The 56,623-nt window shown below is 38.2% G+C and overlaps 2 protein-coding genes and 1 pseudogene across 2 annotated transcripts; 2 read left to right on the forward strand and 1 right to left on the reverse strand.

Moving 5' to 3' along the window:
• Window positions 1–5,398: 5,398 nt before the first annotated feature.
• On the forward strand, window positions 5,399–7,044 carry LOC111138632 (annotated as a pseudogene).
• Window positions 7,045–9,680: 2,636 nt separating this feature from the next.
• Window positions 9,681–10,622, forward strand: LOC111138590 (olfactory receptor 2J3-like). The gene has a single exon (XM_022490607.1). It carries the CDS (start codon window positions 9,681–9,683, stop codon window positions 10,620–10,622), a length of 942 nt encoding a protein of 313 aa, XP_022346315.1.
• Window positions 10,623–24,200: 13,578 nt separating this feature from the next.
• Window positions 24,201–25,143, reverse strand: LOC111138573 (olfactory receptor 2W1-like). The gene is given in 2 exon segments (XM_022490594.1): window positions 24,201–24,218; window positions 24,220–25,143. Coding segments are annotated over 2 exon segments (942 nt in total).
• Window positions 25,144–56,623: the final 31,480 nt, after the last annotated feature.

Here is a 56,623-nt window from a genome sequence, read left to right on the forward strand (position 1 = left end):
CAGATGCTGGCAAGGATGCAGAGAAAGGGGAACTTTCCTATACTGTTGGTGGGAATGCAAGCGGGTGCAACCACTCTGGAAAACAGCATGGAGGTACCTCAAAAAGTTGAAAATAGAGCTACCCTATGACCCAGCAATTGCACTACTGGGTATTTACCCTAAAGATACCAATGTAGTGATCCAAAGGGGCACGTGCACCTGAATTTTTATAGCAGCAATGTCCACAATAGCCAAACTTTGGAAAGAACCTAGATGTCCATCAACAGATGACTAGATAAAGAAGATGTGGTGTATATATACAATGGAATACTATGTAGCCATCAAAAGAAATGAAATCTTGCCATTTATGATGATGTGGATGGAACTAGAGGGTATCATGCTGAGTGAAAAAAGTCAATCAGAGAAAGACAATTATCATGGATCTCCCTGATATGAGGAAGTTGAGAGGCAAAGTGGGGGACATAGGGGGTAGGGAAGGAAAAAATGAAACAGGATGGGATCGGGTGGGAGACAAACCATAAGAGACTCTTAATCTCACAAAACAAACTGAGGGTTGCTGGGGGGAGGAGTGTAGAGAGAGGGTGGTTGGGTTATGGACATCGGGGAAGATATGTGCTATGGTGAGTGCTGTGAAGTGTGTAAAACTGGTGATTCACAGACCTGTACTGGTGAGGCTAATAATACATGATATGTTAATTTAAAAAAAAAAAGAATAGAGTTCCCCTACAACTCAGCAATTGTACTACTAGGTATTTATCCAAAAGATACAGATGTAGTGAAAAGAAGGGGTACATGCACCCCATAGCTTATAGCAGGAATGTCCACAATATCCAAACTATGGAAAGAACCTAGATGTCCATCAAGACATGAATGGATAAAGAGGATGTGATACACACACACACACACACACACACACACACACACACACACACACGGAATACTATGCAGCCATCAAAAATGAAGTCCTGGTGGTGGGTATTATGGAGGGCACATATTGCATGGAGCACTGGGTGTGGTGCATAAACAATGAATTCTGGAACACTGTAAAGAAATTTTAAAAATAAATAAATATTTTTAAAAAACTAATCATGTACTATACAGTGGCTAACTGAACATAATAATTTTAAAAATGAACTCTTGCCTTTTGCAATGACGTGGATGGAACTAGAGGGTATTACGCTAAGTGAAATAAGTCAATCAGAGAAAGACAATTATCATATGATTTCACTCAAATGTGGGATTTAAGAGACAAAACAGAACAACATAGGAGAAGGAAGGGAAAAATAAAATATGATGAAATCAGAGACAGAAAAACCATAAGAGACTCTTAACTCTAGGAAAGAGACTGAAGATTGCTGGAGGGGACGTGGATGGTTGGATGGGGTAACTGGGTGATGGGCATTAAGGATGGCACATGATGTAATAAGCAATGGAAGTTATATGCAACTGATGCATCACTGAACTCTACTTCTGAAATTAATAATATGCTATATGTTATTAATTGAATTTAAATAAAAATAGGGATAAAGGGAACATTCCTCAACTTTACAAAATCTATCTATGAAAAACCCACAGCAAATATCATTCTCAGTGGGGAAAAGCTGACAGCCTTCCTTTTGAGATCAGGAACACAACAAGGATGCCAACTCTCACCACTCTTGTTCAATGTGATACTAGAAGTCCCAGCAACAGCAATCAGACAAAAAAATAAAAGGTATTCAAATTGGCAAAGAAGAATCAAACTCTCTCTCCTCACAGATGACATGATACTTTATATGGAAAACACAAAAGACTCCACCCCTAAACTACTAGAACTCATACAGGAATTCAGTAATGTGGCAGGATACAAATTCAATGCACAGAAATCAGTTGCTTTCTTTTTTTTTTAATTTAATTTTATTATTTTTGGTGTTCCAAAGATTCATTCTTTATGCATCACACCCAATGCTCCATACAATATGTGCCCTCTTTAATACCCACTACCAGGCTCACCTAACCTCCCATCCCCTCTCCTCCAAAACCCTCAGTTTGTTTCTCATAGCCCATAGTCTCTCAGGGTTCATCTCCCCCTCTGATTTCCCCCAATTCACTTTTCCTTTCCTTCTCCTAATGTCCTCCATGTTATTCCATATGCTCCACAAGTAAGTAAGTTGCTTTCTTACACACTAACAATGAAAATATAGAAAGGGAAATTAGAGAATCAATTCCATTTACTATAGCACCAAAAACCGTAAGAGACTTTGGAATAAACCTAACCAAAGAGGTAAAGGATCTCTACTTGAGGAACTACAGTACACTATGAAAGAAATTGAAGAAGACACAAAGAGATGGAAAAGCATTCCATGCTCATGGATCAGAAGACCAAACATTGTTAAAATGTCTATTCTGCCAAGAGCAATCTATACTTTCAATGCAATCCTGATCAAAATTCCACTGGCATTTTTCAAAGTGCTGGAACATACAATCCTAAGATTTGTATGGAACCAGAAAAGACCCTGAATAGCTAAGGAAATAGTGAAAAAGAAAAACAAAGCTGGGGGCATCACGTTGCCTGATTTCAAGCTTTACTACAAAGCTGTGATCCCCAAGATAGCACGGTACTGGCACAAAAAAATAAATAAAAAGTAAGAAAAAAATGTTTCCACTTGCCCTTCCCTCCACAAATTAGATTACCTCTGACAAATTATCCCTCAGATTTGGCCCTTAGCATAATGAGGTGCTGGGGAAGATATTTCAGGTAATTCAGGACAACCCATTTCCTTCCCTGCGAACACAGTTTAAAGCATTTGTATTAGTGATGGTTGGTTTGTAGGTTCCTTGTTACCTTAAGTACAGGAGTGTGGTATCATGTTAAAGATATTCCTCAGAAGCCGTTCTAACCAGGACAACTCCTGGAAGAACATTAATTGCCTCTCTGGGATTTACCCTCCCAATGGCCCCAGTCAAGAGAAGCAAGTCATATTCTTTTTGTTCCCATAAAGGCTCCAGCTGCTCTTGGAAAACGGTCCATCCCCCGATACCACGAAGGCTCTAATTTTTCCTCCTTTCAGCTAAACCTGAATCTTTATGGTAAACTCAGGACTCTCACTTTTATAGCGATGATAATCACAGTAATTTTCAGACTCTGTTTTCCTAATATGATATAGCGGATTAGAATTTGTGGTGTGGTCAGCCATTTATGTTGGCAAGTTCAAGGAGATGAAAACTGGAGGTTAGACAGGTCCACAAGGAAGGAGGGCATAGATCATGAAGACAGATGCGGGGAATGTCAATAGTCACAGGAAGGACAAGTGTTATTTAAGCACAGGTAAGGGCATAAAAGGACTAACATAAGAAAAAAGTAAGCTGGCCAGTGATTTGCAGACGTAAAAAGATTTGTGTCCACCATTTTTCCTTCATTGTGCCTTACTTCAAAAAAAGAGAGGAGATGTTTCACGCCATAGCCGACAAAAGCAACTAGTCATAAAAACCTTTATTTCTCCCTTTGCCAGTAGGAAGAAAATTAAACTATAACGTATCTACCTTTTCTCTAGTTATACCTGGTGTCCTTTTGTCCCATATCTCCTACCCCTTTCTAACTTCTGTAGAAAGCTAAGGGTGAGCCATGCAACCTCACAGCTGCACTTTCAGTCAACGTGTCAAGTTATTCAGGTATCTGTGCAAAGAAGAAGAAAATTATGTCTGCATTGGGAGGAATAATGGGGATCCAGTTGGGATCGTGTTTCTCGGATGTTTTATCTCCCATTCTCGGGAAAGCAAAAGAGAATCTCGGGATTTTTCCATCATTCCTCAAGTGGAAGTGACCTCTAAGTGAAATAATCTTCATGATTTCCTGTCTACTGCTGTCGTTTGGTTCAGCCACAGCAGACTTCTTCACTCAGCAGGCTGCAGTCACTCCTACCTCCGGTGAGGTCTGACCCTCAGCCATGGAGAGGGAGCCCCCCTTCCAAGTTTGGCTTTTCTCGGGTACTGTCCCTTGGTCCCAGATATCTTTTATAGCTCTATTTACATCATTCTACTCTCCTTCTATGGTTTAATAATTCTTTGTATTAAACTTCTGTTGAATTACAAGAGAATTTCTTTTTAAGCACTCCACTTGTGTGATCATCCTGGATGGATTCTGAGTTATAGAACATGGCCTAGGTCCATGTAACCACTAGTAACTGATTAAGAGTTATAAGGCCTGAATAAGTCCTATAGCCTTGGGCCAAACTGTCCAAAACTTTCCTGCTCAAACTCAATCAAGGAGCTATTTCTTTTCTTTTCTTTTTTTTTTTTTTTAAAGAGATTTTATTTACTTATTTGACAGAGAGAGAAGGATCACACGTAGGCAGAGAGGCAGGCAGAGAGAGAGGGGGAAGCAGGCTCCCCACTGAGCAGAGAGCCCCATGCGGGACTCGATCCCAGGACCCTGAGATCATGACCTGAGCCAAAGGCAGCGGCTCAACCCACTGATCCACCCAGGCGCCCTCAAAGCTATTTCTAATATCTTTTTCAAGAATTACATTTGTGGAAGGTAAGCCACTGAGAGGTAACCACAGGTGGCTCTGCTGTGGTTTCTCCCTGCCTTCCTTCCTTTCTTTTTTCTTTCTTCCTTGGTTTCTTTCTCTTTCTTTTTTTGTATATGGTTATTTTTTATTTTTATTTAAATTCAATTAATTAACATATAGTGTACTGTTAGTTTCAGAGGTAGAGTTTAGTGATGCATCAGTTGCATATAACACCCAGTGCTCATTACATCAAGCGCCCTGCTTAATGCCCATCACCCAGTTACCCCACCCTCCCCCGCAGCAACCCTCAGTTAGCTTCCTAGAATTGAGTCTCCTATTGTTTGTCTTCCTCTGTTTTCCTCTTTTTTATTTTTGCTGTAGCTTATTAGTAAGTGTGAGGGATAATCAGCTGTGGAAGGAGGGAAAGGACACAGCAAAGCTGAATGAGGCAGAGCCTTGTCATCCTAACTACAGAACAAAAGGAACATCAAGTCTCTCCTAAGAAGGACTGAAAGCCCACAAGAAAAAAAGAATCACCTAAGAGATAGAACTGTTCATAAAGGGAACTTTCCAGAACGCTCGGTGGAGCAGAGGAGCGGCGGCTGCCCGAGCTGTGCCCAGCAACTCGCTCAGCAACACGCTCCTTCCCGCTCCCCCCCCAGTATCAGCCCTCTCACTGGCTGTAGAAAATGGTGAAAGAAACCACTTACTATGATGTTTGGGGGTCAAACCCAATGCCACCCAAGAAGAATTGAAAAAGGCCTACAGGAAACTGGCCTTGAAGAACCACCCTAAAGTACCATTTATATAATGGTGCAACAAGAAAACTGGCTCTGCAAAAGAACGTGATATGCGATAAATGTGAAAGTTGAGGTGGTAAGAAAGGAGTAGCCGAATGTTGTCCCAATTGCCGAGGTACTGGAATGCAAGTAAGAATTCATCAGATAGGACCTGGAATGGTTCAGCATATTCAATCCGTGTGCATGGAGTGCCAGGGCCATGGGGATCGGATCAGACCTAAAGATAGATGTAAAAGCTGCAATGGAAGGAAGATAGAGAGAAGAAGATTCTAGAAGTTCATATTGACAAAGGCATGAAAGATGCCCAGAAGATGTAAGGACATATTTTACTGTTCCTGCTCCCCTTCCCCCAGGGGACTTAAAAACAAGTCCCAGAAACCAGCTCCAGGGGTGAAGGCCAAGAAAAACAAGGCTGTACCCACCTCAAGTCTAGCCCTGACATAAGTACAGCCCTCTCGGCAAAGCAAAAGCCGGCACCTTGCACTGTAAGAGTGGGTTAGTATAAGAATGGCCATCCTGAAGGCCAGGAAGCCATTTCACTGAGCGCCCCTAACCAGCCCACACAAGCTCATAACTTGAGATAAGAGAAAGTAGCTAAAACCTAAGAAACAACTTAATCATATACCACCAGGGCGGTTAGGCGATGGCGCCACAGGGACCAGATGTTAAAGAAAACAAATAGTTAACTTGCAGAGATCACAATCCTGCAAGACAGGAATCTCCCTTGGTTTGCAAATGTCCTGGTGATTTACAACAAAAAGGCTATCTCTTCAATGGCCCAATTTCCAGAGACAAATGGCTCAGTTACTCAAGGCCTAAGGTCGCCCTCCCCATCATAAAACTGAAGGAGGCTGAGGCAGAAGGAAATGTAAATAAAGTTAAATTTCTTCTCAACCTAAATCTCACTTAACCCCCAGGATGGCGCCAGGGTGACACCGGGGTGACAAAAGGTTAAACAAAGACTGCCAAAGTGGGACGCAAGATATGCATGTAGCTATGGGAAAGTGCCTTGAAAATGCTATATAAACCCTTGGCTTTGAGTGCTCGGGGTCCTTGTTGAAACCCGCTGCGCCGGGCGGATATTTGGACCCCAGCGAGCTGGAAATAAACCTTGCTGTGTGACTTGCATTATCGAGAGTGTTCTCTGTCTAACTGAGGGGTGGTCGACTCCATACCCTAACAAAGATTACATTCCATGGTGAAGGAGACCAAGAACCAGGACTGGAAACAGGAGATATTATCATTGTTTTAGATCAGAAGGACAACGTTGTTTTTACTCAGCAAGGAGAAGACCTTTTCATGTGTATGGACATACAGCTGGTTGAAGCACTGTGAGGTTTTCAAAAGCCAGTGTCTACTCTTGACAACTGAACCATTGCCATCACCTCTCATCCAGGTGAAATTGTCAAGCATGGAGATATCAAATGTGTGCTAAATGAAGGCATGCCAATTTATCATAGACCATATGAGAAGGGTCACCTCATCATCGAATTTAAGGTAAACTTCCCTGAGAATGGCTTTCTCTCTCCTGATAAACTCTCTTTGCTGGAAAAACTCCTACCTGAGAGGAAGTAAGTAGAAGAGACTGATGAAACAGACCAGGTAAAACTTGTGGACTTTGATCCAAATCAGGAAAGACGGCACCATTACAATGGGGAAGCATATGAGGATGTCCCAGGGGTGGTGTTCAGTGTCAGACCTCTGATGGGGCCAGTGAATAACACTGCTGGCATTTTATGTGCAGTAGTGAATGAGTGAAGGACTATAATCATAGCTCACTACTTGCAATTGTTTTTGTTTAAATATTCAACTACAGTAATGTTTTAAAAGTTAAATGAAGAATGAACTCAAAATATAAAAGCTCAAAAAAAAAAAGAACTGCTCGGAAAATGTACTTAATTTTTTTTAACAAAAAGGAAACATAAAGATTCACTAGGCACAGTATATATTTCAATAATTTTTCAACAAATATGCAGAGTGCTTCTTGAAGTTGGAGAATAAAATTATATGTAGAAATTATAAATTATGGCCGGAATTCAAATCCTGCCTCGGTTACTGTCCTGGACAGGAGGGAATAATGTGGACACCTTCCTCAGGCCTGTGACAGACACAGATCCAGCTTTAAGCCCTATGGTCAGGGTACTTTCTGTTTCCCTCCAGCCTCATGCTCTTCCTCTTTTGCTCTTTCAAAGACTCTGTAGCTTCCTTTTCCTAAAAATCCCTTTTCAAATTCAGTTCCATTTACATGTCCTCTGTGAAGCATTCTAGCTTTCTCCCCACTCCATGTCACAGATCTGTTCATAGGAACTCAATATTCCAGCTTTGTTCATATCATGAGTTGATGTGTGTCTGTGTGTCTCTTTTGTATCTCCATTGGTACCTTAGTTTTCAGCTTAGAAGTAAGCTCTTAGTGCAAGCAAGCAATCAGAAGATAAGGTTCTTTCTACCAGAATATTTAACTGAAGCTCTAGACTTTTCACCCTATGTACAGTAGCCCCATCATCTGAGGCTTCACTTTTTGTAGTTTCAGTAATACTGTGATCAACCATGGCTTACAGAATCAGGTGATCCTAATGAGGCTTCAACAGAAGGTCAATAGCAGCCCGAAGCTACTTCTCATACATGCATCAGTCGTGTCATTTCATCTGCTCAGGTGGACATTTCATCATCTCCCAGCATCACAAGGAGAAGAAGGGTGAGGGCCATAAGGTATTAGAGACCCCACACTCACATAACTCTTTCAACGGTACCTTGTTATTTGTTCTATTACTAGACATTGTTAACCTCTATTGTGCCTAATTTAAAAATTAAACTTTATCATTTCCTTTATGTAGGAAAAATGTAGTATATATACGGCTTGGTACTATCTGTGGTTTTAGGAATCCACTGGGGGCCTTGGAATGTACCCCCTACAGATAAGGGGGTCTACAGAAAACAGTTTGAAGTCAGTAATAAATCTGATATTGTTTATCATGATTTTTTTGTCCATGTGAAATTATTGGGATTACAATTATTCCGGTTTTTTTTTTTAATAATCAGAACAATGGAAATAGACTGAAAATATTGACAAGAAAACTAAAGCTATTCATCAAAAAAAAAATAGATTATTTGTTCCATGGAAATTTCCTTCTGTTTGCTCTGTTAGGAATTTTTCAAGTCACTATTTACTTAGATGTTACCCTGGGATGGGAATGAGTATTTGACAGTTGAGAGGCTATTTTTCCATAATATGGTAAATATCTGGATAAAATATAAAAGTGAACATTTTTATTTTATATTTGCTTTAATTTTTTATTATGGTTAAATTTCAAATTTACAGCAGAATTGCAAAAGTGGTACAAAGAACTAACATTAACCTGTTAGCTAGTTCCTGCAATAGTCTGTATTATACCTAAAAACATGTTTTCTGTCCATCTACCTACCTACCTATCATAATCTCTTTTTCTGGACCATTTGAGAACAAGTAGGAGATGTCCTGTTTAGTCAGTGTTTATTTCCTAAGAACAGGGACTTTATTTTATATAACCACTTTAGAGCTGAGAAAACAGAAAATATAGTGTGGATACAATATTATTATCTAATTCACAGTTCATAGTCTTTTTTCTCCATTGCTCCCAATAATGTTGTTAATACCTGTTTTTCCAGTCCAGGTCCACATAGATAACATGTCTCTTTGGTTTCCTTTCATCTGAACCAGTTCCTCAGTCTTTATTTGTATTCATTTAACTTAATGTTTTGAAGAGTACAGGGGAGCTACTTTGTCCAACCTGTCTCAATTTGAGTTTGTCTTATGCATGTTTGTATTTGTGATTAGAATCAGTGCATTTTTGGCAGGAATGTCATTGAAGTGACATTGTGTCCTGCTCAGAGCATCATGTCGCTAGGCACATGATGTTGGTTTGTCTCAACACTGGTGATGTTAACATCGAGTAGTCTTGACTCTGGTGATGTCCAATGCCATTTTCTACCATGAAGTTTACTATTTTTCATTTTGTAATTAACAAGTAACTAGTGTTATAGACTGTGGAAATATTCTGTTTCTCAAGACATTTTCATTTACTAGTTTTTAACACTTATTAATCTTTTTTAACTCTACCATTCTTTCCATACATATTATTAAGATCCTACTGACAGGAATAATTTTTCTCCTCAGTAATTAATTTTTTATTTATACATATTTTATATATCACTATGAGCTTTTGGATTCTTTTTTTTTAATTCATTAGTATCACAGTTCCTTTTTAATGCCCAAATTGTCCCAGAGTTGAAGAGTGGCAGGCCTTTCAAACTGGCTTCTCTTTCTTTTTCACATGTCCCTGTGATTCTTGGAGCATTACTTCACTTTTTTGGAATGTATGTGTTTCTTTCCTCAGGTAATAACAAATGAATAATGATGGGAAAAAACACAAGTTCTGAAGGCTACTTTGTTCTACTGGGTTTTTCCAACTGGCCTCATCTGGAGGTAGCTCTCTTTGTGGTTATCTTGATGTTCTACTTGATGACATTGGTAGGCAACCTGTTTATCATCATCTTGTCGTACCTGGATGCTCATCTCCACACACCTATGTACTTCTTCCTCTCAAACCTCTCTTTTCTGGATCTCTGCTACACCACCAGCTCCATCCCTCAGTTGCTGGTCAACCTCTGGGGCCCAGAAAAGTCCATCTCCTACACCGGTTGCATGATTCAACTTTACTTTGTCCTTGCACTGGGAACCACAGAGTGTGTCCTCCTGGTGGTGATGTCCTATGACCGTTATGCAGCTGTCTGTAGACCCTTGCATTACGCTGTCCTCATGAATCCTCGTTTCTGCCACCTGTTGGCTGTGGCTTCCTGGGTCAGTGGCTTTACCAACTCAGCACTTCATTCTTCCTTTACCTTCTGGGTGCCCTTATGTGGACGTCGCCAAGTGGACCATTTCTTCTGTGAAGTTCCTGCACTGCTGCAATTATCATGTGCTGATACCCATGCAAATGAGCTGACCCTCCTGATCACAAGCTCCATTTTTGTTCTCACACCACTCATCCTCATTCTCAGCTCATATAGTGCCATTGCCCGGGCTGTGCTGAGGATGCAGTCAACCGCCGGACTTCAGAGAGCTTTTAGGACATGTGGAGCCCATCTTACGGTTGTGTCCCTCTTTTTCATTCCTGTCATCTGCATATATCTGCAGCCACCATCAGGAAAGTCTCAAGATCAAGGCAAGTTCATTGCTCTCTTTTATACAGTTGTCACACCTAGCCTCAACCCTCTAATCTATACTCTGAGAAACAAAGATGTAAGAGGGGCAGTAAGGAGACTACTGGGTTGGGAGAGGCCCATGAACTCGTGATCTTCACAAGACAGTGGAGCCCCTCTTCAGCAGGGGACTCATATACCTCCATCCATCAGCTAGTCTCCTGCCTACTCACTGTGTCCACACCAGTGGAGCATGTGTTTTGTAAGGCCACAGAGCTCTTGCCCACAAATATGAATTAAACAGTTTGCCCACATACGAATTACACTTCAACAGAGAAAACAGCTATGTAAAATCAAAATTAAACATCAATATTAAATATTTTTAGTGGCACAATAAATAAAACAAAGGTATCCTTTTCTTACTTGAACATTAAGAAATGAAATTCCAATAGGAAGATGATATACTTAATTTTAAAAACCTAGACTGTGGTTTTTAATTTCTCACTTTCAAGGCAGAATTTGCCATTAAATATTTTCTATTTTTGGTTTAGCTAAAGATGTAGTTAAATACCTTAACTCTTCCCTGCCACACTGTTAGTCCTTTTTGAATAGTAGTTCATATAGAGAGGAATTTTAGTCTGTATTCTTTAAGACCCCATTATCAATAGTAAGAAAATAAATTGAACAAATTATAGAAAGAAAGTCCCTGAAATAATGAACAAATGTAAGTATCTTAAAAAAAAAAAAAAAACATAAGTATCTTGTATTTTTCTCTTTCTTGAGGCAGTGGAAAGTATATAAAAGGCAGAATCACTTATACAGGTCTGAGATATGGCCAATAATCTAAGAGTCATTATAGGCCAGGTATCATTAAAAGTAAGTGCTTGGTGGGCTACCTGGTGGCTCAGTCAGTTGAGTGTCTGACTCTCGGTTTCAGCTCAGTTCATGATCTCAGGGTCCTGAGATGGAACCCCATCAGGTTCTGCCTTCAGTAGGGAATCTCTGTTTGAGATTCTCCCCCCTCTCTCTCCCTCTGCTCCTCCCCTCACTTGTGTTCATGCTCTCTATCTCTCTCTCAAATAAATAAATAAAATCTTTTAAAAAAAGAAGTAAGTGCTTGGGGTACCTGCATAGACTGAGGAGCAAAAATACATGAAGTAGACAGAGTTCTGGGCCCTGAAAATGAGTGCATGAAACCAATCAGTGTTCAAAAGAATTACCTGAGAATATATCAGAATAATTTTGTGATAAAAGCTGCATGGGAAATGCTACTTTTTTTTCTTCTTAAGCTTGATCTGATTTGAATGTTTGAGGTCAGTAAGTACATAATGAAAACCAACTTACATATTTTCTAAATAAAGAAATGTTTGTTTTAAATAAAACTAGTAGTTTTGTTGCCTATATCATTGCCAACCATCTCCCTCTAAAATATGTGTGCTATCCAAATAACACTTAACTGGCATCTGTATGCAGGTAGAGTGAAATAGCAGGTGAAGAACAATTCTATAATGTAAAATATTTGGCAACCTGATCTTTGTGTGGTAATCAGAGAATCAGTTGTAGTTTTTGAGGCCTTTAAAGTTTATATATGATGATTCAAATCCCCATTTCCAAAATTATTAAGATGAAAAACACATCCCCAAATGTCCCCTCCATTTCCTGTGTGACTGAAACTACACTGACAGTGTTGACTCTTCTCTTCTCCTTTGTGTATCTATGATTTTTCTCTATGTCCAGCTAGACATAAACAATACAGTGCAGATTCAGTTGCCCTATTCTACTGTCCAAGAAACAAAAAACCTAGAATCATGAATATAAGAGAACTTTTAATAAATAACTGGGACCACATAGAGTGAACCATCACAGAACAAAAACACTTCAAAAAACAAGCAACATATTTTGGTTCTTCAAATCATCTTGCACTATGGAAATCTTGCTGTTTGAGACACCTTATGTAGTACTATAGTCTCTCACCATCTAACTTAAAAAAAAAAAAAAAGTTTAAGATTCCCATTCTCTATTTTTTGTTTTTGTGCTTCCAAAATATATACTCTTGTACATGTGTAGACTCTTGGTTTTGGAATGCCAAAATTGTGGCATATGTGATGTTGATTTCTAGCTGCATTAGGATGCTATTCCCATTTAATTTGTGATCTAAAAGAAAAATCAGTTACCAAAGCTTTTTCCAACAACACAGATATTATTGTTTTGTACTTTTCAAACCACTTATGTGCACCTTATGCAATCTGATCACAGACATGACGGTAGGTATGTTTTTTTCTCTCTTTGTAGATGAAGATACTGCAGGGAAGAAGATACATGATTTGCCTAGGCTAGACTTGCATATGACAAAAACAGGGTTTTAACAACAGATTTTTAGCCCTGAAGCTCCCTTTTAGAGTGACTAACACCCAAGGTAGACTAGAATCCCTAGAATCCTCCCACTGCCCACTCTCAACTTCTAACCAACTTTCGATAAATTGGCATTTACACAGCACACATGGATCTGGGCCACAGGCAACCTTACTGAAGAGCAAGCAGTGGAGCTGGCCTTCTTCCAGCTGCCAGCCATGCCCAAATACACTGACACCCCAGCTGCTGCTGGGCCCCAGGAAATCTCTCCCACTCAGCCAGACAGGTGTCCTTCAGTGTTTTCCCACTTCATCTTAGACTTGCTCCTGTGCAGAATATTCCCTATTCACATGCCCAGTTATTTCTCCCTGTTGTGTCTCAGCAGAACAGGATTACTAGCACAGATATGTCATCCAGGTCATCACAGAAACCAGCTCTGATTTCCAGCAGGTTCACTCATTCTCTGTTCTTCTGTTGGCTTCAGGGTCACATGTCGTGTATCTGTTTGACAAATATGTGGCTGAATAACCAGTGGGTTATGTTATGACAAGTGATTTAAAAAATAATAAACTCAGAAAGGATGAATACCCAACTTTTGTATCAACATGGCTAGGTCTGAAGGAGATTATGCTGAGTGAAATAAGTCAAGCACAGAAAATCAATTATTGTGTGGTTTCACTTACTTGTGGAGCATAAGGAATAACATGGAGGATATTAGGAGAAGAAAAGGAAAAGTCAATTAGGGGGAATCAGGGTGGGGGAGACAAACCATGTGAAACTGTGGACTCTGAGAAACAAACTGAGGGTTTTGGAAGGGAAGGGGGTGGGGGCTTGGGTCAGCTTGGTGGTGGGTATTAAGGGAGGGCATGTATAGCATGGAGCACTGGGTGTGGTGCATAAACAATGAGTCTTGGAACACTGAAAAAATTTAAATTAAATTTAAAAATAAAAATAATAAATAATAAATAATAAAAATTTCAAATTCACAGCCATCCTATTCCAATTATAACTTCGCAACAATAATCAAAACCACATTGAGATACCACCTTACACCTGTTAGAATAGCCAAAATTAACAAGACAGTAAACAAGTGTGGGAGAGGATGTGGAGAAAGGGGAACCCTCTTACACTGTTGGTGGGAATGCAAGTTGGTGCAACTACTTTGAAAAACAGTGTGGCGGTTCCTCAAAAAATTAAAAATAAAGCTATCCTATGACACAGCAATTGCACTACTGGGTATTTACCCCAAAGATACAGATGTAGTGAAAAGAAGGGCCAAATGCACCCCAATGTTCATAGCAGCAGTGTCCACAATAGCCAAACTGTGGAAAGAGCTGAGATACCCTTCAACAGAAAAATGGATAAAGAAGATGTGGTCCATATATATAATGGAATATTATGGCTCTATCAGAAAGGATGAATACCCAACTTTTGTATCAACATGGTCAGGACTGGAGGAGATTATGCTGAGTGAAATAAGTCAGGCAGAGAAACTCAATTATTATATTTCATTTACTTGTAAACATAAGGAATAGTATGGAGGACGTTAGGAGAAGGAAGGGAGAAACGAAGGGGGAGAAATCAGATGGGGAGACAAACAGCTCATAGCTTCGTTGATCTCTTCTACTGTTCCTTTGGTTTCTATTTCGTTTATTTCTGCTTCTTTATTTCCTCACTCCTGCTTTGCTTAGGCTTTATTTGCTGTTCTTTCTCCAGCTCCTTTAGGTGTAAGAATAGCTTGTGTGCTTGTGATTTTTCTAATTTTTTGAGGGATTGTATTGCAATGTACTTCCCTCTTAGGAAAGCCTTTGCTGGATCCCAAAGGTTTTGCACAGTTGTGTTTTCATTTTCATTTGTTTCCATGAATTTTTTAATTCTGTTTTAATTTCCTGGTTTACCCATTCATTCTTTAGTAGGATGCTCTTTAACCTCCATGTGTGAGTTCCTTCCAAATGTCCTCTTATGATTCAGTTCAAGTTTCAAAGTATTGTGGTCTGAAAATACATAGGAAATAATCTCGATCTTTTGGTATTGGTTGAAACCTGATTTGTGACACAGTACGTGATCTATTCCAGAGAATGTTCCATGTGCACTAGAGAAGAATGTGTATTTTGTTGCTTTAGGATGGAATTCTCTGTATATAAGAGATAAAGTCCATCTGTTTCAGTGTGTCATTAAAAACCTTGTTTCTTTGTTGATCTTCTGCTTAGATGATCTGTACATTGCTGTGAGTGCTGAAGTCTCCTACTATTAATGTATTATTATCAAAGTATTTCTTCATTTTGGTTATTAATCATTTGATATAGTTGGATGCTCCCAAACTAGGAGCGTATTTATAATTGTTAGATCTTCTTGTTGGGTAGACACTTTAAGTATAATATAGTATCCCTCTTCACCACTTACTACAGTCTTTGATTTAAAATCTAATTTGTCTGATATGAGCATTGCTCCCCCAGCTCTCTTTTGAAGCCCATTTGCCTGATAATTGTTCTCCACCACCTCACTTTCAGTCTGGATATATCTTTAGGTGTAAAGTGAGTCTCCTGTAGAAAGCATATGGATGGGTCTTGCTTTTTAGCCAATCTGATACCCTATGTCTTTTGATTGGAGCATTTAGCCCATTTCCATTCAAAGTAACTATTGAAAGGTATGAATTTAATGCCATTACAGTGTCCCTGTTTCTGTAGATTGTTTCTGTTCATTTCTGCTCTATATTTCTCTTGGGGTCTCTCTTCACTTACATAATCCCCCTTAATATATTTTGCAGGTCTGGCTTGGTGGTCACATATTTTCAGTTTTTGTCTGTCCTGCAAGGTCCTTATTTCTCCTTCATTCAGAATCACAGCCTTCATAAATAAAGTATTCTTGGCTACATGTTTTTCTCATTTAGTGTCATGAACATATCATGCCAGCACATTCTGGCTTGTCAGGCCTCTGCATAAGCCTAATACCAGTCTAATGTTCTTGCTCCTATAGGTTAGGGAGTTTTTGTCTCAGGCTGCTCAGGATTTTCTCTTTAACTCTGAAATTTGCAAGCTTCATGACTATACATCAGGGTGTTGATCTATTTTTATTGATTTTGGGAGGGGTCCTCTCTACCTCTTGGACATGAATGCCTGTTTTCTTTCTACGATTTGTTCAAATATACCTTCTGTCCCTCTCTTTTTTTCCTCTACTTCTGGGAACCCCAATAATTCTGATATTGTTTCATTTCATGGCATCAATGATCTCTCAAAGTCTCTCCTCATGGTCCATAAGTTGCTTTTGTCTCTTCCTCAACTTCTTTCCTATCAACTTGTGTTCTGTGTCACTTACTCTGCCTCATTAGCCTAGCCTTTAGAGCATCCAATTTAACCTGCATCTCAAGTAGAACATTTTAAATTTGGCCTTATTAGATCTCATTCCTGCACTAAGATATTCTCTAGTGTCTTTTATGTTTTTTCAAGCCCAGCTAGTAAGTTTATAATTGTTATCCTGAATTCCAGCTCTGACATTTTACTTATATTCATATACATTAGATCTGTGGCAGAGAGTATTACCTCTTGTTCTTTCCTTTGTTGTGAATTCCTCCTTCTAGTCATTTTTTCCAGAGAAGAGTGGATGAATGAGTGAGCACTATCAAAAATATCAACCACAACCCAAGCAAAATGCACACTAGACAAGTCAATGAGGTCAGAAACTAGAAAAGAAAAGAAAAAGAAGAAAAAGAAAAAAGGGAAATAAAAAAGGGGGGCAAAGGGAAGAGAGAGTGTAATCTCACAGGATGGACAAGACAGGGTGATCCACTTGGCCCTGAGTGTATTTTTGGTCTGTGTTTTAGAAGACACTAAATCCCAAAATTGTAAAGAAAGCAAAAATTATATATGTACAAAAATAAAATTGAATAGAGTCAAAGGAAGCTAAACACAAAGAATATATCTATAAAATGTAAATGTAAAAGATGTTAGTTGAAAAAATACTTAAAAATAAAGAGCTTATACCTTGGCTAATTTAATTTAAATTTAAAAAAACAGGGGATGTCTCAAGGAGGGTGGGGCAGAAAAAAATAATAAAGAGCTGATAAAATAAGAAACTACTTGAAAAGGGAAAAAAGAAATGGAAATTTTCAAACTGAAATATAAATGAATCATGAGAAAAAAACCTTGAATTCTAGATACTATTTCCCTGTAACCCTGGAGTTTTACAGTCCTGTGTGGTTGGTAAACTTGCTGTTCACCTGTTCTTCCAGTTGTTCTTCTGGGGAAGGGGTCTGCTGTGCTGATTCTCAGGTGTCTTTGCCTGGCTGGAGTTGCACCACCCCTCGCAAAGGGGCCCAGTCTCAGTGTAAGCAATTTTTGGTTGCTCTGTGTGGCTCTTGTTCCCTGAAGGCTTTCCACCTTTCCTTAGAGGATCAAAAAAAAAAAATGTCCACACCTCAATCTCCCTCCCCAGAGCCAAAAGATCGCAGTCCCCTCTCTTCAGTAAACCCTCAGGGATAAAAAAAAGTCTTCACTTTTGTGTGTGCCAAACTCTTCAGATTCCTGCAGTGAACACCCACACCTATTCTCCTAGGGGAAGGCAGAGGGTCCTAGGCTTCTGCATGTTTTAAGGCCCTGGCATGGAGAGCAGTTGCCCAGAACTGTGCCCTCTCCAACCCTCCTGGGGGAAGGTTGCTGCTTTCCTGGCTTTTGCAGGACACACTGAGAGGTGTCTGAAGGTTGTATGTGCACCTGCTTCACCCCTCTCAGGGGAAGGCGGAGGGTCCCCACATTCCTGTCCTTTGCAGGGTTCCCACATGGAAAGTGGTCACCTGATTGGGCCACAGCTCATGGTTTATGGTGAGCCAAGCTGAGAGCCGCCTCCTGGGCTCACTGGCCATAACAAGTTTCCCTGCTCCAATGCTTGGGAACTCTACCAGCTCAGGCACCCCCATTATTTCTGTAAGTCTGGGGATCCTAAAATCACACTGTCCCAGCTATAATTCTGCCCTGTTTCACCACTTGAGCACCTTTCAAGCAGGGATGTCTTTCACTGGAGCAGATTTCTAAGTGTTCCAATTTTGCCTTCCAGGGCTCTATCGCTTTCCAGTAGCGGCGCTTACTGAGACTCCCTTCCACCGCTGTTTATCTTCTGATATATCCCCTCAGAATCACTTCTCTGCAACTTCTACCTGGCAAAAAGTGGTCACTTTTCTTCTTGTAGCACTGCGGGTATTCTTTTCTTACATCTCAGGTTGAATTCATGGCTGTTCAGAATGATTTATAGTTATCTAACTAAATTCAAGGGACCAGATGAAATGAGGTCCCCTATACTTCTGCCATCTTGCCTCCTCCATAGCCTTTTACCTGATAAGTCATTTGCAAATATTTTCTCCTATTCCATAAGCTGCCTTTTAGTTTTGTTGACTATTTCCTTTGCTACTCAAAGCAACCTACACATTCAAAGCAATCCCTATCAAAATATCATCATCACCTTTCACAGAGCTGGAAAAAACAATTCTAAAATTGATATAGCACAAGAGAAGACCCCCAAATAGCCAAAGGAATGTTGTAAAACATCCTGGGGCTAATAATACATTATATGTTAATTAAAAAAATACAAAATTTTTTTTAAATTAAAAAAATTTTTTTAAAGAGTCCCCGGTCCCATCTTCTTTCATTTTTCCCCTCCCTACCACCCATGACCCCCTTCCCTGCCTCTCAAACTCCTCATATCAGATATGATAATTGTCTTTCTCTGATTGACTTATTTTGCTTAGCATAATACCCTCTATTTCCAATCACGTCATTACAAATGGCAAGATTTCTTTTATTTAATTTTATTTTTCAGATGGCTACATAGTATTCCACCATATATCACATCTTCTTTATCCATTCATGTGTTGATGGACATCTAGGTTCTTTCCATAGTTTGGCTATTGTGGACATTGCTGCTATGAGCTATGGGGTGCATGTATCTTTGGGGTAAATACTTAGTAGTACAATTGCTGAGTTGTAGGGAAGCTCTATTCTTAACATCTTGAGGAACCTCCATACTGTTTTCCAGAATGACCACACCAGGTTGCATTCCCACCAACAGTGTAAGAGGGTTCCCCTTTCTCCACACCCTTGTCAACATCTGTTGTTTCCTGCCTTGTTAAGTTTTGCCATTCTAACTGGTGTAAGGTGGTATCTCAACGTGGTTTTGATTTCTATTTCCCTGATGGCTAGTAATGTAGAACAATGTTTCATGTGTCTATTAGCCATTTCTACGTCTTCTCTGGAAAATTTTCTGCTCATATCTTTTGCCCACTTTTTTTTCTTTTCAGCGTAACAGTATTCATTGTTTTTGCACCACACCCAGTGCTCCATGCAATACGTGCCCTCCCTAATATCCACCACCTGGTTCCCCCAACCTCCCACCCCCAGCCCCTTCAAAACCCTCAGGTTGTTTTTTGAATCCATAGTCTCTCATGGTTCACCTCCCCTTCCAATTTCTTGACTGGATTCTTTATTTTTGGGTGTTCATTTGAGAAGTACTTTACAGATCTTGGATATCAAATCTTTGTCTGCAATGTCATCTATAAATATCTTCTCCCATTCATGAGTTGCCTCTTAGTTTTGTTGATTGTTTCCTTTGCTGTGCAGAAGCTTTTTGTCTTGATGAAGTCTGAAAAGTTCCTTCTTGCTTTTGTTTCCCTTGTCTTTGGAGACATGTCTTGAAAGAAGTTGCTGTGGACTAATGTCCAAGTGGTAACTGCCTATGTTCTCCTCTAGGATTTTGATGGATTCCTGTCTCACATTGAGATCTTTCATGCATTGTGAGTTTATCTTTGTGTATGGTGTAAGAGAATGGTCGAGATTCATTCTTCTGCATGTGGCTGTCCAGTTTTCCGTCATCATTTATTGAAGAGACTGCTGTTTTCCATTGGATATTTTTTCTTGATTTGTCAAAGATTAGTTGTCCATGGAGATGAGGGTCCATTCCTGGTCTATTCTGTTCACTGGTTTATGTGTGTGCTTTTGTGCCAGTACCATGCTGTCTTGGGGATCACAGCTTTGTAGTAAAGCTCAAAATCAGGCAACGTGATACCCCCAGCTTTTTCTTTTTCAACATTACCTTGGTGATTCAGGGTCTTTTCTCATTCCATACAAATTTTACGATTGTTTGTTCCAGCACTTTGAAAAATGCCATTGGTATTTTGATAGGGATGGCATTTGAAAGTGTAGATTGCTCTAGGTAGCATAGACATTTTCACAATCTTTATTCTTCCAAACTGTGAGTATGGAATTGTTTTCCATCTCTTTGTGTCTTCTACAATTTCTTTCATAAGTGTTCTATAGTTTCTAGAGTATAGATTCTTTACCACTTTGGTTAGGTTTATTCCTAGGTATCTCCTGGTTCTTGGTATTACTGTAAATGGAAGGGATTCCTTAATTTCTCTTTCTACAGTTACGTTGTTAGGGTATAGAAATGCCACTGACTCCGTCCATTGATTTTGTATCCTGCCACATTGCTGAATTGCTATATGAGTTCTGGTAAATGGGGGGTGGAGTCTTTTGGGTTTTCCACATAAAGTCATCTGCCAAGAGAGAGAGTTTGACTTCTTCTTTGCCAATTTGAATGCCTTTTATTTCTTGCTGTTGGCTGATTGCTGAGGTTAGCAATTCTAGTATTATACTGAACAATAGTGGTGAGAGTGGGCATCGCTGTCATGTTCCTGCCCTTAAGGGAAAGGCTCGTAGCTTTTCCCCATTAAGAATGATATTCATGTGGGCTTTTCGTAGATGGATTTTATGATATTGAGGAATGTTCCCTCTATCTCTACACTCTGAAGAGTTTTGACCAGGAAAGGATGTTGTATTTTTCAAATGCTTTCTCTGAGTCAATTGAGATGATCATGTGATTCTTGCCTCTTCTTTTATTAATGTGCTCTATCAGGTTGATTGACTTGTGAAAGTTGAATCACCCTTGCATCCAGGAATAAATCCCACCTGGTCATGGTTAATAATTCTTTTAAGGTACTGTTGGATCCTATTGGCTAGGACATTGTTGAATATCTTGGCATCCGTGTTCCTTGGGGATACTGGTCTGTAATTCTTCTTTGTGATATGGTCTCTGCCTAGTTCGGGATATGGGTAATGCTGGCCTCATAAGATGAGTTTGGAAGATTTCTTCCTGTTTCTATTTTTTGAAACATCTTCAATAGAATAGGCATTATTTCTTCTTTAAATGTTTGGTAGAATTCTCCCTAGGAAGCCATCTTGCCCTGGACTCTTGTTCTTTTGAGAGGTTTTGATTACTGCTTCAATTTCCTTCCTGGTTATTTGTCTGTTCAGATGTTCTACCTCTTCCTGTTTAAGGCAACTGTGAAGGAGGTATTGTGTGGATGAAAGAACACTGGCAATACTCTACACCACATTCAATACATATTATGTGAGGCATTTCTGTGTCGTTCTGAGTGGGAAAGTAAAAATTATCCAGTGACTCACCCTCTTCATGTCTCAAGAATTATGAAGTGACAGAGGAGACAATTTTTTTAAATTTTATTTATGTTTTCAGTGTTCCAAGACTCATTGTTTATGCACTACACCCAGTGCGCCATGCAATATGTGCCCTCCTTAATACCCACCACCAGCCTCTCCCAACCCCCAACTCCCCTCCCCTCCAAAACACTCAGTTTGTTTCTCAGAGTCCACAGAGGAGATAGTATTTTATGTCTGATTGATTACAATTATTAAGTAATGGGTTTTTTAGAGAGGTATCCCATCACAGAAAATGTCAAAGTTTAATTCAAAAGTCATCACATTTCCCCATAAAAAACTTGATATTATGGCATGATAAATGGAAATGAAAACATTTATTCATTTTAAGAAATTACACTACATAAAAATGTACAAATCTACATTTCTCAATATTTCCATAAATTCTTTCAAAAACAATGAATACTGTTACACTGAAAATAAATTTAAAAAAATTTAAAAAATGCTTGTCCACAGCAAAAATAAATAAATAAAATAAAAATAAATAAATAAAATTCTAAGATCTATAGATAGATCAAAGCCAAATCCTAACTAATATCAAAGGAATCATATTGTTTTTTTCCAATAAGGTTGAGACAGTCATGGAATAAATGTTTCATGAATGAATACATAATGAGTAAGATGGTCTGATCACATTTTAATCCCTCTAATTTGTGTCTTCTCACTTCTTTGTATCACATTAATGAAAAAATAACTTAAATAACAAAGGACATTTACTCAAGATATTGATAAAAGTTTGTATGGCATCACAAGAGATTTAATATACAAGATCATGATTTTGTATATTATTACTTAATATGCAAACCATACTGTATATGTATCCATTCACTCAAGTCTATATTTCTGAAGATCCAAGCATTAGCACAGAAAATATAAAACTAGATCATCAAAACAGTTTCTGTGGGTCTTTAGAATGAATTAAATGTATTCAGGTTTATGTTTATATCCTCTTTGTGTAATATTACAAACAAAATTACAAATTCCTAGTGAGCGATTTTCTCTGAAGGTATGCTAATGATGAGAGTCATAATAGAGCTAAGTAAGATGGTTATAGTATTGCTGCATCCACAGAATGTTCATATACAGGAACTTTTCTATTAGTTGTGTTGGTGGTCTCACGATTGGTTGCTTCAGTAGAAAGTAAAGACAGATTTCACACCAATAGTGCAGAAGGATTTCTTTTCCTCCACATCCTTGCCAACACCTGTTACTTCTGTTTTTGATTTTAGCCATTCTGACAGGTGAAAAGTGGTATCTTATTGGTCTTTTAATTTGCATTTCGCTGATGATTAGTGATCATGAGCATCCTTTCATGTACTCATTGACCATCTGTATCTTCTTTGGAAAAATGTCTATTGAGATCCTCTGCCCATTTTTAAAATTGGATTTTTGGGGTTTTTTGTTGTTGTTCAGTTGTACAAGTTCACTATATCTTTGGGTATGAGCCCGTTATTGGATATATCATTTGAAAACACCTTTTCCCATTGAGTAGGTTGAGTTTTGTTTTGTGGATGGTTTCCTTGCTGTGCAAAACATTTTTATTTTGGTGTAGTCCTAATAGTTTAATTTTTCCTTTGTTTCCCTTGTCAGAGAAAATATATTTAGAAAAATGTATCTATGGCTGATGTAAAAAAAAAAACTACTATTTTTTGCACCATTGGTTGAGATACAAATTGGTGCACCACTATGGAAAAGAGTATGGAGATTCCTTAAAAGATTAAATATATAATTACCATATGATTCAGTAATTCCACTGCTGAGTTACCCAAAGAAATCAAAGAAGCAAAAAAAACCAAAAACAAAACACTAACTTTTGTTTCTTTGTTTTTTTTTTGTTTTTGTTTTGTTTTGTTTTTTTAAAGATTTTATTTATTTATTTGACAGACAGAGATCACAAGCAGGCAGAGAGAGAGGAGGAAGCAGGCTCCCTGCTGAGCAGAGAGCCCAATGCGGGGCTCGATCCCAGGACCCTAAGATCATGACCCGATCCGAAGGCAGCGGCTTAACCCACTGAGCCACCCAGGCACCCCTGTTTTTATTTTTCATTTAATTTTATTTTTTCAGTGTTCCAAGATTCATTGTTTAGGCACCACACCCAGTGCTCCATGCAATACATGCCCTCCTTAAATTAATATCCACCATCAGGCTCACCCATCCTCCTATCCCCTTTCCTTCAAAATCCTCAGTTGGTTTCTCAGAGTCCACAGTCTCTCATGCTTCATCTCTCCCTCTGATTTTCCCCAATTCACTTTTCCTTTCCTTCTCCTAATGTCCCCATATTATTCCTTATGCTCCACAAGTAAGTGAAACCATATGAACCCTTATATTTATTGCAGCCTTACTTATATTAGGCATGATAAGGAAACAACCCAGTTACCACTCATAGGTAAACAGATAAAGAAAACAGTGTATGCATACACACAGTGGAAAAGTACTTAGCCATAAAAAGAACAAAACCTTGCTATTGGCAACAACATGGATGTATCTCGAGGGAAAAATGCTAAGTGAACTAAGTCAGGCAGGAAAGACAAATACCATATGAATTTACTCATATGTGGAATTTAGGAAACAAAACAAATGAACAAACAAAAAAAGAGACAAACAAAAAAGTAGAAACTTAAACATGGAGAACAAACAAATCCTTGCCACAGAGGAGGAGGGCCATTGATGGGTGATACAGATAAAGGGGATATAGAGTACCCTTATCATGTTGAACACTGATAAATGTACAGACTTGTTGAATCATTATAGCGTACACCTGAAACTACTGTAACACTCTATGTCAATAACACTTCAACGAAAAACGAAATAAAGACAATTAGAAAATATATTTCATTGCCTTATCCAGGGTAATATTTTGCCATGAAGCTGGTTCCTCTTCAATTTTGTAGATTCATGGTCAACTCTCACGAGTTTCCTCAGTGCATTCTTCATGTCCTTATTCCGCAGGGTATAAACAAGAGGGTTGAGACTTGGAGTGATGATTGTGTAAAAGAGGGTGAGGAACTTGCCCTGGTCTTGGGAGGCACTGTTACCTGGCTGTAAGTACATGTAGATAATAGTTCCATAGAAGATGGACACAACAGTGAGATGAGATCCACAGGTATTAATTGCTTTTTGTTGGCTTGCTTTTGACTTTATTGTGAGCACAGCTTTGGCAATGTAGCCATAGGATATAAGAATAAGGCTGAGGGGTGTAAGGACAATGACAATGCCTAAAGCAAAAACAGACATTTCAACTGTTGTGGTGTCTATACAAGCTATTTTGACCATAGCTGGCAACTCACACAAGAAATGATCCAGAAGATTGTTTCCACATCGAGGTAAATTCAGGGTGAGTGTACATAATACTACAGAGTTGGCCAAACTAATGCTCCAGACTGTGATTACCATCTTGAGACAGAAATGTGGGTTCATGATTACCAAGTAATGCAAGGGCTTACAGATAGCTATGAAACGATCATAGGACATAACAGCAAGGAGGAGACACTCAGAGGACCCCAACCACATATAAACATAGAGTTGAGTGACACAGCCCACATAGCTGATGGTCTTGTGAGGTCCCCACAAGTTAACCAGCATTTGAGGGATGATGCTAGTTGTGAAGCACAGATCCAGGAAAGATAAATTCCTAAGGAAAAAATACATTGGTGTTTGAAGATGGGGATCCAGCAGAGATGCAAGGATGATGGCTGTGTTACCCAGCCATGTAATGAAGTAGAAGATAGTGACAACTCCTGATAGGACCATCTCCAGTTTGGGATGGTCAGAGAAACCAAGCAGAACAAAACTGTGTAGAGAAGTGTAATTGTTTTGGTCCATAGTCCCTCAGTGACCAAGTCCTAGAAAGAGAAGAGTAGAGGTAGGTGAAGGAGGATGGGGAGGAAGAGGAAGAGGAGCAGGAGAAATTTGTCAATACAATCTATATAAATACAGAATTTTAAAAGGGAAATAATTTATGTTAATACTTTAAAATAATGGGTAAATACAGTAAACATTAGAGTCAAGTAATCTGGTCTTTGTTGTAGATCCTTTTACAGTGATGCTTCATATATTTTTATCTATGTGAGCTTGGCGAGGTTACTCTTAAACTCAAGCTCTGAAATTTCTTGCATTTAAGTTTGGAAGTTTGGAATAGATCTGGTTCTAAAGTGATGTGACCCTTTGATCCTGTACAAATCTTCCTGGCTTGATATAGTGAACACACTCTTTTAGTTGGTCAGCAAATTCACCTATAAAATGTAATTATTTTGCAAATGTCAGAGCAAGAAAAGAGTGTTCCTCTTTTCTCATATCTTAGTGAGTAGCACTGTTGATGTCCCAGTTTCTTATGTAGGAGATATAGCATTTATCTTTAGCACCTTTATCTCCCTAAAATTTAATAAATTTAATACATTTTAAATTAATTTAATTTAATTTAATTTAATAAATTTAGCAAATTTATCTCTCTAATTCTGGTACCTAACTTTTCACCCAAACTGGTAAGCCTGAATGCAAATTACATTTTAACTATCCTCTCACTTTTTTTTCACTTCAACTTTTTTTTAACATCTTAATTTGTTTTTTCATGTTCCAAGATTCATTGTTTATGCACCACACCCAGTGCTCCATAAAATACATGCCCTCCTTAATACACTACTAGGCTCACCCATCCTCCCTCTCCCCTCCAAAACCCTGTAAGTTTCTCAGAGTCCACAGTCTCTCGTGCTTCGTCTCCCCTTCTGATTTACCCCAATTCACTTTTCCTTTCCTTCTTTTTAAAAAATTTTTCATAGTGGAAAAAAAATCAGTTAGTTAAAATACAGTGTAATATTAGTTTCAGGTATAGGATTTAGTGATTTAATCTTCCATACAACACCCAGTGCTCATCAAAAGTGCCTCCTTAATCCCCATCAACTATTCAACCCATCCCCCTTCCCAGCTCCCTTCTGGTAACCATCAGTGTGTTCTTTCTAGTTAAGAGTCTGTTTCCTTACAAATCAAAACCACAGTGAGATACCACCTCACGCCAGTCAGAATGGCTAAAATTAGTCAGGAAACGACAGGTGTTGGTGAGGATGCAGAAAAAGGGGAACCCTCCTACACTGTTGGTGGGAATGCAAGCTGGTGCAGCCACTCTAGAAAGCAGTATGGAGGCTCCTCAAAAAGTTGAAAATAGAGCTTCCCTAAGACCCAGCAATCACACTACTTGGTATTTACCCAAAGATACAAATGTAGTGATCTGAAGGGGCACGTGCACCCAAATGTTTATAGCAGCAATGTCCACAATAGCCAAACTATGGAAAGAGCCTAGATGTCCACCAACAGGTGAATGGATAAATAAAATGTGGGGGAATATATATACACACACATATATAGAGAGAGAGAGCTATATATATAGATCTATATATGCATATATATACATATATATATATAGTGGAGTACTATGTATATATATATATATATATACATATATATATGTATATATATACACATATATATATAGTGGAGTACTATGCAGCCATCGAAAACTGAAATCTTGCCATTTGCAACAATGTGGATGAACTAGAGGATATTATGCTAAGTGAACTAAGTCAATCAGAGAAAGACAATTATCATATGATCTCTCTGATGTGAGGAATTTGAGAATCAGGGTGGGGGTGGTGGGAAGGGAAGGAAAAATGAAACAAGATGGGACTGGAAAGGGAAATAAACCATAAGAGACTCTCAATCTCAAGAAACAAATTGAGGGTTGCTGGAGCGGGGGAGAGGGGATAGGGTGGCTGGGCTATGGATATTGGGGAGGGTATGTGCTATGGTGAGTGTTGTGAATTGTGTATGACTGATGATTCACAGACCTGTACCCCTGAAACAAATAGTACCTTACATGTAAATAAATAAATAAATAAATAAATCTGTTTCTTGGTTTGTCTCTCTGGTTTTTTTCCATCATGTTCATTTGTTTTTTGGTTCTTAAATTTCACATATGAATAAAGTGATATAGTAGTTTTCTTTCTCTGACTGACTTATTTTGCTTAGGATAATACTCTCTAGTTCCATCCATGTCTTTGCAAATATATATACCACATCTTCTTGATCCTTTCCCTAGTTCATGGGCATTTAGGTAGTTTCCGAAATTTGGCTATCACTGATAATGCTGCTATCAAAACCAGGGTGCATGTATTCCTTCATATTGGTGTTTTTCTATCTTTCAGGTAAACCTAGTAGTGCAAAATAGAAAACCCAGAAATAACCCACAACTATAGTGTCAATTAATCTCCAACAAAACAGGAGAGAATATCCAATGGAAACAAGAGTGTGTCTTCAACAACTGGTATTGGGAAAACTGGACAGCAACATGCAAAAGAATGAAACTGGACCACTTTCTTACACCAGACACAAAAATAAATTCAATATGGATCAAAAACCTAACTATGACCCAGGAAACCATTAAAATCCTGAAGGAGAACACAGGCAGCAACATCTTTGACATTGGCCAAAGCATCTTCTTATTAGCTAAGTCCCCTTGGAAAGGGAAACAAAAGCAAAATAAACTATTGATTGCTCTAGGTAGTATAGACATTTTAACAATGTTTATTCTTCTGATCCATGAGCGTGGAATGGTCTTCTATCTTTTTGAGTCTTCTTAAATTTCTTTCATGAGGTTTCTGTAGTTCCTCAAGTACAGATCCTTTACCTCTTTGGTTAGGTCTATTCCCAGATATCCTACGATTCTTACTGCTATAGTAAATGGAATTGATTCTCTAATATCCCTTTCTGTATTTTCATTGTTAGTGTATAAGAAAGCAAACGATTTCTGTACATTGATTTTTCATCCTGCCACATTACTGAACTGCTGAATGAGTTCTAGCAGTTTGGAGGTGGAGACTTTTGGGTTTTCCATATAAAGTATCATGTCATCTGCGAAGAGAGAGACTTTGACTTCATTGCCAATTTGAATACCTTTTATTTCTCTTTGTTGTCTGATTGCTGTTGCTAGGACTTCTAATACTATGTTGAACAGGAGTGGTGAGAGTGGGCATCCTTGTCATGTTCCTGATCTCAAAGGGAAGCCTGTCAGCTTTTTCCCATTGAGGATGATATTTGCTGTAGAGCAATTTAAACTTTCAATGCAATTTCAATCAAAATTCCACCAGCATTTTTCAAAGAGCTGGAGCAGACAATCCTAAAATTTGTATGGAATCAGAAAAGACACCAAATTGCTAAAGAAATGTTGAAAAAGAAAAAACTGGGGGCATCACATTTCCTGATTTCAAGCTTTACTACAAAGCTGTGAACACCAAGACAGCATGGTACTGGCATAAAAACAGACACATAGACCAGTAGAACAGAGTAGAGAGCCCAGATATGGACCTTCAACTCTATGGTCAAATTCTTTGACAAAGCAGGGAAAAATATCCAGTGGAAAAAAGAAGAGTCTCTTCAATAAATGGTGCTGTGAAAATTGAAGCTATATGTAGAAGAATGAAACTTGACCATTCTCTTACACCATACACAAAGATAAACTCAAAATGGATAAAGGACCTCAACATGAGGCAGGAATCCATCAGAATCCTAGAGGAGAACACAGGCAATAACCTCTTCGACATTGGCCACAGCAACTTCTTTCAAGATATGTCTCCAAAGGCAAAGAAAACAAAAGCAAAATGAAATTGGGGGACTTCATTAAGATCAAAAGCTTCTGCACAGCAAAGGAAACAGTCAACAAAACAAAGAGGCAACCCACAGAATGCAAGAGATATTTGCAAATGACAAAATAGAAAAAGGGCTGATATCCAAGATCTATAAAGAACTCCTCAAATTCAACACACACAAAATAGATAATCATGTCCAAAAATCGGCAGAAGACATGAACAGACACTTCTCCAAAGAAGACATACAAATGACTAACAGACACATGAAAAAATGTTCATCGTCATTAGCCATCAGGGAGATTCAAGTCAAAACCACATTGAGATACCACCTTACACCAGTTAGAATGGCCAAAATGAACAAGACAGTAAACAACAAATGTTGGAGAGGATATGGAGAAAGGGGAACCCTCTTACACTCTTGGTGGGAATGCAAGTTGGTGCAGCCACTTTGGAAAACAGTGTGCAGATTCCTTAATAAATTAAAATAGAGCTTCCCTATGATCCTGCAATTGCACTACTGGGTATTTACCCCAAAGATACAGATGTCGTGAAAAGAAGGACCATCTGTACCCCAATGTTCATAGCAGCAATGGCCACGGTCGCCAAACTGCGGAAAGAACCAAGATGCCCTTCAATGGACGAATGGATAAGGAAGATGTGGTCCATATATACTATGGAGTATGATGCCTCCATCAGAAAGGATGAACACCCAACTTTTGTATCAATATGGACGGGACTGGAAGAGATTGTGCTGAATGAAATAAATCAAGCACAGAGAGTCAATTATCATATGGTTTTGCTTATTTGTGGAGCATAAGGAATAACATGGAGGACATGGGGAGATGGAGAGAAGAAGGGAGTTGGGGGAAATTGGAGGGGAGACGAAGCATGAGAGACTATGGACTCTGCAAAACAATCAAGGGTTTTGGAGGGGAAGCGGGTGGGAATTTGGGTGAGCCTGGTGGTGGGTATTATGGAGGGCACGTATTGCATGGAGCACTGGGTGTGGTGGATAAACAATGAATTCTGGAACACTGAAAAGAAATGTAAAAAAAAATAAAAATTTTTAAAAAATAAACTACTGAGACTCCGTCAAGATAAAAAGCTTCTGCATGGTGAAGGACACAATGAACAAAATCAAAAGGTAACCTATAACATGAGAAAAGATATTTGCAAATGACATATCTGATAAGGGCTAGTATCCAAAATATATGAAGAATTATAAAACGAAAGAAAAAAAAAGAACTTGTAAAACTCAACACCTAAAACACAAAGAGTCTGGAGGGGGGAAATGGGCAGAAAACATGTATAGACACTTCACCAGAGAAGACACCCAGATGGCTAAGAAACTCAGGAAAAGATGCTCATCATCATTTATCATCAGGAAAATGCAAATCAAAAGAACAATGAGATACCACCTCACACTGGTCAGAATGTCTAAAATTAACACACAGGAAACAATAGGTATTGGTGAGGCTGTGGAGAAAGAGGAACCCTCTGACACTGTTGGTGGGAATGCAAACTAGTGCAGCCACTCTGAAAAATAATATGGAGGTTTCTCAAAAACCTGGTGGTGGGTGTTAAGGAGGGTACAAATTGCATGGAGCACTGGGTGTTATACATAAACAATGGATCTTGGAACACTACATCAAAAATTAATGATGTACTGTATGGTGACTAACATAACAATTTTTTTTAAAGTTAAAAATAGAACCACCCTAGGATCCAGCAATTGCACTAGGATGTATTTACCCAAAGGATACAGAAATACTAATGAAGAGATTCATTCACCCTGATGTTAATAGCACCATGATCAACAATAGCCTAATCATGGAAAGAGCCCAAATGTCCATCAGTTAGTGAATGGATAATGAAAATATGGCACATACCTATACACACAAAGGCACATTACAGTATATTCAAATATACTATTACATTATATATGTTTACATATATCATGTATATATGATGTATATATATAAATATATACATATTTACCTATATAATATTATTCAGCCATAAAAAAGAATTGAATCTTGCTATTTGCAATGTTATGGATGGAACTAGGTAGTATTATGCTCAGCAAAATAAATCAGTCAGAGAAAGACAAATGCCATATGGTTTCATCACATGGAGAATTTAAGAAACAATACAGATGAATACAGTGAGGCATCATGGGGAAGAAAGGAAAACCAGGAAATACACTGTTAACTACAGAACAAATTGATGGTTACTAGAGGGAAGGTGGGTGGGTTGGGAGAAATAGGTGAAGGGGATTAAAGGGTGCACTTGTGATGAGCACCAAGTGGTGTACAGACATTTTGAATCACTAAATTGTACCTCTGAAACTAATACTGCACTGTATGTTAACTAACTGAAATTTAAATAAAAATTTGAAAAATGAAAAAAGCTAACCAATTATAATCATGTATTCTTTAAGTAAAAATTTGTTTAACAGCCCCCCATGGTGGTTCGTAAGTGTTAAAAACTGTGCCTAGTGTCTGTTGCTCTCCACTCAATCCATGACACCTGAAGTATTCCCCGCAATACTATCTAACCATGTATCTGTGTATCTGTGCATCCATCTATCTGTGTACATATCATGTCACCTATCCTCTTCCTTAACCTCTATATTTTACATAATTTTTGAATAAAGACAAAATGTCACTGTATAAATAATGGTGAAAAATCACTTAAAGTTGTTAGTTAGCATTTTTTGTTAGCATTTTGTTTAAGAATTTATGCTGGTGTGTCTGAAGCCACCTGGATGGGATGATAGAAGGTGGCAGACAAATGGAAAAGATCTGTGGTTAAATCTATACAGTAATAAATAAGATTTATTCAGTTTGATGGAAAGTAACCTAAGACATTGGTTTCTACTCTAAGGGATGTTTTTGATCACTGCTTCAATCTCGTTACTAGATATGGGTCTATTCAGGTTGTCAGTTTCTTCCTGGTTCAATTTTGGAAGTTTATAGTTTTCCAGAAATGCATCCATTTCATCTAGGTTGCTTAACTTACTGGCATATAACTGTTGATAATAACTTCTGGTTATTGTTTCTATTTCCTTGGTGTTAGTTGTGATCTCTCCCTTTTCATTCATAATTTTATTAACTTGGGCCTTCTCTCTTTTCTTTTGGATTAGTGTGGCCAATGGTTTATCAATCTTATTGATTCTTTCAAAAAACCAGCTTCTAGTTTCACTGATGCATTCTACTGTATTTCAAGTTTCTATCTCATTGGTCTCTGTTCTAATCTTGATTATTTCCCTTCTTGTGTGTGGAGTTGGCTTAATTTGTTGTTGATTCTCCAGTTCTTTAAGGTGTAGAGACAGCTGGTGTATTCTGGATTTTTCAATTTTTTTGAGGAATGCTTGGATGAATAATAAGCTCAGCCTTACTCAGTAGTGTGATACAGGCAGGGTTCCTACAGCCATGCATGAGGACATCAGAACTGCTTAAATTTTTAAAAGCTGAATAGATTGTCAGTAGTCCTTCACAGTTTCCTATCACTGAGTATAAAATGATAACTTCTTACCACCTGAAGCCATAGTAACATCCAGAATGCGTCTATTAAATATAACTAAGACAAAAATCCATGATTGAAAAGTAACAGTTAAATGTCAAACTGGTGACTCTTTCTTTCTCTTTTTCTGTGTAGATATAGTACAAGAAGTTATGCTTAATGCTTATAATGTCATTTCAAATATGTTCCCTGGACATTACAAGAAATTACTTCAAAATGTGGCTGTGATTCAAAGGTGGACTGTTTAGAAGACCAGCTGATATACTGGCTAAGGTAGTTGTTTTGAGTCAAAAAGAAAAAATAACTCTGAAGTGTATTACACACCATTAGAGGTATGCAATGTCTGAGCAGGGGAATGAATACATAATTAATACTTTTTTTTGGTTGTTTGTTTTTACTCTTCTTTTAATTTAATTTTATTTTATTTTTTCAGTGCTCCAAGATTCATTTTTTTATGCACCACACCCAGTGCTCCATGCAATATGTGCCCTCCTTAATACCCACCACCAGGGTCACCTAACCCCCCCTTCCCCTCCAAAACCTTCTGTTTGTTTACTCTTCCTTTTTAAAATTTTTTATTATTATGTTCAATTGTCCAAAATACAGTATACCATTAGTTTTTCATGTACTATTCAATTGTTCATTAGTTGCATCTAACACCCAATACTTATTTATTTTTTGACAGACAAGTTGGTGGGTGTAATAGTGCCTAACTTCTGAGTAAGACAGACTTCGGTTAAAATTATATGAAAACAAAAATGAAAATTCTTTTAAAATGAAAGCCATTGCCATGCTGTTCGTTGGTTAGTTATTTCCATCATCACTATAGTCTTCAGAGTAATTCAGGAGAGGAAAAAAATCCATCTTCTGCCTATTAAAAACCTGACACATGCAGTCTTTAAATAATTTTTCATGGTTATCATGAGATTTATAGACAAATAAAAAATATGTAATTCCTTCCTAGCTCCACAGTCTTCATGAATAAAATATTGTCTTTTAGTTCTTCATTTGCAATTTAACTTACATTTCCCTCTTGTATTTCTGCCAGATCAAAATGTTTGAAATCACAAATGAAGCAATAGTTTCAAGCTCCACAAGTAAGTGAAACATTGGGAGAAGGAGAGGAGAAGGGTATTGGGGGAAATCAGAGAGGGAGATGAACCATGAGAGACTGTAGACTCTGAGAAACAAACTGAGGGTTTGGGAAGGGAGGGGAGGGGGGTTTGGAGAGCCTGGTGGTGGGTATTAAGGAGGGCACGGATTGCATGGAGCACTGGGTGTGGTGCATAAACAATGAATCTTGGAACACTGAAAAAATAAAGTTTAAAAAGAAAGAAAAAAAAAAAGAAATAGTTTCATCTCCTTCTCTTATAGTGGAAAATGCACTTAATCTTTCATAATAGAGATAAAAAGGAGAATTTCTCCGCAGATATTTACAATATTTTTTAATCTAAGAATTCTAAAAGAAAACCAGAAGAATTAGTCCATATAAGTCCTAGGGGTTTTTTTTTTTTTCCTTTTACCTCCCGCAAGTTGTTCTACCATGCCAGGCACATTATTTTCCAAGAGATATTAAAGATTAACATTACTGTGATCCAGAGAGAGTTCCCCTGATATCCTGCTTCTTGACTAGTGAAGATCCCACAATGTGTGGAAAAGTTACGCATTTGCTGTCCAGAACTGTGGCTCCTTCATATCTTCCCTGCAATGCATCTGTGAGTTCTGCTGCTCCCCAAGTGGGTTAGGGAACTGATTCTGAAAAGGACTCCTCCTTCTTGAACATGTGACTTCACATAAGGGGATGATACCTATAACAGATTCTTACTACTTGTTCTGACTTTAAATTAACCTGCAAACAGATCTTAGTCCCAGAGACACCTTATAAAAGCAACCATTAATTCAGAATAAGAATTGAAAAAAATTTCCCAATGTTGCCTGAAAACCCAGATCCTCAAGAAAGATTTTCTAAACCATAGACCTGCATCCAATTGATGTCCACAGTGTATCACAGAAAATGTCAGTTCATAAAAAGGTTGGACAATTGGACCAAATCCCAGTCATTCACTAGGGGACATGAAATAGATACCAAAGTTATGCCAATATGAAGGAAAACTATAAGGTGGATGGTGGGGGTGGAGTGGGGAGAAAATGTATATTCAGAAGTTTTTCTCTAGCTAGTGAATATGTTACAAATAAAATGCACAATTAAATGTGAATTTCAAACTCTAGAATTATAATTTATCTTTAAGATACTCAACTATTAAAGGCACATATTTGATTTGAAAATAATTTGGCTGAAGCAAATATCATTTAAAGAACCTATAATAGTTATCTGATAGTCAAGTTAAAACAGTTATGTGTGAAAGAGAAGATGTTCAATCTGCACAGCCCTAAATGACAACTTGAGGATCACAAGATTTGTATTTTTATTCAGTTCTAACATGCCTTTGTCTTGATGACCACGATAAGTGACTCGTGTGCTTCAGTGTCTATGACAATTAGTTTCATTGTGTCTGAGGTCACTATCTAAACCCAAGACCCTGAAACAAGTATCTATCTGAAGATGTTTATGGGTTGCTTTGCAAACATAAGTTGAAGTTGCACACCATATAAAATACATGAGCACAAACTGACTCATGAATCATCTTTAAATACATCTTTAAATACATCTTGAAATAACTTCCCATCTCTGAATAATACAATTTTAAGTACCTGCTTCTGTAGGATAGAAAGCAGAGTATTCTACATTTGAGATATACTACAGTATGATGTCGATGGAGGCAGATGTCTTGGGCTGAAATCCTGTTGATTCTAGTCACCAGTTTGCGTGAACTTGTGAAAATTACTTAACTTTTCAGTGCCTCAGATTTCTTGTCTATAATAGGAGGATGATAAGTAATATATATTTTAAAGGATTAGTATGAGAACTAAATAAATTTAACATATGTAAAATATTGCCATATTGGCTGGCATACAGTAAGCATTCAAATCAGTATTAACTATTATTATTGCAGTCAATTCAGGGGTCTCTCTGCTGTAAAGATACTTTTATCAATTTGGGGAGAGCTCATACCAGTATTTGACAAAATATCTGGTAAACACTTTCCCCTTTCAGCCACTTCTTTTAACATTATATATAGGGACAGCGTATGTACATTTGTGTACCTATCCTGTATAAATACCATTATTAATAATGATGATAATAAGAAATATAAAATCAGCCAATGGCACATTTTTAACTATCTATATTTTATCTATTTTTATCTATCAAAATTTTCACATATGGATACTTGAAAATATGCACCTTGACTAAAGATCTGAATTTACAATCTTGTGTTTTCTTCTTTTCCCTTTTAGTTAAATTTTTTATAGCTCTTTTTGTTTTTTTAAAAAATTCTTTAAAAGTTGTAATTGTATTTCATAAGAGGAAAAACAAAAATGTAGATCGTGTGTGTGTATAGTGAGATTATACATTATTATACATCATATATACATATAGTATATGTATTATATTATATATTATTATACATTATATATACATATATTATATGTATTATATTATATAATATATTATATTATACATTATATATACATATATATGTATATACATATACATACATATGCATATATACATATACATACATATATTTTGTATATGTATATATATACATATATTTTGTATATATACACGTATACGTAGATCATATACGTGTATATATGTATACATATACACACACACACACATATATATATATAAAAAACATTCCCACACAGTGATTTCTTTGTCTCTCACACCTTGTTCTGTGATTATAGTCCATAGATTTGCTATGCTGGACACATGAAAGAAATCATCTGCATTCTTTAATTTTTGAAAAATTTCTCCAACAAGAAAGGAAACAACAAATGTTGGAGAGGATGTGGAGAAAGGGGAAACCTCTTACACTGTTGGTGGGAATGCAAGTTAGTGCAGTCACTTTGAAAAACAGTATACAGTATGGAGATTCCTTTCAGAGGGGGAGAAAAACCATGAGAGACTGTGTACTCTGAGAAACAAACTGAGGGTTTTGGAGGGAGGGGTGGGGGATTGGGTGAGCCTGGTGATGAGTATTAAGGAGGGCATGTATTGCAAGGAGCACTGGGTGTGGTGCATGAACAATGAAATTTGTAACACTGAAATAAAACAAAATTTAATTTAATTTAAATAAAGAAATTAAAAACAGAGCTATCCTATGACCCTACAATTGCACTACTGGGTATTTACCCCCTAAGATACAAATGTAGTGAAAATAAGGGCCATATGTACACCCAATGTTCATAGCAGCAATGGCCACAATCGCCAAACTGTGGAAAGAGCCAAGATGCCCTTCAATAGACAAATGGATAAAGAAGATGTGGTCCATATATACAATGCAATATTACTCATCCATTATTAAGCATGAATACCCAACTTTTGTATCAACATGGACGGGACTGGAGGAGATTATGCTGAGTGAAATAAATCAAGCAGAGAAAGTCAATTATCATATGGTTTCACTTACTTGTGGAGCATAAGGAATAACATGGAGGACGTTAGGAGAAGGAAAGGAAAAGTGAATTGGGGGAAGTCAGAGGGGGAGATGAACCATGAGAGATTGTAGACTCTTAGAACCAAACAGGGTTTTGGAGGGGAGGGAGGTGAGGGGATGGGTGAGCCTGGTGGTGGGTACTAAAGAGGGCACATATTGCATGGAGCACTGGGTGTGGTACATAAACAAGGAATTTTGGAACACTGAAAAAATAAAACTAAATTAAAAAAGAAAAATTTCTCGCTGGTTATCTAGAAATGAGCAAACCTAGATTGTGAAGAAGGTGCTTTTGCCTTACATGTATAATATAATGTCTTTTGAACCTCTTTGACTAAATCAAAATGTTTTTCTGTCCCCTTTTTATTAGCCCATTGTTTTTCTTGGTAGTTTTAGCCCAACTTGTGAGGACCATTTTAAATCTAATGCAAAGTCTGTCAGAGAAAGATAAATAGTATACAATCTCACTTATATGTGGAATTCAAGATACCAAAGAATCAAAGAGGGGCTCTGGGTGGCTCTGCCTTCTGCTCTGAGCCTCTGCCTTCAGCTCAGGTCATGATATTAGGGTCCTGGGATGGAGCCCCGCATCAGGCTCTCTGCTCAGTGGGGAGCCTGCTTCCCTCTCTCTCTCTGCCTGCCTCTCTGCCTACTTGTGATCTCTCTGTGTCAAATAAATAAATATTTTTAAAATTTTTAAAAGAATCAAAGAAAGACAAGAGAGACAAAAGAACAGATTCTTAAGCATAGAAAACAAATGGGGGGTACCAGAGGGGAGGTGGTGGGGGATAGGTTAAATTGGTGATAGGGATTAAATAATGCCCTTGTTGTGATGAGCACTGGGTGATGTATGGAAGTCTTGAATGATGATATTGTACATCTGAACTAACATTACACTGCTTCTTAACTAACTGGAATTTAAAATAAAAACTTTTTTTAAAAAAAGTATTGTCTTGGGGCGCCTGGGTGGCTCAGTGGATTAAGCCGCTGCCTTCGGCTCAGGTCATGATCTCAGGGTCCTGGGATCGAGCCCCGCATCGGGCTCTTTGCTCAGCGGGGAGCCTGCTTCTCTCTCTCTCTCTGCCTGACTCTCTGCCTACTTGTGATCTCTCTCTCTGTCAAATAAATAAATAAAACCTTAAAAAAAAAAAAAAAAAAAGTATTGTCTTAGTCCATATGGGCTGCTGTAACAAAACTGCTATGACTGAAGAGGCCAGGATCAAGGTATTGACAGATTTGGTGTCTTGTGAAGTCTGCTTTCTGGTTATAGACAGCCATCTTCTCACTGAGTCCTCATACAGGAGTCATACAAGAGAGTTCTGGGTCCTCTTTATAAAGGTATTAATCACATTCACGAGGAGTGCTTGTTCATGAGCTAATCAGCCCACGAAGCTTTACTTCCTAACACTTTCACAGGGTGTATTAGGATGTCAACACGTGAATTTTGTGGGGACAGAAAGATCACTCCATAGTATGTACCTTCCTAGAATTAAAACATAAGGTCCTAAAGAATGTATCTTATCTCTCTTATTTACCACTCTACCCAAATGATCACTCAACAAATACTGAGCACCTATATTTGATGAACAAAGGAGGCATAGCAAAGAACACAATAGTCAAAAGAGAAAAGTCTCTGCTTCCACAGATCTTACTTTCATTTGGGGAAGACAGGCAAATATGCATCGAGTACAGTGAGCTTGGCTGTGGCGAGTGCTAAGGGAAGTGAGGCAGGGAGCAGATGGTACGTGATGGAGGAGGGTAGTATGGTGGTTGGGCTGTCCTTAGAGGAGGCCTCTTTGAGGAGTCATACTATTGAACAAAAGTATCAAACTTGAAAAAATCATCAGTAAACATAATCTGTAAAGTACAGTCACTGTTTCTAATCTTAAGAACTTTCAGGAGTCGGCTTGTGTCAGGTTATAGGGCTCTCACAAAGGTAGCCAGAAAAATGTGGATGTGGTTAATATGCTTCATGACATATGTCGTCAGAGTGAGAAAGAGAGCAATTTTGGGAATTACTTTACAATGAGGCAAAGTCCATGCTGGTCAAAATCAGATTTAATCTCTAGGCATATTGTATATACAATACTGCTTGCCAGTCCAGAGGAATGATAATATACCTGCATATCCAGAGATGATATATAATAAGTTTTTGATAATATTTATTTTCTGACCTATTCTTTCTGTGTGTTTTTTTTTATTTTAATCCCAGTATAGTTAACATACAGTGTGATAGCAGTTTCATGTGCACAATACAGTGATTCAACAATATCATATATTACTCCATGTTCATCAAGACAAGTGTCCTATTCATCCCCAACACCAATTTCACCCATCTCCCACACACATACCCTCTGGTAACCATTGCTCTGTTCTCTCTAATTAAGAGTCTGTCTTTTGTGTCTATGCTCCTAGAGAAATCTACACATTTAATGCAATCCCCGTCAAAAAAATACCAACTTTTTTTTCAAAGAAATGGAACAAATCCTAAAATTTGTATGGAACCAGAAAAGACCCTGAATAGCCAGAGGAATGCTGAAAAAGAAAACCAAAGCTGGTAGCCTCATTAATTCTGGATTTCAAGCTCTATTACAAATTTGTACTTATCAACAAAGTATGGTACTGACACAAAACAAACACATAGACCAATGGAACCGAATAGAGAGTGCAGAAATGGACCCTCAACTCTATGGTCAACTAATCTTTGACAAAGCAGGAAAGAATGTCCATTGGAAAAAAGATGGTCTCTTCAATAAATTGTGTTGGGAAAATTGGATAGCCACATGCAGAAGAATGAAACTGGACCATTTCCTTACACCACACACAAAAATAGACTCAAAATGGATGGAAGACCTCAATGTGACACATGAATCCATCAAAATCCTTGAGGAGAACACAGGCAGCAACTTCTTTGACCTCAGCTGCAGCAACTTCTCCCTAGAAACATCACTAAAGGCAAGGGAAGCAAGGGCAAAAATGAACTACTGGACTTCATCAAGATAAAAAGCTTTTGCACAGCAAATGAAACAGTCAACAAACCAAAAGACAACTGACATAATGGGAGAAGATATTTGCAAATGACATATCAGATAAAGGGCTAGTATCCAAAATCTATAAAGAACTGATCAAACTCAAGTTTGTTCTTTGTTCCCAAAGAACAAATAATCCAATCAAGAAATGGGCATAAGACATTAACAGATTTTTCGGCAAAGAAGATATCCAAATGGCCAAGAGACACATGAAAAAGTGCTCAAAGTCACTCAGCATCAGGGAAATACAAATCAAAACCACAGTAAGATACCACCTCACACCAGTCAGAATGGCTAAAATTAACAAGTCAGGAAATGACAGACACTGGCAAGGACGTGGAGAAAGGGGAACCTCCTACACTGTTGGTGGGAATGCAAGCTGGTGCAGCCACTCTAGAAAACAGTATGGAGGTTCCTCAAAAAGTTGAAAATAGGGGCGCCTGGGTGGCTCAGTGCGTTAAGCCTCTGCCTTTGGCTCAGGTTATGATCTCAGGGTCCTGGGATCAAGGCCTGCATCAGGCTCTCTGCTCAGCAGGGAGCCTGCTTCCCCCTCTCTCTCTGCCTGCCTCTCTGCCTACTTGTGATCTCTGTCAAATAAATAAAATCTTTAAAACAAAAAAGTTGAAAATAGAGCTACCCTACGACCCAGCAATCACACTACTGTATTTACCCCAAAGGTACAAATGTAATGATCTGAAGGGGTACATGCCCCCCAATGTTTATAGCAGCAATGTCCACAATAGCCACACTATGGAAGGAGCCTAGGTGTCCATCAACAGATGAATGGATGGTATACCACATTTTCTTCACCCATTCATCTGTTGATGGGACACCTAGGCTCCTTCCATAGTGTGGCTATATATAGAAATATATTTATAATGTATTTATAAAATTATAAATTTATTTTATATATATATATAAACTTATTATATATGTGTGTGTGTGTGTATAGGTATGTATATATACACACACACAATGCAGCCATAAAAAAACCTGAAGTCTTGCCCTTTGCAATGACATGGATGGAACTAGGGGTTATTATGCTAAGTTAAATAAGTCAATCAGAGAAAGACAATTACCATATGATCTCACTGATATGAAGAATTTGAGAAACAAGACAGAGGATCATAGGGGAAGGAAAAATGAAACAAGACAAAACCAGAGAGGGAGACAAACCATAAGAGACTCTTATCTCAAAACAAACTGAGGGTTGCTGGAGGGGAGGGGGGTCGGAGGGACGGGGTAGCTGGGTGATGGACACTGCAGAGGGTATGTGTTATGGTGAGTGCTGTGAATTGTGTAAGACCGATGAATCACAGACCTATACCCCTGAAACAAATAATACATTATATGTTAATAAAACCCACAGATAAAAGTTCAGTCAGGAACACCTGGATTTCAGTCTTGTAGACCTGGAGTAGAGAAACCAGCTGACTGCACCTGTAATAATCATCTACAAAATTATATAATAAATTCATGTTAGTTCAAAAAAAAAAGGAGTCTATCCTTTGTCTTTTGATTTGCCTCTTTTTCCCCTGTGTTCATCTGTTTTGTTTCTTAAATTACACATATTAATGAAATCCTGTGGTATTTGTATTTCTGTGACTTTTTTTGCTTAGTGTAATACTCTAGCTCCAGCAACATCATTGCAAATGGCAAGATTTCATTCTTTTTTGTGGCTGAATAATATCCCCTTGTATATATATGCCACATCTTCTTTATCCATTCATCAATTGATGGACATCTGGACTCTTTCCATAGTATGGCCCTTGTTGACAATGCTACTATAAACTTCATGGTGCCTGTATCCCTTTGAATAAGTACATTTGTATCCTTTGAGTAAATTTCTCCTAGTGCAATTGGGTTGTAGGGTAGCTCTATCTTTAACTTTTTGAGGAATCTCCAATCTGTTCTCTAGAACTGCTGACCAGTTTGCATTCCCATGAACAGTGTAAGAGGGTTCCCCTTTCTCTACATCCTCACCAATATCTGTTATTTCCTGAGTTGTTAATTTTAGAAATTCTGACAGGTGTAAGGTGGTATCCATTGTGGTTTTGATTTGTATTTCCCTGATAACTAGTGATGTTGACCATCATTTCATGCATCTGTTGTCCATCTTATGTCTTCTGCCCATTTCTTAACTGAAATATTTGGGTTGTGGGTGTTGATTTTCCTATGTTTTTTATAGATTTTGGATACTATGCCTTAACAGATAGGTCATTTGCAAAGATCTTCTCCCATTCCATAGGTTGACTTTTTGTTTTGTTGATTGTTTCCTTTACTGTGCAGAGATTTTTATCTTGATGAAGTTCCAATAGTTGGTTTTTGTTTTGCTTTCCCTTGCCTCAGGAGAAAGATCTAGTAAGAAGTGCTACAGCCGATGAAAAAGAGGTTATGACCTCTGTTCTCCTCTAGGATTTTGATGGTTTCCTGTCTCACATTTAGGTCTTTTATCCATTTTGAATTTATTTTTGTGCATGGTATAAGAATGTGGTCCAGTTTCTTTTTTCTGAGTGATGCTGTCCTGTTTTGCCAACACCAATTGTTGAAGAGACTCTGTTCCCCGCCCCCCACTGGATACTCATTCCTGCATTGTCAAAGATTAGTTTATCATACAGTTATCAGTCCATTTCTGGGTTTTCTGTTCCATTCATCCGTGTGTCTTTTTTTGTGTGTGTGAGTACCATACTGTGTAGATGACTACAGCTTTGTAATATAACTTGAAGTCCAAATTGTGATGCTTCCAGATTTGCTATTTTTTAATTTAAATTTTATGAGGCAACATATAGTACATCATTAGTTTCTGAAGTAGTGTTCAATGATTCATCCATTGTGTATAAGACCCAGTACTCATCACACCACATGTGTTCCTTAATGTACATCAAGCAGGTATCACATCACTCAGCGACCTCCCTTTCTGCAACTGTCAGTTTGTTTACAAGAGTGAAGAGTCTCTCATGGTTTGTGTCCCTCTCTGATTTCTTCCAATTTAATTTTCCCTCACTTGCCACATGATGTTCTGCACTATTTCTAATGTTGCACATATAAGAGAAAGCATATGAATATTGTCCTTCTCTGATTTACTTATTTCACTTACCATAATACTGTTGAGTTCATCCACACTGATAGAAATGGTAGTTATTCATCCTTTTGATGGCTGAGTAATATTCCACTGCATATATGGACGACAGCTTCTTTATTATTCATCTGTTGAAGGGCATCTCAGCTCCTTCCACACTTTGGCTTTTATGGACATTGCTGCTATGAACATTGGGGTGCCTGTTCCCCTTCTTTTCACTACATCTATATCTCTGGAGTAAATACCGAATAGTCCAATTGCTGGGTCATAGGGTAGCTATATTTTGAACTTCTTGAGGAACCTCCATACTGTTTACCAAAGTAGATGTACCAGTTTTCATTCCCACCAACAGTGTAAGAGGGTTCCCCTTTCTCCACAACTTCTCCAACATTTGTGGTTTCCTGCCTTGTCAATTTTTGCCATTCTAACTGGTGTAAGATCTGTCTCCTGTGGTTTTGATTTCATTTCCCTGACAAGTGATGTTGAACATTTTTTCATGTGTCTGTTAGCCATTTATATATCTTCCTTGGAGAAGTGTCTGTTCATGTCTTCTGCCCATTTCTTGACTGGATTATTTGTTTTTTGGGTGTTAGTTTGAGAAATTCTTTATAGATCCTGGATATCAGCTCTTTATCTGTAATGTATTTGCAAATATCTTCTCTCATTCCAAGGACTGCCTCTTAGTTTTATTTTCTCTTTAATTTGCTGTGCATAAGCTTTTTACCCTGAAGAAGTCCGAGAAGTTCATTTTTGCTTTTGTTTCTCTTGCCTTTGGAGATGTGTCTAGCAAAAAATGCTGTGGCTGATGTCAAAGAGGTTACTGCCTATGTTCTCCTCTAGGATTTTGATGGATTTCTGTTTCACACTGAGGACTTCCAACCATATAGAGTTTATCTTTGTGTATGGTGTAAGAGAATGCTGCAGTTTCATTCTTCTGCACATGGCTGTTCAATTTTCCCAGCACCATTTATTGATGAGACTCTCTTTTTTCCATTGGTTATTTTTTTCTTTTTTATTATTATTTTTCATTATGTTATGTTAGTTATTAGTTTTTGACTAATGACATAGAGTTAATTATTGGGGTTTTTTTAAATTTTTATTTATATTTTTAATTTCTTTTCAGTTTTCCAGAATTCATTGTTTTATGCACCACACCCAGTGCTCCATGCAATACATGCCCTACATAATACTCACCACCAGACCCACCCAACCACCATCATTGGTTTTTGAGGTAGTGTTGTAAGATTCATTGTTTATGTATAGCACCCAGTGGTCCATGCAATACATGCCCTTCTTAATATTCATCACCAGCTAACCCATCCCCCCACTCCCTCCCCTATAAAACCTTCAGTTTGTTTCTTGGAGTCCACAGGTGCCTTGAAATAAACCTAACCAAAAAGGTAAAGGATCTATACTTGAGGAAATACAGAACACTCATGAAAAAAATCAAGGAAAACACAAAACAGATGGAAAAGCATCCCCTGCTCATGGATCAGAATAATAAACATTGTTAAAATGTCTACACTGCCCAGAGAAATCTATACTTTCAATGCCATCCTAATCAAACTTCCACCAGCATTTTTCAAAGTGCTAGAACAAATAATCCTAAAATTTGTATGGAACCAGAAAAGACTCCAAATCACCAACGAAATTTTGAAAAAGAAAAACGAAGCTGGGGCATTATGTTGCCTAATTTCAAGCTTTATTACAAAGCTATGACTGCCAAGAAAGCATGGTACTGGCACAAAAAAACAGAAACATAGACCAATGGAAGAGAATAGGGAGCCCACATATGGACCTGTAACTCTATCATCAAATAATCTTCGACAAAGCAGGAAAAAATATCCAAATGAAAAAGGACTGTCTCTTCAATAAATGGTTCCAGGAAAATTGGACAGATACGTGTAGAAAAATAAAACTTGACCATTATCTTACACCATATACTAAGATAAACTCAAAACTTATTAAAGGCCTCAATGTGAGGCAGGAATCCCTCAAAATCCTAGAGGAGAACATAGGCAGTAACCTCTTCAACATCGGCCACAGCAACTTCTTTAATAACACATCTCCGAAGGCAAGGGAAACAAAAATAAAGGTGAACTTTTGGGACTTCATCAAGATAAAAAGCTTCTGCACAGCAAGAGAAACATTCAACAAAACTAAGAGGCAATCCACAGAATGTGAGAAAATATTTGCAAATGACACTACAGACAAAGGGCTAATATCCAAGATCTATAAATAACTTCTCAAACTCAACACCCAAAAAACAGATAATCAAGTCAAAAATGGTCAGAAGACATGAACAGACACTCTCCAATGAAAACATACAAACAGCTAGCAGACACATGAAAAAATGTTCATCATCATTAGCCATCAGGGAAATTCAAACGTATTGCCTGGAGCACTGGGTATGGTGCATAAACAATGAATCTTTGAACACTGAAAAAAATAAAAGAAAATTAAGATGTTTTAAATAAGTAAATAAATAAAAAATTAAAAACCACGTTGAGATACTACCTTACACCAGTCAGAATGGCAAATATTAACAAGGCAAAAAAACAACAAATGTTGGAGAGGATGTGAAGAAAGGGGAACCCTCTTACACTGTTGGTGAGAATGCAAATTAGTGCAATTGCTCTGGAAAGCAGTGTGGAGATTCCTCAAAAAACTAAAAATATATTTATCCTATGAACCAGCAATTGCACTACTGGGTATTTACTCCAAAGATAAAAATGTAGTGAAAAAGAAGAGCCATATGCACCCCAATGTTCATAGCAGCAATGTCCACAATAGCCAAACTGTAGAAAGAGCTGAGATGTACTTCAACAGACAAATGGATAAAGAAGATGTAGTCCATATATACAATGGACTATTATACGGCCATCAGAAAGGATGAATACCCAACTTTTCAATCAACATGGATGGGACAGGAGGAGATTATGCTGAGTAAAATAAGTAAAGCAGAGAAAATCAAGTATCCTGTGCTTTCACTTACTTGAGGAACATAAGGAATAACATGGCGGACATTAAGAGAAGGAAAGGAAAAGTAAACGGGGGATATCAGAGGGGGAGACAAATCATGAGAGGCTATGGACTCCAAGAAACAAGCTGAGGGTTTTACTGCATGGCAAAGGAAACTCAACAAAACAAAGAGACAACCCACAGAATGGGAGAAGATATTCACAAATGACAGTACAAAGGGCTGATATCCAAGATCTATAAAGAACTCCTCAAACTCAACACTCACAAAACAGATAATCACGTCAAAAAGTGGGCAGAAGACATAACAGACACTTCTCCAATGAAGACATACAAATAGCTAACAGACACCTGAAAAAATGTTCATCATCACTAGCCATCAGGGAGATTTGAATCAAAACCACACAGTTAGAATGGCCAAAATTAGCAAGACAGGAAACAACATGTGTTGGAGGAGATGTGGAGAAAGGGGAACCCTCTTCCACTGTTGGTGGGAATGCAAGTTGGTGCAGCCACTTTGGAGAACAGTGTGGAGATTCTTCAAGAAATTAAAAATAGAGCTTCCCTATGACCCTGCCATTGCACTATTGGGTATTTACCCCAAAGATACAGATGTAGTGAAAAGAAGGGCCATCTGTACCCCAATGTTTATAGCAGCAATGGCCATGGTCACCAAACTGTGGAAAGAACCAAGATGCCCTTCAATGGACGAATGGATAAGGAAGATGTGGTCCATGTACACTATGGAGTATTATGCCTCCATCAGAAAGGATGAATACCCAACTTTTATAGCAACATGGACAGGACTGGAAGAGATTATGCTGAGTGAAATAAGTCAAGCAGGGGGAGTCAATTATCATATGGTTTCACTTATTTGTGGAGCATAACAAATAACATGGAGGACAAGGGGAAATGGAGAGGAGAAGGGAGTTGAGGGAAATTGGAAGGGGAGGTGAACCATGAGAGACTATGGACTCTGAAAAACAATCTGAGGGGTTTGAAGCAGCGGGGGGGTAGGAGGTTGGGGGAACCAGGTGGTGGGTATTGGAGAGGGCACAGATTGCATGGAGCACTGGGTGTGGTGCAAAAACAATGAATCCTGTTACACTGAAAAGAAATCTTAAAAATTAAAAAAAATATATATATATATATATATGTATGTATGTATGTATCAAAAAAAAAAAAAGACAAGGCAGAAAAACTCACCACAAAAAAAAAAAAAAAAAAAGAGGCAGTAACGAAGGCTAGGGACCTAATCAATACGGACATGGGTAATAAGTCAGATCTGGAGTTCAGAATGATGATTCTCAAGGTGCTAGCTGGACTCAAAAAAGGCATGGAAGATATTAGAGAAACCCTGTCTGGAGAAATAAGTCCTTTCTGGAGAAATAAAAGAACTGAAATTAAACCAAATTGAAATAAAAAAGGCTATTAATGACGTGCAATAAAAAATGGAGGCTCTTACTGCTAGGATAAATGAGGCAGAAGAGAGAATTAGTGATATAGAAGACCAAATGCCGGAGAATAAAGAAGCTGAGCAAAAGAGAGACAAGCAACTACTGGACCATGAGGGGAGAATTCGAGAGATAAGGGATACCATAAGACAAAACAACATTAAAATAATTGGGATTCCAGAAGAAGAAGAAGAAAGAGAGAGGGGAGCAGAAGGTATATTGGAGAGAATTACTGTAGAGAATTTCCCTAATATGGCGAAGGGAACAAGCATCAAAATCCAGGAGGCGCAAAAAATGCCTCTCAAAATCAATAAGAATAGGTCCACACCCCGTCATCTAATAGTAAAATTTACAAGAGAAAATCCTGAAAGCAGCCCGGAACAAGAAGTCTGTAACATACAATGGTAAAATTATTAGATTGGCAGCAGACTTATCCATGGAGACCTGGCAGACCGGAAAGAACTGGCATGATATATTCAGAGCACTAAATGAGAAAAACATGCAGCCAAGAATACTATATCCAGCTAGGCTATCATTGAAAATAGAAGGAGAGATAAAAAGCTTCCAGGACAAACAAAAACTAAAAGAATTTGTAAACACCAAACTGACTCCACAGGAAATATTGAAAGGGGTTGTCTAAGCCAAGAGAGAGCCTAAAAGTAGTAGACCAGAAAGGAACAGAGACAATATACAGTAATAGTCACCTTATAGGCAACACAATGGCACTAAATTCATATCTCTCAATAGTTACCCTGAATGTAAATGGGCTCAATGCCCCAATCAAAAGACACAGGGTATCAGAATGGATTAAAAAAACAAAACCCAACAATATGCTGTCTACAAGAAACTCTTTTTAGACCCAAAGACACCTCCAGATTTAAAGTGAGGGGGTGGAAAAGAATTTACCATGCCAATGGACATCAAAAGAAAGCTAGGGTGGCAATCCTTATATCAGATCAATTAGATTTTAAGCCAAAGACTATAATAAGAGATGAAGAAGGACACTATATCCCACTCTAAGGGTCTGTCCAACAAGAAGATCTAGCAATTTTAAATATCTATACCCCTAACATGGGAGCAGCCAACTATATAAACCAATGAACAAAAAAAATCAAAGAAACACATTGACAATAATACAATAATAGTAGGAGACTTTAACACTCCCCTCACTGAAATGGACAGATCATCCAAGCAAAAGATTAACAAGGAAATAAAGGCCTTAAATGACACACTGGACCAGATATATTCACAACATTCCATCCCAAAGCAACAGAATACACATTCTTCTCTAGTGCACATGGAACATTCTCCAGAATAGATCACATCCTGGGTCATACATCAGGTCTCAACCAGTATCAAACGACTGGGATCATTCCCTGCATATTTTCAGACCACAATGCTCTGAAGCTAGAACTCAATCACAAAAGGAAATTTGGACAAATACATGGATATTAAAAAGCACCCTTCTAAAGAATGAATGGGTTGACCAGGAAATTAAAGAAGAATTGAAAAAATTCATGGAAACAAATGATAATGAAAACACAATGGTTCAAAATCTGTGGGATACAGCAAAGGCAGTCCTGTGAGGAAAATATATAGCGATACAAGCCTTTCTCAAGAAACAAGAAAGGTCTCGAATACACAACCTAACCCTACACCTAAAGGAGCTAGAGAAAGAACAACAAAGAAAGCCTAAACCCAGCAGGAGAAGAGAAATAATAAAGATCAGAGCAGAAATCAATGAAATAGAAACCAAAAACACAATAGAACAAATCAACAAAACTGGGAGCTGGTTCTTTGAAAGAATTAATAAGATGGATAAACCCCTGGCCAGACTTATAAAAAGAGAAGAGAAAGGACCCAAATAAATAAAATCATGAATGAAAGAGGAGAGATCACAATCAACACCAAAGAAATACAAACAATTATAAGAACATATTATGAGCAATTATACACCAGAAAATTTGAAAATCTGGAAGAAATGGATACATTCCTAGAGACATATAAGCTACCACAACTGAACCAGGAAGAAATAGAAAACCTGAACAGATCCATAACCAGTAAGGAGATTGAAGCAGTCATCAAAAATCTCCCAACAAACAAGAGCCCAGAGCTAGACGGCTTCCCAGGGGAATTCTACCAAACATTTAAAGAAGAATTAATTCCTACTCTCCTGAAACTGTTCCAAAAAATAGAAATGGGAGGAAAACTTCAAAACTCATTTTATGAGGCCAGCATTACCTTGATCCCAAAACCAGACAAGGATCCCATCAATTAAGAGAATTACAGACCAGGGGCGCCTGGGTGGCTCAGTGGGTTAGGCCGCTGCCTTCGGCTCAGGTCATGATCTCAGGGTCCTGGGATCGAGTCCCGCATAGGGCTCTCTGCTTGGCAGGGAGCCTGCTTCCCTCCCTCTCTCTGCCTGCCTCTCTGTCTACTTGTGATCTCTCTCTGTCAAATAAATAAATAAAATCTTTAAAAAAAAAAAAAAAAAAAGAAGAGAATTACAGACCAATATCCTTGATGAACACAGATGCAAAACTCTCACCAAATTACTAGCCAACAGGATCCAACAGTACATTAAAAGGATTATTCACCATGACCAAGTGGGATTTATTCCAGGGCTACAAGTTTGGTTCAACATCTGCAAATCAATCAATGTGATACAATATATTAATAAAAGAAAGAACAAGAACCATATCATACTCTCAATAGATGCTGAAAAAACATTTGACAAAGTACACCATCCTTTCCTGATCAAAACTCTGCAAAGTGTAGGGATAGAGGGTACATACCTCAATATCATCAAAGCCATCTATGTAAAACCCACCGCAAATATCATTCTCAATGGAGAAAAACAGAGTGCTTTTCTGCTATGGTCAGGAACACGGCGAGATGTCCATTATCACCACTGCCATTCAACATAGTACTAGAAGTCCTAGCCTCAGCAATCAGACAACAAAAAGAAATTAAAGGCATCCAAATCTGCAAAGAAGTCAAACTATCACTCTTTGCAGATGATAAGATAATTTACGTGGAAAACCCAAAAGACTCCATTCCAAACCTGCTAGAACCTGTACAAGAATTCAGTAAAGTGTCAGGATATAAAATCAATGCACAGAAGTCAGTTGCATTTCCATACACCAACAACAAGACAGAAGAAAGAGAAATTAAGGAGTCAATCCCATTTACAATTGAACCCAAACCATAAGATACCTAGGAATAAACCTAACCAAAGAGGCAAAGAATTTATACTCAGAAAACTATAAAGTACTCATGAAAGAAAATGAGGAAGACACAAAGAAATGGAAAAATGTTCCATGCTCACCAATTGGAAGAACATATATTGTGAAAATGTCTACGCTACCTAAAGCAATCTACACATTTAATGCAATTCCTATCAAAATCCCATCCAATTTTTTCAAAGAAATTGAACAAATAATCCTAAAATTTATATGGAACCAGAAAAGACCTCAAGTAGCCAGAGGAATGTTGAAAAGAAAGCCAAAGTTGGTGGCATCACAATTCCAGACTTCAAGCTCTAATACAAAGCTGTCATCATCAACACAGTATGGTACGGGCACAAAAACAGACACACGGATCAGTGGAACAGAATAGAGAGCCCAGAAATAGACCCTCAGCTCTATGGTCAACTAATCTTCGACAAAGCAGGAAAGAATGTCCAATGGAAAAAAGACAGTCTCTTCAACGAGTGGTGTTGGGAAATTGGACAGCCACATGCAGAAAAATGAAACTGGGCCATTTCCTTACACCACACACAAAAATAGACTCAAAATGGATGAAGGACCTCAATGTGAGAAAGGAATCCATCAAAATCCTTGAGAAGAACACAGGCAGCAACCTCTTCAACCTCAGCCGCAGCAACTTCTTTCTAGGAACATCACCAAAGGCAAGGGAAGCAAGGGGAAAAAATGAACTACTGGACTTCATCAAGATAAAAAGCTTTTGCACAGCAAAGGAAACAGTCAACAAAACCAAAAGGCAACTGAAAGAATGGGAGAAGATATTTGCAAATGACATATCAGATAAAGGGCTAGTATCCAAAATTATAACAAACTTATCAAACTCAACACCCAAAGAACAAATAATCCAAGAAATGGGCAGAAGACATGAACAGACATTTCTGCAAAGAAGACATCTAAATGGCCAACAGACACATGAAAAAGTGCTCCACATCACTCGGCATCAGGGAAATACAAATCAAAAACCACAATGAGGGGGCTCCTGGGTGGCTCAGTGGTTAAAGCCTCTGCCTTCGGCTCAGGTCATGATCTCGGGGTCCTGGGATCAAGTCCCGCATTGGGCTCTCTGCTCAGCAGGGAGCCTGCCTCCTCATCCTGTCTCTCTCTGCCTGCCTCTCTGCTTACTTGTGATCTGTCAAATAAATTTAAAAAATTCTTAAAAAAAAAAAAAAACACAATGAGATACCACCTCACACCAGTCAGAATGGCTAAAATTAACAAGTTAGGAAATGACAGATGCAGAGAAAGGGGAGCCTCCCTATACTGTTGGTGGAAATGCAAGCTGGTGCAACCACTCTGGAAAACAGCATGGAGGTTCCTCAAAAAGTTGAAAATAGAGCTACCCTGTGACCCAGCAATTGCACTACTGGGTATTTATCCTAAAGATACCAATGTAGTGATCCAAAGGGGCACATGCACCTGACTGTTTATAGCAGCAATGTCCACAATAGCCAAACTATGGAAAGAATCTAGATGTCCGTCAACAGATGAATGGATAAAGAAGATGTGGTATATATATATATATATATATATATATATATATATACACATACAATGCAGCCATCAAAAGAAATGAAATCTTGCCACTTGCGATGACATGGATGGAACTAGAGGGTATTATGCTTAGCGAAATAAAGTCAATCAGAGAAAGACAATTATCATATGATCTCCCTGATATGAGGAAGTTGAGAGACAATGTCGGGGGTTTGGGTGGTAGGAAAAGAATAAATGAAACAAGATGGGATTGGGAGGGAGACAAACCGTAAGAGACTCTTAATCTCACAAAACAAACTGAGGGTTGCCGGGGAGAGGGGGGTAGGGAGAGGATGGTTGCGTTATGGACACTGGGGAAGATATGTGCCATGGTGAGTGACATGAAGTGTGTAAACCTGGCAATTCACAGACCTGTACCCCTGGGGCTAATAATACATTATATGTTAATAAAAATAAATTTTTTTTAAGATTTTATTTATTCATTTGACAGACAGAGATCACAAGTAGGCAGAGAGGCAGGCAGAGAGAGAGGAAGGGAAGCAGGCTCCCTGCTGAGCAGTTGAGCAGAGAGCCCGACGTGGGGCTTGATCCCAGAACCCTGAGATCATGACCTCAGCCGAAGGCAGAGGTTTTAACCCACTGAGCCACCCAGGCACTCCCAAAAATAAAATTTTTTTTTAAAAACTAATGATGTATTGTATGGTGACTAACAACACAATTTTTTAAAAAAAGGTTCATCCCTGAAATTAATTTCCATGGAGGATATTTAAAAGAAAAAGATAAGATGAAACATGCCTTAAGAGAAGCTTTCCTGCACGGCAGAGGCCAGGGGCACAGGGCAGCCACAGAGCAGCGGCACCTGAGGGTATCAGATCACCTACTGCCTGGCCAACAGCAACTCCAGCACGTTCATCACAGTGGAGAAGGGTGCCATGGTGAGGCAATTCACAGCCACTGAGCTGGCCCCAGAGTCAGCATACATCTTCAGGTTAATGATCAAGATGAGGCAGGGCTGGGGGAGCCCCCAGAGACCACCATCATCACCACTGAGAAGCGAGATCACAATGCTTTGAAACTGGAGCTCAATTACAAGGAAAAGTTCGGAAGGAACTCAAACACCTGGAAGCTAAAGACCACTTTGCTTAAGAATGCTTGGTTCAACCAGGAGATCAAAGAAGAACTTAAACAATTCATGGAAACCAATGAGAATGAAGACACTTCGGTCCAAAACTAATGGGATACAGCAAAGGTGGTCCTAAGGGGAAAATACATAGCCATCCAAGCCTCCCTCAAAAAAAATGGAAAAATCCAGAATACACCAGCTATCTCTGCACCTTAAAGAACTGGAGAATCAACAAGAAATTAAGCCTCACAAACAAGAAGGGAAATAATCAAGATTAGAGCAGAGATCAATGAGAGAGAACCTAGAGATACAGTAGAATGTATCAATTAAACTAGAAGCTGGTTTTTTGAAAGAATCAGTAAGATCGATAAACCATTGGCCACACTAATCCAAAAGAAAAGAGAGAAAGTCCAAATTAATAAAATTTTGAATGAAAAAGAGATCACAACTAACACCAAGGAAATAGAAACAATCATCAGAAGTTATTATCAACAGTTTTATGCCAATAAGTTAAGCAACCTAGATGAAATGGATGCATTCCTAGAGAACTTTAAACTCCCAAAACTGAACCAGAAAGAAATTAAAAACCTGAATGGACTGATATCTAGTAACAAGATTGAAGCAGTGATCAGAAACCTCCCAAAAAACAAGAGCCCAGGACTTGACCTATTCCCTGGAGAATTCTACCAGACATTCAAAGAAGAAATAGCACCTATTCTCCTGAAGCTGTTTCAAAAAATTGAAGCAGAAGGAAAATTTCCAGACTCTTTCTATGAAGCCAGCATTACCCTGATCCCCAAACCAGGCAAAGACCCTACCAAAAAGGAGAATTTCAGACCAATATCACTGATGAATATGGATGCTAAGATTCTCACCAAGATCCTAGCAAACAGGATCCAACAGCACATTAAAAAGATTATCCACCACGACCAGGTGGGATTCATTCCTGGGCTACAAGGATGGTTCAACATCCACAAATCAATCAATGTGATAGAACAAATTAATAAGAGAAGAGAGAAGAACCACATGGTCCTCTCAATTGATGCAGAAAAAGCATTTGACAAAATCCAGCATCCGTTCCTGATTAAAACGCTTCAAAGTATAGGGATAGAGGGAACATTCCTGAACTTCATAAAATCTATCTATGAAAAACCCACAGCAAATATCATCCTCAATGGGAAAAAGCTCGCAGCCTTCCCATTGAGATCAGGAACACGACAAGGATGCCCACTCTCACCACTCTTGTTCAACATAGTATTAGAAGTCCTAGCAACAGCAATCAGACAACAAAGAGAAATAAAAGGTATCCAAATTGGCAATGAAGAAGTCAAACTCTCTCTCTTCGCAGATGACATGATACTTTATATGGAAAACCCGAAAAACTCCACCCCCAAACTACTAGAACTCATACAGCAATTCAGTAATGTGGCAGGATACAAAGTCAATGTACAGAAATCAGTTGCTTTCTTATATACTAACAATGAAAACACAGAAAGGGAAATTAGAGAATCGATTCCATTTACTATAGCACCAAGAACCATAAGATACCTGGGAATAAACCTAACCAAAGAGGTAAAGGTTCTATACTTGAGGAACTACAGAACACTCATGAAAGAAATTGAAGAAGACACAAAAAGATGGAAGACCATTTCATGCTCTTGGATCGGAAGAATAAACATTGTTAAAATGTCTATACTGCCTAGAGCAATCTATACTTTTAATGCCATTCCGATCAAAATTCCACTGTTATTTTTCAAAAAGCTGGAGCAATTAATCCTAAAATTTGAATAGAATCAGAAGAGATCTCGAATTGCTAATGAAATGTTGAAAAACAAAAACAAAACTGAGGGCATCAGGTTACCAGATTTCAAGCTTTACTACAAAGTTGTGATCACCAGGACAACATGGTACTGGCATAAAAACAGACACACAGACCAGAGGAACAGAATAGAGAGCCCAGATATGGACCCTCAACTCTATGGGCAAATAAACTTCGGCAAAGCAGGAAAAAATATACAGTGGAAAAAAGACAGTCTCTTCAATAAATGGTGCTGGGAAAACTGGACAGCTATATGTAGAAGAATGAAACTCAACCATTGTCTTACACCGTACACAAAAACTTGAACTAGATAAAAGACCTCAACGTGAGACAGGAATCCATCAGAATCCTAGAGGAGAACAAAGGTAGTAACCTCTTCAATATCAACCACAGCAACTTCTTTAAGATATATCTCCAAAGGCAAAGGAAACAAAAGCAAAAATGAACTTTTGGGACTTCATCAAGATCAAAAGCTTCTGCACAGCAAAGGAAACAGTCAAGAAAACAAAGAGGCAACCCACAGAATGGGAAAAGATATTCACAAATGACAGTACAGACAAAAGGTTGATATCCAGGATCTACAAAGAACTTCTTTAATTCAACACACACAAAACAGATAATCATGTCAAAAATTGGGCAGAAGACACGAATGGACACTTCTCCAATGAAGACAAACAAATGGCTATCAGACACATGAAAAAATATTCATCATCATTAGCCATCAGGGAGATTCAAATTAAAACCACATTGAGATACCACCTTACACCAGTTAGAGAGGAGAAGGGAGTTGGGGGAAATTGGAAGGGGAGGTGAATCATGAGAGACTATGGACTCTGAAAAACAATCTGAGGGGTTTGAAATGGTGGGGGGGTGGGAGGTTGGGGGATCCAGGTGGTGGGTATTGGAGAGGGCACGGATTGCATGGAGCACTGGGTGTGGTGCAAAAACAAGGAATACTGTTATGCTGAAAAAAAATAAAATTAAAAAAAAAAGAATGGCTAAAATTAGCAAGACAGGAAACAACATGTGTTGGAGAGGATGTGGAGAAAGGGGAACTTTCTTACACTGTTGGTGGGAATGCAAGTTGGTGCAGCCACTTTGGAGAACAGTGTGGAGATTCCTCAAGAAATTAAAAATAGAGCTTCCCTATGACCCTGCAATTGCACTACTGGGTATTTACCCCAAAGATACAGATGTAGTTAAAAGAAGGGCCATCTGTACCCCAATGTTTATAGCAGCAATGGCCACAGTCGCCAAACTTTGGAAAGAACCAAGATGCCCTTCAACAGACGAATGGATAAGGAAGATGTGGTCCATATACACTCTGGAGTATTATGCCTC

This window comes from Enhydra lutris, unplaced genomic scaffold (genome assembly GCF_002288905.1).
Source record: "Enhydra lutris kenyoni isolate GAN:26980312 unplaced genomic scaffold, ASM228890v2 scaffoldscaffold93, whole genome shotgun sequence".
NCBI lineage: Eukaryota > Metazoa > Chordata > Mammalia > Carnivora > Mustelidae > Enhydra > Enhydra lutris.

Coding starts and splice junctions, on each gene's coding strand:
- LOC111138590 (XM_022490607.1), top strand. CDS start 9,681: ATGATGGGAAAAAACACAAGTTCTGAAGGCTACTTTGTTCTACTGGGT.